Source organism: Zingiber officinale, chromosome 8A, assembly GCF_018446385.1.
Source record: "Zingiber officinale cultivar Zhangliang chromosome 8A, Zo_v1.1, whole genome shotgun sequence".
In the NCBI taxonomy this organism is placed as follows: Eukaryota; Viridiplantae; Streptophyta; class Magnoliopsida; order Zingiberales; family Zingiberaceae; genus Zingiber; species Zingiber officinale.
The window spans coordinates 108,973,552-109,045,640 of NC_056000.1; the positions used below are offsets into that span (position 1 = coordinate 108,973,552).

The window sequence follows — 72,089 nt, forward strand, 5'->3', positions numbered from 1 at the left end:
TGATAAATATTATCAACCCTTGTGCCTACTAGTACCGTGTCAAGTGTGTCAATGTGTTTAACCAAACATTGACTTGAATGAAATTCAATTGTGTAACCCGTATCACACAATTGACTGACACTTAGGAGATTAAAAGTCATCCCCTTGACTAGAAGGACATTCTTGATATGGAAACATTCGGTATATGAATGTCTCCAACTCCTACAACCTTAAGGCTACCATTATTACCAAAAGACACATTACCTCTACTTTTGTTTTGAATGGTTGTAAACAGTGATTTGTCCCCGGTCATATGCTTGGAGCATCCACTATCAACAAACCAAGTTGATAGATGCTCCCCCTCGACCAATGCCTATAAGACACGGAAGATAGAGGTTTTAGGTACCCAAATCTTGGGACCTAATGCTTCTACAACGAAAGACCTAGGAACCCATGCCTTGGTCATACCTCTCCTAGTTCCATGAGCCCTAGAAACATGTGATCTACTAGTTTGAGTTCTAGACATTAGAGAAATGAAACTCGACTCCTTGGGTTGATACCCTAGCCCGGTCTTGTTGTAGACTGCCCTTTGGGCATTTAGAATCATGTCTAGAGTCTTAGAGCTAGTTGAGAACTTCTCAAGCATTTTCTTAAGTTTCTCAACCTCACCCTTTAAAGCCTTGTTCTCATCCTCAAGGACTTCTAGATGTAGGTCATCGACCTCATCTTCCCTAAGGGTCCTTAAGGTTTTTACTTCTTCTTTTAACAATTTATTTTCTGTTTTTGACTTTTTAAGCAATGTAGATAAGTGAGTGATAGTCTTATAACACTTTTCTATATGAGAAGAGGTTACCTCTTCATCATCCGATGATGATGAAGCCGCGGTTGAAGCGTCGCTCGAATCTCCCTCACTTCCGGAGTCCGAAACCTCCCTTGCCATGAGTGCTAATTGTCGTGTGCTCTTTTCCATCTTCTCTTCTTCCTCCGATGAGCTTGATGAGGACTCATCCCAAGTGGCCTTGAGAGCCTTCTTCTTCTTCACTCTTTCCTCCTTCTTCTTTAATTTCGGACACTCGCTCCGAATGTGTCCTTTCTTGCTACACTCATAACATATAACATTAGATTTATCAAAATTTTGATCATTAGTTTTACCTTTTCCTTTGTATCTTCGGCTTCTTCTCATAATCCTTCTTACGAAGTTCGCCATCTCACTTGATGATGATCCACTTTCATCATCGGATTCGGAGGAAGAGGTGGATGAGGAAATCTCCTTTTCCTTCTTCTTTTCCTTCTTCCTTCTTCCCTCCTTGCTCTTTGGTCCTGCAAATAAAGCAATACCCTTCTCTTTTTGACCTTTGTTAGCAAGCTCATGAAGTTCCATCTCACAGAAAAATTCATCTAGTTTAACAATGGAAAGATCCTTGGATACCTTGTAGGCATCTACCATAGATGACCACAGGGCATTCCTAGGAAAAGATTTAAGAGCGTACCTTACTAGATCGCGATTCTCCACTCGTTCGTCCACAGAGTGTAGACCGTTGATGATCTCCTTGAATCTCCCATGAAGTTCACTTACCGTTTCATTGTCCTTCATGGTTAGATTTTGGAGTTGATTCAAGAATAGGTCCCTCTTGGCAATCCGAGAATCTCGAGTTCCCTCTTGGAGCTCGATGAGTTTGTTCCATAGGTCTCTTGCACTCGAGAACGGACCTACCTTGACGAGTTGGTCCTTGGCGATTCCACATTGCAAGGTGACCATGGCCTTGGCATCGGCTTGTGCTTTGCGGAGTTGTTCGGTAGACCACCTTGACAAATCGAGTTCCTTACCTTCTTCATCCTTTGGTGGTGTGAAACCTTCCTTGACTGAGAACCACATGGCAATGTCGGTCTTGAGGTAATACTCCATGCGGCCCTTCCAATATTGAAAATCTGCTCCTTCAAAGTAGGGTGGTCGATTTGTGCTAAAGCCTTCCTTCATAGCCATCCTTGTTTGCTCTTTTGGGTGTTAATCCGAATCAAAGAGCCCCTTGCTCTGATACCACTTGTTGGGATCTTAGATGGCTAGAGGGGGGGGTGAATAGCCTCTTTAAAAACTTAAGCAGAGAGTTCTACACAGAAACTAGTTAGCGCAGCGGAATAAGCAAACTAAAACAAAACGAAAACCAGCACACAAACACTGATACACAGATTTACGAGGTTCGGGGATAACTTGCCCCTACTCCTCGGCGTGTCCGTAAGGTGGACGACTCCTTGATCTTCGGTAGATCGCACCCCGGAAGAATTCCGGCTAAAGATCCTCCTTCTAGGTGGAGTAACCTTCCCACAAAGTCTCAAGAAATATCTAAGTTAAAGCACGAGACTTACAGAAGCTCGGTGGCAAAGGAGAATAAAAATGCTTACAACCACGCGAGGATCAGTAGCAGAACAGAGATCGCAGTTCACTCGAGAGCTCAAGAACTTCGCACACCAGCACAGACTTTTCTTTCAAGCTTTCTTGTTGTTGTTCTATTCTCTCCTCTCGCTGTTTTCTATTGCTTCTCAAACCTGATCTCTGCTGTCACCGATCTGGTCCAAAACTGCGCAAATCAGCGCTGCAGCCAATCCCTCTTCCTCCTTACCTGGTTCTCTGAACTCACACCAATGATATCACAGTCATCACTGGCGTCTTCTGAGCTCGAACCAACCCCCAGGAGACCATGCACCGCTGAAACCAGCAGAAAGACCATTTGTCGCATTCCTCTTATGAACTTAATTTGAAATTAGGCTTGGAATGATACCTGTTAACCTGCAAACTCAAAAGCTAACAGCACAGAGGATTATATCACATAAATGAATGAGGTATATCAAAGCAGTGAAGGAATCGCTGATACAACGAACAAATCAGAGTGTGTGGATCGGGGACTTCTCCCTCCTCACCGTAGACTTTTCAGTTTCCTCATCGATTGGCTCCGATCCATTGAATCGTCGATCCTCCCCTTCTCATCTGCGGACTCTTCTCCTTCCCCCTTATCGTAGATCTCTCTTGTTCTCTTTTATGACTGCACCGATTGCTTTCATGTGTTCTCTTGTGCTACTGTCATCGTTGCTCCATGATTACTGCTCTCACGATCGATCCATCGATTCATGTCATTGGATCGGTCGACCGATCCAATGTGCCATGGAATGTCCACTTAGGACCCTCTCTGACCTAATCCGGAGAATGAGCTACCGTGCCCTCTCCGAGTCCATCAGGTCCAGAGAACGAGCTACCGAGCCCTCTCTGACTTCGCATGCCAAGTTTCCTTCTTGGACTTTTCAACACCAGATGTCCGATCACCCTTGATCCATCTAGATTTTCCCTTGCCTGGCTTCCTCACCAGGATTTGTACCTAGCTTCACTCACTAGGGTTTTCACCTGGCTTCACTCACCAGGATTTCCAATCTGCCTGGCTTCACTCACCAGGACTTTCCAACTGCCTAACATCTCAGCTAGGACTTTCTCAATCAGGTCAACCAAGTCAACCTAGATTAGTAATCAATCTGAGTTAAATATCTGATACAAACTTAAATCAGTGTTAACAGCAAAACAACATCCAGGTCAGACTGTATCAACAAAGTTATCTCTAATGAATATCCAGAACATCCAAGGAGCACTAATAAATTTTTGATTTCTAAGAGTGTGTTCTCTACACCCTAAATAGGTTTAGAGGATGTCAACGCTTATTGGAATGGTAGTTAACCTAACCATGAAAAAGTTGGCATCTTAAGGCATTTTCAAGGTGTTATGATACTTTGAAAATAAAATTTTAATTTTTACTCTTGAAGAGTAAATGTGTCAATTAAAAGATTTGAAAATTTGAGCTTAATTAAATTGGCACAACTAAGATAGAAGGCAAAATGTGCTAAGTTGGAATTTTAGCATATTTAATGAAAAAGGAAACTTTTAGGTCAAATTAGGCTTATTTTAACAAAAATAGATTAAGAACAAAACTTAGATAAAATCTATGTATTCTTATTTATGCTAAATTATCATCCTTTACTTTTTCCTATCACTTGTCATGCTTTCATGATATCATATTTGATATTCATATTTCATTATGCAAAATGTCATGATATTTTTAATACATCTTATATGTATATCACTTCATTTATGATATATTTAGAGTACATTTTTGGAAAGTATGCATGTGATGTATACCATGATCATTTTCATGCATTATTTTAATTCCTTGTGGTTAAGGACAATGACATCAATTACCAAATGACATCCTAGGTGGATGATTAAAACTTAAAATGCCTAGTTAGAAATACATTATCCCTTAAATTAGGGGAAACTAATATCTAGATCTCACAAGGACAAAGTTGGCGTGTATGTGTTTTGATACATATATATACAAGTGAGATGTTAGGAGGATGAACAAAATTTAAGATGTTGATTTAGTATATCTATTTATATTTTAGTTTCATCAAAACACATAGATTCTGTATTATCCAATCATGGAGAAAGTAAGTGTACAATTCATGTGTATATAGCCTAAAGATCATGGTTGGAAATTGGTTTTGAAAAATGATTTCAAAAATACTTTGGAAAACCTTGGTGAAAGTTATTTTGTTGATAGCAATAATCATTGAATAGCTAGGCACAAATTAGAAAGAAACATTGAAATTTCAATGGTTTCTAATTTTATGTCAATCTTTGAAAATAGGTTGTATTTTCTTAGAAACTATTTTTCTATGATAGTATATGATATAAGTAATGTCTACCCAAAGTTTCATGATTTTTAGAATTTTACAGAATTATTTATATATTTCTAAAATTTGATCTAAAATTAAAATAAAAAATTCAGTTATGATAATCGATTGGATCAATCGATTATCACACCTCAATCGATTAGGCAATCGATTATCACACCTCAATCGATTAGAGTGAATTTTCACGAGCACAGAGGCTCACGGAATTGATCAAGTGACCGATTAAGAGGTACTAATCGATTAGGTCAATCAATTAGCACTGAGGTAATCGATTGAAACCTAACTCAATCGATTCAGCAAGGTTGTAATCGATTGGTAGCTAAAATCAATCGATTAAGAATGCTAATTTTGGATAAAATAGTCTGATTTTAGTCCATTAAGTTATGTTTAGTTGAGTTAACCATTCCTAACCCTCTAAAATTCTTTGATAAGTATTTAAGGGTAATTTTCTTGATGGAAATAAGATAGGGGTAATTAAAAGTGATTAATTTAGAGTTTAGTATAAGGTTTGGTTTCAAGATTGAAATTTTAATCTCATAACTTCAAATTTTGAATTTTCTAAAGGATTAGAAACTCTAAATCATTGTTGGTGTACTAATAGAAGTTTGAAGTACGTTTTGAGGGGGAGGATCTCCTTAAACATATAAATTGAAAATTGAGAGTGAATACTCAAAGATGAGCATTGGATGATGGATGTATGCTCAAGGATGAGCATTTGGAGCAAATGAAGGGAATGAGACCTTCATTGTGATGTTATGGGATAAATCTTAGGAGAAGATTTTTAATATGTACCAAATGGGGAGAATGTAAGGTTTAAATTAGAAAATTCTCCATATTCAAAGGGGAAGAATGTGAAACCCTCATTCATGCTTTACCATGAAGAAGTTGGAGCTATTGGATGAGACTAACTTAAATGTATTGTCAAACATCAAAAAGAGAGAAGATTGTTGGTGCAATTATCCCTCAGACAAAGTTGACTAGTTTGGCTCAAGCTTGAGTTTTAATGATTGACAATATATGGAGATTACAAGTACAATTTTCCATTTGAGAGATTATTAATGCAATTCTCCACTAGTCAAAGGTTGACCAGTTTGATATGAGAGAGTAGTCAAGTAGGTCAAGGTTAGTTGGATACTTGATTGAGAAAGTCCTAACTAGAGGTTAGGCAAGGGCAAGACCAACAGGATGGTTGGCAAAAGAAGAAAAATCAAGTGGGTCAATGTTGACCGCACACTAGGTGTAAGAAGTCCCAGTGAGTGAAGTCTGATAGTTGGAAAATACTAGTGGGTGAAGCCAAGCAGTTAGAAAGTCCTGCTGAGTAAAGCCAAGTAGTTGGAAAGCCCTGGTGAGTGAAGCTAGACAGCTAAAAAGTCCTAGTAAGTGAAGCTAGACAGTGAGAAAATCCTAGTGAGTGAAACTAAGTGATAAAAAGTCATGGTCAATGAAGTCAGGCATTGAAAAATTCAAGTGGGTTAAACGAGGACCAAACACCTGGTACTTTAAAGTCTAAGTAAATCATGGAGGATTGGACACTTGGCACAAGAAAAGAAGTTCAAGTAGGTCATGGAGGATCGAACACTTGTCACGAGAAGAAAAATTCAAGTGGGTCAAAGGACTGACCAGACACTTGGTAGAGAAGTCCCAACAGGTCATGGTTGACTTAATGTGGGGCAAGGGAATCATAGACTTTAATTAAGCAAGTTAGGGTTGGACAATCAATTGAGGCAATCGATTGTTCCTAAGCTAATCGATTAGGAGGTTCTTGTGAGAACACAGAAAGGGTCCAAATCGATATATCAATCGATTGGGCCAAGCCTAATTGATTGGATAAATCGATTAGAGCTAAGAGATTCGCAAAGATAAATTCATGAAAAATAAGGTTGAATCAATTGTCCTAATTTATTCAGTCACTTATAATTGATTGGGTAAATCAATTATGCAATGCTTTATTGCGAGAAGAGGGAATCGATTGAGGTAATCGATTAAGAAGGCTTAGTGATTGGGCTAATCAATTAAAGTCTTTTTACAAGTGAACAGAGAGTTACGAAATCAATTGGATAATCGATTAAATCTCTCTGAATTGATTGGGATGGTTCACCAATCTATTAGAGTTCAAAAAAAAAAGAGTCGTTCTGTAGGTGTTGGATGGTCATATAACGTGGCAATTGAATAGGAGTGAGCCTAATCGATTGGGAGGTGGAAAAGGTTTTCATGGATTTTTTCAAAGTAGCTCTTGACACAACACTCAACGCCAATTCTTGGGAGTTCTTGGAGCTTAGTTTTGTTGCATTTCCATCTACCAAGAGACAGATTCAAGCAACAAGAAAAGAGCAAGCTAAGATTTTATTGTTGTAATATCGTGTAAGATTTCATTGTATTTGCTCTTGCTCTTCTTGGTGTATTTCATGTTATGAGCTTGTACGAGACTTCTCCGCCTCTGAATTATTTTTGAGGAGTGTTTTCATAGTGTAGATGTGTGCACTGTGAAGATCCTTGGATTATTCATCTTAAGGAAGTGGATACTAAGTAAATCCTCATATTAGCATTGGAGAGTTCTTCGCTTCAAGTATTCCGCTACAACATATCTTCGTCAAAGCGAGAGAAGCTATTCAACCCCCCCCCCCCTGTTGGTGCAAGTTGCACCAGAATCAAACCTGAATTTTGATGTTGTCAAAGGTTCAAGTTAAGTCTTGTTATGATCTAACAAGTTGACTGAGTGTGCAGGATGTTTACTCAACCAGAAAAATCCTAGCTGGAGGCTAGGCGGAGAAATCTTAGCAGATCATGGAACCCAGGTGCAGGTCCAAGCATGTCAGGGGACCCGACGCTTGGCGGTGTGATCGAGAGGTCTGGAGGACCGAAGATCAAAAGGAAAGTCCTGGGGAGTCGATCAAGGCTGAGTGAAAAGTCCAAACTAGATCTGGAGGATCTAAATTTGGCAGGTAGGTTGAGGTAAACAACTGGAGGAGTGACAGTGAGGTCGGGTTCCCGAAGGGAACAACATTAGGTCGCTAATCCAACTGAAGAAACCGGGAAGGTTTCAAAGTTGAGATCAAGACAGTTCTACTGTCTTACATTTTATTCCTGCTTTATATTATTGCTCTAACATCTGTTTTACAGGAAAAATTTTTTGTAACACTGTGCTGCAGGTTCGACTGGATCAGTCGACTGAACCAGTGGTTCAGTCGACCAAACAAAGCAAACTTAAAACAGTAATTCAGTTCAGAACATATCAGACCAGAGTCCGGTCAAAGCATGATCGGTCGACCAAACAGTAAGATCGATCGACCGAACCAGGGTGACTCAGCAAAAGACAGATCATCAGCAGAGATCAGTAGGAAAGGAAAAAAGGCTGATCGGTCGACCGAACCAAAGGACCGGTCGACCGATCCAATCAACATTAATGGGGCAATAAATAAAGATCTTGGCAGATTTCAGCGAACAAGGAAAAAGCTTGTTCAGTCGACCGAAAGGCATGATCGGTCGACTGAACCATTAAAGATCAGTTAATGTAGATTTTTGAGCCAGCTTCAGACTCTGGCCAGGAAGGAAGGAGGGAGCGGGTTCGGTCGACCGAACAGTAGGATCGGTCGACCGAACACCCAAGGCCTATAAAATGAGGCTCGAAGTCTGATGCTAGTAGAACTTTCTGATCAACTCTTGTGCTCTTCTGCAAGCTGCTCATGCTACACGTCGTCATCAAGTTTCCAAGCGACTTCATCCAACAGAGTCGACCGAGCTACGATTTACTACTTCTATTGTCGGTATATATTTATTTTAGTACTGCACTTAATTTCTGTAAGATAGTAGGAGTGTTACTATCTTACATATTTATACTTGTACGATTCACTTCTTTCCGAGGATTTCGGAAAGAAGGATTATAGTGCTTTGCTCATCGGTGCGGTCAAGGACCACGGGCCTTCGAGTAGGAGTCGAGCTAGGCTCTGAACGAAATAAACACTTTTGTCTCTCTTTATTTTCCACTGCTTAATTCTGACTTTAAAAGACAAAAAATAGTTTTAAAAAGACGTGATATTCACCCCCCCCCCCTCTATCGCACTACTCGATCTATCAATTGGTATCAGAGCCGGTTAGCTCTAAAATTTCTTAACCGATTTTCGAAGCAATTTTTAAAACTTTTTTCTTTTCTTTTAGAAATATTTTTTTCTCTATTTTCTTCTCAAGCACTACTAATCCCAAGACGAAAGTCTTGGAAATATTTTTCTCTTAATTTTTTTCTTGCAAGAATGATGAACTCGTATCAAGAAGGGTACAGTACTGTCCGACCTCCACTATTCAAAGGAGAAAATTTCAGTTATTCGAAGAATAGGATTAAGTGTTACTTGAAATCCGACATTGAGCTCTGGTTCACAGTTTTGAAAGGCTATACTCCCCCAACAAAGGACGGAACAACACTAGAACTAAACGAATGGACTCCCCAAATGATCAAGAAGGCACAACTGAACTACTAGGCAATCAACACCATTCAGTGTGGGCTCACAATGGAGGAGTTGAACCGAGTTGGTCCCTATGACAACGCAAAAGAATTGTGGGACTCGCTAGTCAAGCTACACGAAGGAACCGACGACTCAAAGGTAAACAAACAAGATTTACTTTTAAACAATTTACTAAATATAAAAATGTTTCCTGGAGAAACGGCTTCGCAACTACATGCTCGACTGAAGGACATCCTAAATGGCCTCCACCTAATCGGGCATAGTCTTGAAAATCGTGACACAATAAGGTACGCTCTGAACGTCTTTCCGAGGAACGCTTTGTGGGCATCAATTGTAGATGCGTACAAAGTTTCCAAAGATCTTTCAATTCTTAAGTTAGACGAGTTATTTTGCGAATTAGAATTACACGAACAGTCTAACATAAGCCATGTCGAGAAAGGTGTAGCATTGTATGCAGGTCCAAGCAAGGAGACTAAAACAAGAACCAAGATCGAGTCTGAAAGCGAGTCAGACTCTGACTCAACGAACGAAGAAGAATTAGTCAACATGGTCCAAAGATTGTTGACTAAGAAGAAGTTTAGAAGAAGCACCAAGAAGACTCCACCGAACCAGATCCAAAACAAATCAGAAATGATCTATTATGGATGCAACAAGAAGGGGCATTTCAAAAATGAATGCCCAAATCGGAAAGAAGAAAGGCCCAAATCAACAAGACGAAAGATGGCTCTTCAAGCGACATGGGACGAAACTTCTTCCGACGAATCCGACGCGAAACAAACAAAGCACTCGAGCCATCTTGCATTTATGGCAAGAAATGAAGATTCCGACTCTGAGTCCGACAAAGAGTACGAATCCGAGATCGACATCGAGTCCGACAAAAGCAACGGATCAGAAGATCCAAATATGGTAACAATTTATTCCAAGTCTAATTTACTTAAAGTAGTTAAATGTTTGTTTAAAAAATTATCAAAATCTGAAAAACAAAATAACTTGTTACTTAAGGAAATAGACCACCTTAAGCAACAAGTTAACTTGAGTGACTCGACTAACCAAGTTCAAATCGAAACTTCAACTCAAGTTGAAAAGCTTGAGGAAGAAAATTTCGATTTGAAAGGTCAAGTCAAGCGACTCAAGAAAACGTTGGAAAGGTTTGAATTGGGATCCAAGTGTCTAAATGTGGTACTTGGATCGCAACGAGTCGTGTACAACAAATCAGGACTCGGTTACAAACCCAAACAAACAAACAAATCATATTTATCCTTAATCAGTCAAAATACTAGAAGACAAGTCCAAGCATGGGTTCAAACAAAACTTTCAACCAAATCTATACTTGGTCCCTAGGAGTCAAATTCATTACTTAGATAGACCTTATCTAAGCTATGACTCAGGGGGAGCAAGTAGAAAAATAATACAACCAATTTAATTAACCAAACTCAATACTTAGGATTAGGTTTATTTTCTGCTTAGAACGATTAGATGAAAAAGGTTTACCAAACCCTACAACATAGCATCGGAATGGATTTGGATGATAGTACATCAAGGAAACTCTGTCAAAGGCATGTCTAGGCTGAATATGGAATTCTACCTAGTGCACTAGACTTAGTGGATCTGACCGAAGCTACCCCGGTCAAATATGGGCTAGTTGGACCAAAACTTAGTATTAAGTTTTTTGGGCAGGAACAGTTTGGAAGTCTTCAGCAAGTGGTCCACCGTTGATACACAAGAAGGTCATATGCCTCGCCACTGAACTGAAAGCTTATCCTTAGGAAGCCTGCTTGATTAACCCAAAGCTAAGTTTGAATCTAACATGCGTTCAATAATCTTTTTCAAAAATTCAAACTTAAAATTAATTTCAAACTAAACTAATTAAATAATTAAAAATTAATTAAAAACTTTTTAAACTTAATTAAAATTATTTTAAAATTAATTTAAAACTTTTTCAACATAATTAAAATAAATTAAAAACTTTTTTTAACTTAATTAAAATTATTTTAAAATTAATTAAAAACTTTTTCAACTTGTTTTAAAATAAATTAAAAACTCTTTCAACTTGATTAAAATTATTTTAAAAATTAATTAAAAACTTTATCAACTTAATTAAAATTAATTAAACACTTCTTCAACTTAATTAAAACTAATTTTAAAAATTAATTAAAAACTTTTTCAACTTAATTAAAATTATTTTAAAATTAATTAAAAACTTCTTCAACTTATTTTAAAATAAATTAAAAACTTTTTCAACTTAATTAAAATTATTTTAAAATTAATTTAAAACTTTTTTCAACTTAATTAAAATTATTTTAAAATTAATTAAAAACATCTTCAACTTATTTTAAAATAAATTAAAAACTTTTTCAACTTAATTAAACTTATTTAAAACTTAATTAAAAAAAACTTTTTAAAAATTATTTTAAAACTTAATTAAAAAAGAATTTTAAAATTATTTTAAAACTTAATTATTTTAAAACTTAATTAAAAACTTTTTAAAACTTTTTTTAAAAATTATTTTAAAAAACTTAATTAAAAATTATTTTAAAACTTTATTATTTTAAATCTTCATTAAGAACATTTTCAACTTGATTAAAATTCATTAAAGGTATTGATTCAAAATTTTAAACCTTGATTAAAGCGTTGAACCGGTCAAACGATTAAATTAATCGGTCGACCGATAAATGTTTCGGTTGACCGAACAATTTATGATCCGCCTACCTCTCTGTGTTGGAAATCGAAAAGTCGTTGATCTTTACTTTATCGGTCGACCGATATGGGTTTTCGGTCGACCGAACATCTACCACATTGCGCGAGACACCTTCGAATTTATTGGATCAATCGACCGATCTGCTTATCAGTCGACCAATAAAGCTCTATAAAACACCCACAGAACCTCGAGTTCTTCATTCAAACGTCTCTTCCTATTCTTCACATCTCCGGCGATCTGTCAAAATTCTGCGTTCACAAACCATGTCTCGATATGATTTAAGGTTTAGTGTTTTCTTATCGCACATTTAATTATTGTTTTCTCTTTTCCTTTTAGTGAAAAATTACGTAAACTTGCCCAAAAGGAGGCTAGTTCCTCCAATCCCAACCAGGACCCTAGGTTCTCCATAGAAGACTTACATCAATCCTTTTCAAACAAGACCTTTTTAGTTGTGGGTACTAGATATCTTGATCTACCATTTTATCAAACATATTGTCCTGAAATTGTCGACATTATTCAACATTACTCATTGGACAGTCTGGTTCTTTGTAGACATGCTTATAATCTCACACTCTGCACTGAATTTTACCATAATTTAAGTGAGATTGATGCGTATCATTTTAAGACTAGAGTTGCATCAAGAGATATGTTATTTGATTTTGATGTATTCTCTCGCTTGCTCCGCATGCGCCCATCACATACTCAGATCTTTCTTTATCCATCATACCCTAAAGTCTTGTCCAAGCCATTTGCTCATCTCACTCTTGATCTTATGTATGCTGATTTCTTCCAAGGTCGTCGACCAAGGAAGATGTCATCCGTCCCACTAAGCCCAAACGACAATGCACTATACAAAATGGTTGTTTCATGCATACATCCTCTGTCATCCAGAGACCAGGCAGTTCTACGTCCTGTTCTCCTTTTTTTGATGTATGTCCTTAAGCATAAACTGGATATAGATCTTTCTTATTGGGTTTTTAAATCCATAATCTACTACTCTAGCTATAGTACCTCATTTAAGGTACACATGGTTCATTGTCATATTCTTACTGCTTTTATAGCCTCCTTAGGTGTAGGAGTTGGGAGTGGTGAGTTGATTGAGTTGTCTGATTTTGATCTCATAGGTATTCGACAAATGTCTTTGGTTGGGATTAAGGCTAGTTCTCAGGGTCTGGTTTACAAGCGTACTCATCCGTACTATGTTCCACTTGTCGAGGAAGCGGTTGATGCTGAGGGCATCCCCATTGCTGTAGAGGAACCCTATATACCATCGTTAGCTATTGAGTACTCCCAGACTCCAGTCTTTGATGCTGCTCAGGCGACTTCATCTACAGCCCCTCCTCCTCACATTAGTGATCCATTCGGTCAGCTCCGAGACGATATTTTTGGTCATTTCGACTCTCTTCAGACGATGTTTCAGGATCAGCTGACAGATTTTCGTCAGGATATTACTTGACGAGTAGAGACGTTGGAGGCACAGCAAACTAGGATGTTTAGCTATTTTCGTTCTGCCCATGATCCTCCACCTCCTGACATCTAACTCTTTATATGTCTTTCTGGACTAGTGTGACTGATCAGACTTTTGTATTTGAACCTTGTCCTAAAATTTGTAGTTCTGGTTACTTATTTTTGCATACTTGTTGGATGTGTTTATTAGAATAGGTTTTATTTTGAAAATTATTACTTATTTTATTTTTCAAAATTATTTTTGTAAAAATCCCCTTTCAAAATTTTTGTTTACAAAATTCTTTCAAAATATTTTATTTTCTGGAGTAGCCTAGGTCTTACCGTAGATTTGCATGTTCCTATAGTTTTAGAAGCCAACATCTCACAAGCACAGTAGGATCCCTTGTTTGATAACTTAGAATGGGTGAAATGCTTAGGACCTAGCCCAAGATTTCAGATGCTTATGTCAGTGCATCGCTATAAATCTGGGCTTTAAACAATATACATGAATCAATTTGGGTTAAATAGCTAGTAAAAACCTAGTTAGTACTAAATACTCAAATCGACCAACCTAAGTCAATAGCTACTATCTTATGATAGTTAGCCTTGAATAAGGTTGGACATTTCATCATAAGGATTTTTTTTCCTTAGTCTTTTTGCCCATGCTTGGACTTTTAGGTTGTTATCAATTCTAGGGGAGCCTTGAACTATGCATTTTTCAAAAAAAAAAAATTGAAAATCCTAATTTTTATTTTTCAAATTATTTATTTTTTCATATATTTTGACTTTTAAAAGTGTTCAAAATTATTTTTGAAAATCTTTTTCAAATTCTTTTTATAAACATTTTACATTAAAAGTTGGTTTTAGAAATTTTTAACTTAGTAAAATTTTCAAAATTATTTTATATTATTTTTGAATATCAAAATTACCTTTTCATTTTCATGTATTTTTTGAGCACTTAGTTAAAATTGTTATACATTTCAACCTTTTTTGGTTTGTTGGTCTTCCCCTGTTTTTAATGTGTGTCAAAGGGGGAGAGATTGTGAATTTAGGGGGAGTTGTTTAACTCAGCAGGAGAATTTAAAAATCAAATTGCTTGTTTATTTATTTGTTGCATTTTTTAAACTTAACTTTGAACCTTTGTTGCCAAACATCAAAAAGGGGGAGATCGTTGATGCAAGTTGCACCAGAATCAAACCTGAGTTTTGATGTTGTCAAAGGTTCAAGTTAAGTCTTGTTATGATCTAACAAGTTGACTGAGTGTGCAGGATGTTTACTCAACTAGAAAAATCCTAGCTGGAGGCTAGGCAGAGAAATCTTAGCAGATCATGGAACCCAGGTGCAAGTCGAAGCAGGTCAAGGGGACCCAATGTTTAGCGGTGTGATCGAGAGGTCTGGAGGACCGAAGATCAAAAGGAAAAGTCCTGGGGAGCCGATCAAGGCTGAGTGAAAAGTCCAAACTAGATCTGGAAGATCTAAGTTTGGCAGGTAGGTTGAGGTAAACAACTGGAGGAGCGACAGTGAGGTCGAGTTCCCGAAGGGAACAACCTTAGTTCGCTGATCCAACCGAAGAAACCGGGAAGGTTTCAAAGTTGAGATCAAGATAGTTCTACTGTCTTACATTTTATTCCTGCTTTATATTATTGCTCTAACATCTATTTTGCAGGAAAGTTTTTTCGTAACGTTGTGCTGCAGGTTCGACTGGATCGGTCGACTGAACCAGTGGTTCGGTCGACCGAATAAAGCAAACTCAAAATAGTAATTCAGTTCAGAACAGAGTCCGGTCAAAGCATGATCGGTCAACCGAACAGTAAGATCGATCGACCGAACTAGAGTGACTCAGCAAAAGACAGATCATCAGCAGAGATCAGCAGGAAAGGAAAATAAGTTGATCGATCGATCGAACCAGAGGACCGGTCGACTGATCCAATCAATATTAATGGGGCAATAAATAAAGATCTCAGCAGATTTCAGCGAACAAGGAAAAAGCTTGTTCGGTCGACCGAAAGGCATGATCGGTTGACCGAACCATTAAAGATCAGTTAATGTAGATTTCCGAGCTAGCTTCAGACTCCGACCAGGAAGGAAGGAGGGAGCGGGTTCAGTCGACCGAACAGTGGGATCAGTCGACCGAATGCCCAAGGCCTATAAAATGAGGCTTGAAGTTTGAGGCCAGTAGAACTTTATGATCAACTCTTGTGCTCTTCTGCAAGCTGCTCACGCTACACGTCGTCATCCGAGCTACGATTTACTACTTCTATTGTTGGTATATATTTATGTTAGTACTGCACTTAATTTCTGTAAGATAGTAGGAGTGTTACTATCTTACATATTTGTACTTGTATGATTCACTTCTTTCTGAGGATTTCGGAAAGAAGGATTATAGTGCTTTGTCCATCGGTACGGTCAAGGACCAAGGACCTTCGAGTAGGAGTCGAGCTAGGCTCCGAACGAAGTAAACACTTTTGTCTCTCTGTATTTTTCGCTGTTTAATTCTGACTTTAAAAGATAAAGAATAGTTTTAAAAAGACGCGATATTCACCCCCCCCCCTTCTATCGCACTACTCGATCTATCACCCCCCCCCCCCCTCCTCTAGCTCTCCTTGGTTCCAACACTCATCTCTATAGGTAGTTGATCTCTCACCTCTGACAATGGATGAGGCTACTAGCAAGCCTTTGACTGGTCATTCACCGGCCCACCTTTCAGCTGCTCCTCTGACACCTCAACTACCTCCAACCGAAGCCACACTAAAGGACCTCCCGACTCTACCCCCCCAAAAAAAAAAAAATAATAATAATAATAATAATAATAAATAAATCGTCCAAAGGGCCTCTTCTATGACACCTAGCGCCATCGTGATGTTTTCCTCCCAAAGAGGAGCCATCCTCTCTTAAATAGAATCCTTCGAAGCTCTCCATCTTTTAAAGCTGAGGAGCTCCATTGTGCATTCCTACCAAGACAGCATGGATCTCATCCACAAACAGACATTTGTTCAGTTGAATCCCAAGAAAATACTTCATAAATAAACTTTGTCATCTCATATTCTTTCATCATTTCTCTTTGATGATATTCTAGCATTAGTTCCTGTTAAGACTCTTGGTGGTCAGCTAGAGGGGATGAATAGTCCCTGCACAAATTAAACAAACAAAAAAAAATCTTTCTCGGATTTACAGCTTAATTAAAACACTTGCATAAACATAGAAATAATAATAAACTAAAAAGACGAGACTCAACAGATTTATTTGGTTACAATCGAGAAGGTTGTTAATCCAAGACAGAAGAAAAAGTGCACTAAAAATCTCCTCTGGGCGGAGAAGCCTCTTACAGCATTCAAAGCTCACAAAACAAAGCTAAACTCAAACAAACTCAGGCACAAGTGTTGTTACTCTGTAATTCTTGTTGTTCTTAGCTTCTAGGAGCAGGGTTACTTATATAGGCCTACTCGGGGTGTCTGGAAGGGTTCCAAGCGCCTGGAATGGGATAGAATTCTATCCCTGACGCAACGGTATATGTTACGTCAACTTTGGATGAAAACTGGGTTTCGGGTGCCTTGAACTGGTCCGGGCGCCCCAAGCACTAGAAATTAGCTTTTGTTGATTTTTGGTCCCAGTCTCCTGCTCCAGTTCCACTCGTATCGGTCTGGGTCTTCCGCTCCAGCACCGCTCGCTTGGGTGATTTCGGCCATCCATAATAGGGCTCATCCGAACCCAACTTCTAGTCTTCTCGAGCAAATTAAACTTGACTTGTTTGATCAGATTAAAACTACCTTGGGTACCAACAATCTCCCTCTTTTTGTTGTGAGCAACCCAGGTTAAGTTAGGGTAAACCAACATAAAGTAAAAGTAATAAATTTTGTAATAAAGTGCAAAAATTGGAAAAAGTTAAGTTACCTCCCCTAGACTTAATCTTCCCTTCTCCCCCTTTGATCACATAACAAATGGATACCTCAAAAAAATCTAAGGGTAACTTTTCAAAAATAAGAAAGTTTTTAGTTAAAAAAACTCTAATTTTTCAACATTTTGAAAAACTTATCAAGTTTTTAAAAACTTTGAAAATAACTTTGATATCACTTAAAAAAATTTACAGTAATTTTAGAAACTTTAAGTTTTGCAAAAAAAAAAATCTAAGTAAAAAAAATATTTGAGTAACTATTTAAAGCATTAATTATAATTAAATACTTTATCAGTTAGTCAATTAAATATTTTATTTTATTAATTGGCTTCTAGGCTGTGACGAGGCACTAAGCCTTCTTGGTTATTGGAGCAACAACTACTTTATAGACAAAACCTCTTAAGGAAATCAAACATTTAATCTACTCTCTAAAAACCCTAATTTTAAAGTTTTAATCCAAGAATGATTTTGGAACCCAATATAGGTTCCTTCCAACTGGGTTAATTAAAAATCTTTTAGGAATATATTTCTGACAAATTTTCCTAATTTGTCCCTTGTGGTAATTAAGGTACCAATTCAGACCATTAAATTTTCTAATACTTGTATTATATAAGCATGTATGATTTTTCAAGTTATTTATTTCTTTTTATAAATTATCATTTTCCAATTTTATTTTGTCAAATTCTTCTAATGGACAAGATTTGACTAGAATTAATTTTAACTCTTGGTTTTCTTTTTCTATCTTACAGTAATCCTTTGACAATAATTTAACAAACTTGAATAATTTATCAAGAGGCAAAGATCGTACCTGACTTACCTTGTCGATCCCGTTGTCCGTAGCTCCTCCTGAACTACTGCTTTATTCCGATGTCGCTCCTCTGTCATCAATGCTCTCGATGCTCATTTCAGATGAGGTTACTTCATTTTCGTCTTCTTGATGACTTACCACTAACGCAAGTCCAGCGATGGCTTCAATTTCTGATTCGGACAATGTTTTATCCCATGTTGCCTTTAGCATTTTGTACTTGTTAGATTGGATAGACTTCTTGTTCTTACCCTTGTCCTTGTTCTTCAACTTAGGGCAATTGTCTTTAACGTGCCCTTCTTTATTACAGTGGTAGTATTTGATTTTTCTTTTCTTTCTATCCTGCAGATGGTTACTTTTTTAGATTTAAATAATTTTTTAGATCGCCTTACCATCATTGTCGTTTCGTCATCATCATCGAGAGAGGATTCTGAATCTAGTTCATCCATCTTCTCCTTGAGGGAAATATTGTGCTTCAGCTCCTTTGAATCTACACATCTTGTTTCATGGACTTCAAATGTTGAAAACATTTCTTCTAAGGTGACAGATTCTAAATCTATAGATATATAGTAAGCATCTACTAATGATGCTCACTCGATAGTTCTAGGAAATGCATTAAGTGTGTACCTTAGCAAATCTCAGTTGCTTACCTTTTCTCTGAGATTCGTGAGTCCGATGATTAGTTCCTTCATTCTCGAGTGACTATGTGCAACGGTTTCTTTTGCTTCCAATTTTATGTTACTCAACTGGTTCCTTAGCAGATCCCGTCTCGCGAGCTTGGCTTCGAACGTCCCTTCGTGTAGCTCAAGGAACTTCTCTCAAAGCTCCTTTGCTGAGTTATAGGTGTTGATCCGATTGACTTTTTATGGTGATAGGACACTCAGCAGATGGAACTCTGTTTTACCATTTTCCACGAAGTTGGCCTGCTCCTTTTTCGTCCACTGGTATTATTCCTTACCTTTGGGTGATACAAAACCGAACTTCATTATTAAAAATAATTCAAAATCAGTTTTAAAAAATACCTCCATTCACTTTTTTTAGCTCACGAACTCTCCCTCGAACTTTGGTGGGTAGATGCTTGGTCCGGCCATCTCGTGTGCTTCGTTTGGCGGTTAGTCTTCCTGAAGCATCCTCACTCTAATATCACTTGTTAGGATCCTTGACGGTCGGCTAGAGGAGGGTGAATAGCCCCTGCACAAATTAAACAAACAAGAAAAACTTTTCTGAGATTTGCAGCTTAATTAAAACATTTGCATAAACATAGAAATAATAATAAACTAAAAAGACAAGGCTCAATAGATTTACTTGGTTACAACCGGAGAGATTGTTAATCCAAGGCAGATGAAAAAACGCACTAAAAATCTCCTCTGGGTGAAGAAGTCTTTTACAACATTCAAAGCTCACAAAATAAAGCTAAACTTAGACAAACTCAAGCACAAGTGTTGTTGCTCTATAATTCTTGTTGTTCTTTGCTTCTGAGAGCAGGGCTACTTATATAGCCCCGCTCGGGGCGCCTGGAAGGGTTCTAGGCGCCTAAAATGAGATAAAATTCTATCCCCAATGTAATGGTACATGTCACGTCAACTTTGGATGAAAACTGGGTTCCAAGTACCTGAAATGGTTCTAAGCACCTAGAGTCTGAGCTCCCCGGATTGGTTCGGGTGCCCCAAGCACTAGAAATCAACTTTTGTTGATTTTTGGTCCCGGTCTCCTGCTCTGATTCTGCTCACATCAGTCTAGATCTTTCGCTCCGGCTCCGCTTGCTTGGGTGATTTCGGCCATCCGGAATAGGTCTCACCCGAGCCCAACTTCCAACCTTCTCGAGCAAATTTCCACTCCGGCTTCTCGTCCCTCGGAATTGCTGCTTACTTCTTTCTCATCCGCCAGTGTACTCTTCCATAGCTTTTCGTCCCTCGGACAGTTGCGTCTTTTGCTCCTCGAGCATTCTTCTACTCTGGCTTCTCATCCCTCGGAAACACCGCACGCTCTCTTCTCGTCCACCGGTGTACTCTTCCACAGCACCTCGTCCCTCAGACGCACCAAGCCCGCCAACTCTCTCCTGTGTCGTCCTTCTCTCTAGCTGCATCTTTCGTTTGACTTCCTGTGCTCCTAAGTTCCTGTACACTTAGGCACAGAGTTAAACACAACAAAACCTAACTTAACTTGTTTGATCACATCAAAACTATCTTGGGGTACCAACATAAGCTACCACTTGGTTGAAATGGCATATGCCCGTAGCGAGGAAGAAAAGTGATTGGTAATGTTAGATTTGGTCCAAGAAAGCCGGATGGAAGTGACATACTTGAAGGCCGATCTGGTTAAACAGGGTGAACTTCTTGGATGTGTTGCCCTGCTCGTGGAGGAGGAGAAGAAAAAGAACATCTCCAACTTGGCTACTTTGGAGAAGCTTCAACACCAACTCAACATATTAGAATCGAAGCTGAAGTCAAAGAATACTCGAAGGTAGAGAACATTGTTCGATCTAGACTAGAAAACCTTTGAGAGCTTACACTGACCCACGAAGTGGAGTTGGCAAGAAAAGCATCTGAGATGATCTCCAAAGATGCTAAGCTAGAAGATCTCAGAACCAAGCTGGAGAACTACAAGGTTGGAGAGGCAACCCACTATGAAGTGAAGAGGGTAGAGTATCTTCGTTATCGAACCTTTTACGATCTCCTAAACTAAAGGATCATAAAAATGCTCAGGTTTGGGGTCGATGGTGCTCTCAAGCAACTGAGAGAGGCCGACCACCTTACCACTAAACTCCCCTAATTTATCAACCTCTAAAAGATATTTGATGATATACCCCCAAGAACACCTTCCTTGACTTTGCATGACATTGTTGTATTTGTTAGAACCTATTTTGATAGGTGTTTATTTCTTCTCTTATTTTATTTTAAAATGATGTAATGAAACTTTGCCCTCATGACCTTAGTCGATTTTTAGCCTCTTGTATTCTTATTGGTTGTTTACTTTCACATTACAAATACTCAAGCATCTATCCAATATGATCACAATGTTAAATTTCGCCATATAGCTGAGGGCTCCGCGCGAATCCTTTGGTGAGAATACAAACAACTTCTCCATCACGTGCAAAGTGTGAGTGAGTGGTTCCAATTTTTGGTAGGGTGGAACCTACTCTCAAATATCCTAAAGCATAGCGAACGACTTGGTATTTCGATATCGACTAGGAGGATGTGAATACACCATGCTTAATTAAGCATAAATAGGAAGGTAGCTGATCAAGTGATTGTATATAGTAGAACTAAAGGAATAGGATGGTCGGGCAAGCGACATGGTGACCTTTCCATAAGAGTGTGGGAAAACCATCCTTATGACTTAGCACCAAGGCACAAGAGTTTGGGTCATTTTTATCCAATTGGACGGCTGTTAGGCACAGGAAATCCTGCTTATAACTTAGTACTAAGGTACAAGAGTCTAAGACATTTTTATCCAACCGGACAGTCATTAGGTACGAGGAATCCCGCTTATAACTTAACAGTAAGGCACAAGAGTTTCAAACATTTTTATCCAACCAAACGGTCATTAGACACGGGGAACCCCACATATAACTTGGCGTTAAGGTCCAAGAGTCTGGGATAATTTATTCAATTGGGTGTTCGTTAGGCACGGGGTCGATTATAACTTGGCGCTAAAGCACAAGAGTCTAGGATGTTTTTATCCGATCAGACGACCATTAGGCACGGGGAACTCTGCTTATAACTTAGCGCTAAGGCACAAGAGTCTGAGACATTTTTATCCGACCGGACGAATGTTAGGCACGAGGAACCATACTTATAACTTGGCACTAAGGCACAAGATTCTAGGATATTTTTATCTGATCGGACGGTCATTAGGCACATGTAACCTCGCTTATAACTTGGCATTAAGGCATAAGAGTCTGAGACATTTTTATCCGATCGGATAGTCATTAGGCATAGGAAACCTCAATTATAACTTGGCACTCAGGCACAAGAGTCTGGGATATTTTGCTTTTGAGCGTAACTCGCCTGCATTTTCATTGAGTATAGATATTCAACAAGATATATATATTTATATAGTACAAACATGACCTCAACTCTAGTAAAGTTGGAGATGGTTAGCGCTTCATGACCTATTTAGGTTCTTTCCCTCGGTGTCTTGAAGATAATAAGCCCCTGAAGCGAGACTTTGCACCACCTTTTATGGTCCACCCCATGAGGTTCCATCTTGTTAACATTTCCGACCGACTTGACCCTTTTCCACACCAAGTCACCAACATGAAAGAACCTAGGAATGACCCTCCGATTATAATTCTGTCTTATCCTTTGTTGATATGTCATCAGTGAGAGGCTGCTTTTTCTCTACTCTCACTGACCAGGTCTATCTCCATGAGACATCGACCTGCCGGTGAGAGTAGACTCTTGGTCCACTTCCACCAGAACCACTACCTCTCCCTCATAAATAAGATGAAAATGAGTTATACTTGTACTGTCATGAGTAGTGTGATAGGCCCACAACAATTAGGGAGCTCATCTACCCAACTCCCTCCTATGAAATCTAGCTTGACCTTGATGCCTCTGATGATCTCCCTATTAGTGACTTCTGTCTGACCATTACTCTGAGGATATGCTACAAAGGTAAAAGTCTGTAGAATATCATAACTGGAACACCACTCCTAAATCCTTCGCCCTTGAAATTGTCTTCCATTGTCCGAGACGAGTTTGTAAGGGATTCCATATTGACAGAGAATATTTTACCATGGAATTTAATGAGAGCCCTCTCTGTGATTTTTGCTAGAGTCTCGGCTTTTATCCACTTGGAGAAGTAGTCTATTGCTGCTAATAGGATTTTTTTTTTTTTTTTTTTTTTGCCAACGCCATGGGAAATGATCCAACAATATTCATCCCCCACTAGTCAAAAGAGCATGAAACGATTGAGGTCTTCAAAAGCTCAGTGGAGCAGTGAGAGATATCTGGTACTTTTGACATGACAAACAGGTAGCTACAAGCTTAACGGAGTCGATTTACAGAGTGGGTCAGAAATATCCATCCAGTAGAATCTTCCTGGCGTGTGATCAGCCACCTACATGGCATCCACAGGAGCTCTGATGAACTTCTTATAGATCGTATTGCACATCCTCTAACCCAAGCCATTTAAGGAAAGGATGAAAAAAAGCTCTTTTGTATAAATGATCTCCTATCATGGTAAATCGTCGACCCTCTTCTTCCATCCACACTTGCTCTATGTCTGGTACAATTCCTTGTTATAAGAAGGAAATTAACGAAGCTCTCCAATCATCCTATAATTCCATACATGCCTACCGATCAATGTGGGTTGTTAAAAATATTTGCTCCACTGGCTTATCCAACACCCACGGGATCAAAGAACCAGCCAGCTTAGCTAACTCATTAGCCTTTTGGTTCTCTGCTTAGGGAATCTTTTGCAATGTCACCTCCTAGAAACCTGCCTTCAATCTCTTGAAGGCTTCTGCGTACATCTTCAGTCGTTTACTGTTGATCTCAAAATTACCAGCTAATTATTAAGCCGCCAATTGGGAGCCTGAGTATATCAGTACATTGGAAGCTCCTACATGCTTAGCTACCTATAGTCCAGCTATCAACACTTCATACTTCATTTTATTATTCATAACCCGATAGTTCAGCCGAACCGACAACTGCATTCTATCTTTGCAAGGCGATATCATGAGAATTCCCACTCTATTGCCTTACCAGGCAGATGACCCATCCATGTAAATTCTCCATGCTTCCTCTAGCTCGGGGTTTTGTATTTCTATTATAAAATCAGCTAAAGCTTGGGCCTTGATAGTCATCCGGGGCTGATATTATATGTCATTCTCACTCAATTTCATGGTTCACTTCATTAATCTCCCCGAGGACTTCGGGTTGGCAAGCACTCTACCGAGGGTGTTATTAGTGAGCACTATGATGGGATGAGAGAGGAAATAAGGTCGTAGCCTCCGGACGGTTATTATCAGCCCGAATACCAATTTTTTGAAAGTGGTGTAGCGACATTCAACATCTTTCAGTAATGGTTCAAAAAGTATACTGGTTGTTGTTCACTACCTTCTTCACTCAGGATGACCCAGCTCCTTAGTAGTAGACAAGTACACCCACAATGGCTTGCCAACTATGGGCTTGGTGAGAATAAGTAAATTGGACAAATAATCCTTGAATTCCTCCAGCGCTTTGTCACACTCTACATCCCATTAAAATTTGGTGGCTTGGCAAAATATCTTGAAGAATGGTAGACTCTGATCGGCCGATCTTGAGATAAACTAGGATAAAGCAGTGATTCATCTGGGCAACCATTGTGCTTCCTTCAGGTTACGCGGGGGAGCCATGTTCCGAAGGGCATGCACTTTGTTCAGATTGACTTCGATTCCCTGCTCGGTCACCACATAGTTGAGGAAACATCTGCTTTTTGCTCCAAATGAGCATTTGTTAAGATTGAGCTTGAGTCCATATGCACGCAAAGTATTGCAAGTTTCATCAATGTCTGCCACCAGATCCACTGATCAAACGAATTTGATTAGGATGTCGTTGACGTAAACCTCCATATTTCTCTTAACCTGGTCTTGGAACACTTTGTTCATGAGCCGTTGATAAACGACACCTATATTTTTTAGTCTGAACTGCATAACTTTATAACAGTAAGTTCCATCGGTCATGATAAAACTAATCTTTCTTAATCTTCCTTGGTGAGCAAACCTGGTGGTATCCTTGATAGATATCCAACATGCATATTAGCTCGCATTCAGAGGTTGAATCCATCACCTAATTGATACGGGGCAAAGGGCAATAGTCCTTTGGGCATGCCTTGTTCAAGCCCTAAAAATCCACACAAACATGTCACTTGTTTTTTAGCTTGGATACCAACACCACATTGACTAACCAACCTAGAAACTATACCTTGCGTATATGGGCAGCCTCTAACAGCTTGCCAATTTCCGCTCAGATGATCTTATTCTAATCCAAAATCTCTTCTTTTTTTTTTCTTAATTGGCCAAGCATCTAGGAGGACGTGGAGTCTATGTTCTATGAAAGCTAGTGATACGTCGGTAATATCTTGCGATGTCCACGCAACACATCATTGTTGCATGTTAAGCATACGACTAGTTCTTTTTTTTTTTAATGCCTCGGGCAGATCAGACGTGATTCGAGTGGTAGCCTCCGGTCAGTTCGAGTGGATCTGCACTCTTCCTTTTCTTCACTGAGTCACGTTGCGTGCCTCATGTATTGTGTTTATCCCCAAGGGCTATAGTTTGAGGATTTTGCGGGCTTCTATTTTAACAACATCCACGTAGTATTTTCATACCACTAACTGATCTCCTTTCACTTCGCCTACCAAGTTACCTACCGGGAACTTGATCTTTTGTCAGAAGATTGAGACAACCGCCAGAAATTCATTTAGTGTCAGCCGACCTAAGATTACATTATAGGAAGAGGGTGCTTCTACCACTATAAAGTTAGACATCTGAGTCCCCATCAAGAGCTCCTCACCAAAAGAGATGGCGAGCTTAACCTACTCGAGCGACTGGACCTCATTACCGGTGAACCCATATAAAGGAGTTGTCATGGGCTAGAGCTCACTACTTTCAATTTGTAATTAGTTGAATGTCTTCTTAAATATAACATTCACGGAACTACTTGTATCAATAAAATTTCTATGCATTGTTATAGTTGGCAATAATGGCTTTGATGATCAAGGCGTCATTATGGGGGACGTCCACCCTTCGAGGTCTTTGGGACCAAAATTGATCTCCGGAACACTTGCCTATTTCCGACTACAACCGACCTCATAAATCTCTAGTCAACACACATGAGGCATTCTAGCTCTGTTGGAGTCTCCGTTGGTTAGGCCTCCAGCTATCATGCCAACATCTCCTCGAGCGACGTTGCTACGATTCTCTTCTTGTTGAGTTTGAGTGTATTCTGACTCGACTGGTGCAGGAGCAAGAACGCGGTTGTTTCATTGTTAGGTTGCTTGATAAGGCTAATCAACATTCGCGGGGCCTCTCCCTAGAGGTTCGTTCAGTCTCTGATAACACCTATTGTTTTGGGGTGGGTGTTGAAGTTGGAACCCTTGATTAGCCACTCAGGGCATCTCCTAGTTGTATTGATAGCAATCCTGAGTATTGCCTTGAGTTTGATGGTGTGGGCCCAGTCTAACCCCTTGTGCTGAGGAACCTTGCATCCTATGGTAGGTATGGGAGCAAGTGTGACCACTTCCTTCTTTCTGATGGTCTACATTAATGTACTTGGTTTTCTTACCTAGTAAATGATCAAAGTCCCTAGGGGGGTTTCTTTATTAAGGACCGGGGGAAATCTCTCTCCGTAAGTCCTTGAGAGAAGACACTCACCAAAATTCCAGGATGGCTGAGGGAACATCCACAACAACTTGATTGAATCGCTTGATATAGGCTCTCAGCAACTCTTAGGCTCCTTGCTTGAGAAAGAATAAACTGAGTGATTTTATGGTATCTTTGGTTGCTAGTGAAATGGTGAAGAAACACCTTTCTGAAGTCCTTGAAACTATTGATGGAATCCACAAGGAGCTGGTTGAACCATCTTTAGGCAAAACCGAAGAGTGTTGTCAAGGACACTCTACATTTTACACTATCTGTGTATTGGTATAGTATGGCTATGTTCTCGAACTTGAGTAGATGGTCTTCTGAGTCTATTACGCCTCCATATTCCCCAATTGCTAAGGGTCGGAAGTGGCGCGGCGATCATCTTCCAAAATTTCCATGGAAAAAGACATACTTAGTCATTTAGAAGAGTCGTTGGGAACCAGATCTTTCCCCTTCTTAGGATCTCGAGCAGGTGCATCTGCCGAGGAGGATCCTTAGGGCCTCTCCAAGTGATCATTATTTTTAAAGGGTGTGCAAAATAATGCCCTGTGATAAAAAATCGGGGATGGTGGAGTGGAAGGAAAACCCATTGGCTGTAAGAGAGCTTGAGGGAAATCGACCGGCGAAGGAGACGGGGGAAATCCGAACGACACTTTTGGCTTGGTCCTTCGCTCTGTCATGTGAGGCTCCGTCACAGATAACACCGAGGCATTTGACAATTAGGGATGGCAACGGGGTGGGTTCGGTTCGGGTTTGGCCAATCCCAGAACCCACCCCGCCATAAAAAAATGAACCCGAATTCAGAACCGTCTCACCTACTTTTTCAACACGCCTTGCCCCGAACCGTCTCAAAACCCAATAGATTTGGAGTGGGTTGGACTTGCCAACCCGCTATATATATATATATATATATATATACATACCGAGCAAGTTCATTAAAACATGTAACTTGCCCCGAACCCGCTTTTAAATCCGGTCAACGAGTTTAAACCCGCCCTGTAACCTGTTTGATCGGATTTAAACCCACCCCGAACGGGACAGGCTAAATATGAGGTTGGGTTTAAACCCGACCCATTACAATCCCTATTGACAATGGGTGCCCCAGCAGCTTGTTGTTGCTACGCTAACCTTTGCGTTTTTGTCACCACAAATATGTCAAGATCCTCTTGAGACATGATGATGGTTATGAGTTTTTCAATGTCTTCCATGTCCACGCTGCAAAATCAAGTGTAGTTCTCATAGACGATGTCAAATTTGTTCTTATCTACAATTGGTGAAGATGAGCAGCTAATGAGATGGCATGCACCCTAACTGCAAGAAAACCTTGAATGGGAGGAGTCTCCCGTCGCAAACGGGTCTGCCACATCATAGAGAATAGAAGGAGAAGAAAATGACAATAGATGGGCTAGGGAGGGGTCCTCAACACAATCACTCCGACGCTCAAGTTAGTCAGGAGGCTGAGTGATGGTAAATGAAGAATAGTAATGACGAATAGTGAACTCTTGGAGAGCTCACTTGTATGAAGAGGGACTCTTTTATATAATGTTATTTCTCTTAGCACACAGAACGAGGCATATTGCTATGATAAGGTCAATCATACTGGCACACTACCATCTTGTCCAAATTATACTGGCCGATTTCTGCATAGAGATGGTGGAAGCATCCACTATACTGGTTGCGCAGGGAATATTCCAATGATTCTCTGACAACTATTATGCGTAGCGTGAGATGAAATATCAGGCTAATGGATCGAACGAGCTAGCGGGCTGTTATCCCTTAACAATGGGCCTTTCAGGGCTTTTAGGCCTTGATGGGCTCTGGTGATGTTCTTGCAGCAGCCCTAACCTTTCCCCTTAACTGATTCAACTTCACTCCCAATCAGGTACGATCGAATAAGAGGGACTAAGTACTAGTTTATATGACTTTCGATGACTCAATCTATCTGATAATTGTCATATACTTGGTTAGAAAATCCGATTAGACTTGAGGAGAGAAGCCTGGTCCATCAGACCCACGAGTCAACCGTTGAAAAGCATCCACTCGGAGACAGAGAAACCTTACCTTAGCTTGTCAAAAGACCTTGGGGGTGTAACCTCCCATAGCTATTCAAGTGGTATTTCATGAATATCCAACTATGACTCAAGGGATTATTCTCTTACCCTCTTACCCTCTCTCTTTAGGGGATTAGACAAATCCTTCTTATCAATCTTTATGAACTGGCTCAAAGCCAAACTGCTTAAGCTAACTCCTAGATTTTGACCACCACATCAATCAATACTCTAACTTCAATATCCACTTGAGGGTCCCATCCTATTCATCATATCAACATAGACCGGTGACTTTATGTCAGAATTGGTCAAGTTTGATTCTTCTTGTTGTAAACTAAGATCCAATCATAAATATTCAACAGAGTTCACCCAAAAACCAATCACATGTCCACAAGCAATGGAAAAAAATCTTGGTTTGAAGGGAGATGAAAGATGATTTCCAAGGATCTTGAGTACTTGAACCTCTCAAGCACCAAACAAAAATCCATCTCTTTACTTCCTCAATCCTAGCTATACAAGAATAGAGAAACTACAACAAAATGAGAGTGTGTAGATGGCCAAAAATTAAACATCTTTTTATCGAATGTTCGTGCACTGGAAGTATGGCATAAGGGCCATTACACAACCATCCAGTTTACAACTACTTTAATTCGAAGTCTCCCTTTCGAGTTGTACATCCACCCGCTGATGGCAAATGGGTGATTAGTCGTCAGAAGCAGAGAGAGGATCAACAGCTGGGAGTACCTACATCCATGAGACAACATAGCCATCAGATAAAAAAAACTACAGATATAGACAAGTCATACCATATAATATCTCCATCAACCACGTAACTACTTGATAACATAAACACAAATGAAACTTGAGGGATTCAGTAACTTGATATATTGGATGAGTGACCATCCCATAAAAACAGTATGACTCAACTCAATTGAGAGGGGAGTCTCAGAAATGTGTGTTAACCCTTTCGTAACTTGTTGAGATTAGGGGAAAAAGTTCAGTGATGCAGATCAAGAAGAAAGATTGGGGAGTAAAAATCTGACATCAAGTGTTAAACTATGTAGACAGATTGTAGACGCTTAGATATCATATCTCAAGGTTCCTAGGTATCTCATCATAACAAGATTGCATCACACAATCTAAGAGAACACTCGAAACACAGTATCTATTTCATATCTCAACATTATAGCAATTCACATATTTATACTAGTAGGTGGACTTATCAAAAACATAAAGGACTCGTAAAGACCATAGGAAACATAAATGCTAATAGATGAACTCATAGAAAACACAAGTACTCATAAAAACACGTAAAAGATTCATAAAAAAGTTATAATTTTCTAAGTATGAAAAGTGAAAGCATATTGGAATTGTAGGGCATTTAATGTTGACATTTAAAGTTAGTTTTTGACTTTTGACTTCAACCCTTTGGAATTGATGAACTTTAGTTTATCATTTTCCAAGATTTCCCAAATTAAGTTGAGCTTTAGAATCTTTATTTCTATGTTTATAGGCTTTTAATGGAGATTGTCACTTGTCTCCATCAACTTTCCTCGTGTGAGAAAAACTCATCTATAACAAGTTAAAAGCATAGAATCTTTCATAAAGATCTCGATTCAGCCACTAAGATTCATCATCAATAATCCATGTGCATTCAAAAAGGAGTCGTGTCTTCCATTTGACAAATACTTTTGATAACCGCCACCCTTTTTTTTTTTGGCACGATCTGATGATTAATAGCATATTCAATTTCTTCTTTCAATGTATGAATTGATGGTAAACAGATATTATGTTCGGTCCTTGTCATAGCATCTTCATGTTGAAAATCTTACTATTTTATTAAGAATCTATCCCTTTTACTAATTTTGATAAAGACAAAATGAAATTATGTTAATGTCCTTTTTTCTTTTCACACCGAAAATTATTTTAAGGTTTATTAGTAATTTCCATAAACTCATCAATCAATGATCTAGAGTTCGAGACTCAGCTACCGCGTATTATTGAAAATTTTCTCATTAATCAATCAGGAATCTAGAGTTCGAGACTCAGCTGCGATATATTATTAAGAATTTTTCTCATTAATCAATTAAAAATATGGAGTTCTCTTTGATGAAGCCCAAAATGAAATTCGTCAATATCCTTTTTTATTTTCACATCGAAAATAATTTCAAAGTTTATTAGTAATTTCCATAAACTCATCAATCAATGATCCAAAGTTCGAGACTCAGCTATAACGTATTATTTTCTCATTAATCAATAAGTAATCTAGAGTTCGAGACTCAACTGCGCCGTATTATTGAGAATTTTTCTCATTAATCAATCAAGGATCTAGAGTTCGAGCCTTAACTGCGACGTATTATTGAAAATCTTTCTTATTAATCAATTAGAAATATAGAGTTCTTTTTAGTCCCCACATCTTAGAATTAGCAACACTACAAGTAGAGAAGTTTCTATAAATACCTTGGGCTGACACTGTTAAAAAACATACTTTTCTCGACTTTTTTGCTATGATCAAGTATGATATTAAATTAATTTTTTATAGGGGGAGTCCGTTATAGTAGCTTGCTACTGGAATTCTCGAGCCATTGCATGGGTCTGGTGCACCCTTACCCAATTTATGGGCGGCCTTTTGGCTAAAATTAAGTGTAGTATTTGTTCTTATCTGTTTAATATATGATATAAAGAATCAAATTAAGTTACTAGATTCTCAAGCCATTACATGGGTCTTGTGCACCCTTATCCAATTTATGAGCAATCTTTTGTCTAAGATTAAGTGTAATATTTGTTATTATCAGTTTAATATCTGATATAAAGAATTAAATTAATTTTTTTATAAAGGTGACTCTGTTATCCGCACGCGTTCATGTATTATATTATACACGCAACCAGGGTCGAAGTCACGTATAGCTTTGGTGGGATAGTTGTCCCACTTTAATTTTTTGTAAGTATCCCTATAGCTTTGGTGGAGTATTTGTCCCACCTCAATTTTTTGTAAGTATCCCTAGAGGTGTATAAAATTATAAAAAATATTAGAGTTATATCATACTAAAAAAATAAAAGTAGGGGCAATACAAAACTATCTCTCCCTGCATTGCCCCCACCTGTATAAGGGGCCTAGCTCACGCAATGCATGTGCACGACTGCCAGTATAAAGTGAGATCCTCAATGCTAATACCCATGTTTGCTTGTAGATCAAAGACATAAGCATTAGAACTTATTTTCTTTAAAATTTTATATAGTCCAATATTCCTTGAATGAAATTTCTTATAAATCCACCTTGCAAACTTTCTTTTCAAATTAGCATGTGTTTTATATCTTTCATTGCTCAGAGCAATTTCCACATCATCATGTATATCTAGTACGTGTTTGCTCAAATCATCAGCTTTAGCACTTGGTCTTGCCTCCAGCAGTAAAGGGACCAAATCAATTGGCTTTCTAGGAAGCATACCTATAACAATTTCAAATGAGTTGCGTCCAGTGGATCTATTCACCAAACTATTATATGCGAATTCAACCATAGAAAAAAAAAATTATATGGTAACATGATCTCTAACTAGGCAACGAAGTAAATCACCCAAACTTCTATTGACAACCTAAGTCTGTCCATCTGTTTAAGGGTGGAAAGAAGAAGAAAACCCTTTAACTTTGTATTCATTGATTTCCATAAAGTTCGCCAGAAGTAGCTTGTGAACTTGACATTTCGATCAGAAATAATTATTAATGGCAACCCATGAAGATGAATAACTTCTTTAAAGAAAAGTTTAGTAATGTGAACAAGATCAGAAGTTTTTGAACATGGAAGATCCACCACCACAAATACAGAGTCATCCTCTTAGGCAAACCAAGTACAAATTCCATGCTTAGATCTTATCATGGTTTGTGTGGCACAGGTAAAGACATATAATACAACAACAAAGTCTTATCCTACTAGGTGAAGAGGTAGAGACATATATAAACCAATATTTTTCTTTCTTCTTCTAGAGACTTGGCATGTGCAACACCGAGAGATAATCTTGGTCACATCCTTCTTAAGGCTAAGCCAATAAAAATGATCTTCAACCCCCCAATATGCAACTCCAATATCATTTGTTCACGAAGAGAAGCATTCGATAAACAAAGTCGAGTTTCTTTAAAAAGATAATCATTATATATTGTTGAAATCTTTTAACAAAGGGTAGTCTTTCTTGAGTAGTTCAAATCTCACCACTAGTACAATCATAGAAGAAAGAATATATGCGCCGAGGGCGCAGCTGAGTTGTACCAAAGTAGTAGACATGCATCAATGGGCAAGGGTTCAAGTCGCGACTACGACAAATAACTCTCCTACTTAGGGGGTCGCTCTATACTTGATTTACCTCCCTTCATCTCACTGTGGGGCCGACGATGAGGGGTACATGGCGTAAGCGTTATCACATTTTGCATCAATAGAAAGAAAATATACCACTATGTTGAGCACATCAGCTGCTTTGTTTTCAACACTAAATTTATGTTTGATTACAAAGGAATATTCTTGCAAGAAAGAGATCCATTTTCTAAGTTGACTACTTAGTTTTTGTTGAGAGTTGATAAATTGAAGAGCTTAGTGATCATAATATAAAACTCTTATGGAAGGAGGTAGTGTCGCCAATAACGCAAAGCTTGAACAACTGTATAAAATTATTTATCATAAATGGAATATCGTTGTTTTGCCTCATTCAACTTCTCACAAAAATATATAATAGGGTTGCCCTTTTCGACTTAATACACCTCCGATTCTAACATTAGATACATCACACATCACTCCAGAAACCATTGAAAAATCTAGTAGTCGAAGAATTGGTGCTTCGACTTATCTTTTTCATACTTCTTGAAAAACTTGTGAAGCTATGTTGGTCAAGTAAACTGCTCTTTCTGACAATCAGTTATAGGAGTCATAAATTTTTTTTGATGAATTGCCTATAAAATGTTGCTAGGCCATGAAAACTTCTTGACTTCTTGTAGTTCTACTTCTTGTAGTGTCTTAAGCAACGACCACTCTTGGATGACTTTTATCTTGTTAGGATCTACCTCTAACCCTCTGTATGACACCACAATACCTAAGAATACCACAGATGAAGTTATAAAGGAGTGTTTCTTTACATTTATCTAGAGCTTCTCTCTACAAAGAACTCATAACTTGTTGCAAATTGGTAAGATGGTTTTCTTTACTTTAGTTGTAAATTAAGATATCATCAAAGTAAACAACAAGAAACTTCCTGATTCATAAAGTGTATAGATGTGCTAGGAGCGTTGAAAAAATCAAAAGGCATGACAAGTCATTCATAAAGGTCATCTTTAGTCTTGAAAATTGTCTACCATTCATCTCTGAGCCTTATGCGTATTTGATGATACCTACTTTTCAAATTAATTTTTAAAAAGATGCAAGAACCAACCAACATATCAAGCATATCATCAATGCAAGGAATTGGAAATCGATATTTGAGGGTGATCTTATTGATCGCATGACTGTTACACATGCGTCATCTACCATCTTCCTTTAGCGTCAACAATGCAGGGACAACATATGGGCTTAGACTTTCTTGGATGAAACCCCTAGACAACAATTCATCTACTTGCATCTTCAATTCTACGTGACCACTTTGATTCATTTGGTAGCAGATACTTCTTTGACTTCTTTGATTATAAGAGCATATATAGCAAAACTTTCTTTGCTTTCTTGCTGAAAATTTTCCGTAGATAGAATGTGAAGAGAATTTTCACAATTAGCATAATTCTTTACCTTTTCTTGCCTGTATATCTTCATTTAAGACATTAATAGGTTTCAATAATATCTTCTTGTTGTTAAACATGAAAGTGTATGTGTACTCCTTACCACAATGATACACATTTCCGTCATACAACCAAGGTCTCCCAAAAACTATATGAGTTCCTTTTATATGATTAATGTCGCACTAGTCATTATAATTTTCACAAGAGAAACAAGACAACCTTATGTTACCGGAATAGACTTGTTATCTATCCATCTGACCTTGAATAGTTGAGGATGTAGTTGCGTAGGAAGCTTGAGGCGCTCCACTATAGATGTTGAGACAACATTCGTGCAGCTTCCTCTATTGATGATAAGCTTATGTGCTTGATTTCCACAACAAATCAACATCTAAAAAATAGATATCGGCCGCCAATCTTCACCTTCGACTTTTGTAGTAAGAATATGCCTAACAAAAGTTGCCAAAGAAGTATCTTCATTTTCATCTCCTTCATCTCTTTGATTTTCTACTTCATTTTCATGTTCTACTCCAATATGAAATTCTTTTTAGCACAATTATAAGCCATGTGGCCTAGTTGTTGACATTCGAAACATTTTATAACCTTGCTCTTTATCTCGGATGGTTTCATAGATGGCTTAGAGTCACTTTATTGATTAAATGGGTTGGCGTGTCCTCTTGCTTACTGGTTGGCTTCAAGGATCCTTTTATTCATCATTGAAATTCCAAGCTTTTTACCAAATGGATAATTCAAATACTCCTTCATATCCAAGGCAACTTGGAAAGTTGTTAAAGTGATTATCTTAATAATTCTCATATGATTTTAGGTCTTAATCTTGCTTTAAGCCTTGCAAGAATTTGTTTGGGATTTTCAACAATTTGACTCCTTGTCTTTAACTCATCGAATTTCTACATATACTCAACCACATACAAGTTATTCTACTTTAAAATAATAAGTTTATTACATAATTTATTGTAGGCAAATATTTCTCTTGTAATTGAACTTTCATCTCCTGCCATGAGTTGATTGGTAGTTGCCCCAATCTCCCTATGTCTATTTCAACACTAGTCCACCATATTTTTTCTAAACCCACAAGCTTCATTTAAGCAAACCTTACTTTTTGATCATCTGTCATGTCGTATCAATCAAAATATTGTTCTATTGTTGCAAGTCAATCAACAAATAAAGTAGGGTTCAAATTCTCTTCAAAATCTAGCACCTCAATTCAAACTTTCTTTGTGATATCTCCAACAGCATCTTGGTAATTATTTTCCTTCAAAATATCCTTAGCCCACTTAGAAAAAGGATGTTGTTGATGGACGGTTGGAAACCCTTTTTGAATCAAGTTGTTGTTTACTTGAGATGTTTCTCCTTGCTCTCTTTGGGCTTAGTCACCTTTAGATTGAGAAATCATGGTTTTAACACCATTTAAACGAATTTGCATATCATCAAGTTGTTCCATCATGCGAATAAGCATCTCATCTCATTGGTTATTAGTCAATTTCCCTTATCTTGTAGACATTAATCTGGCTTTGATACTAAATATGATGCAACACAAGAAAAAAGACTAAATGTTGTAAGCAGTGTTCTAAAACATGGGCTAGGCAGTCGCCTAGGCGCTTGACGGCTAGCAAGGCGGTCGGCCGCCTAGGCACTTTACGATTAGCAACCGCACAGGAAAGGTGCTAAGCAGACATGTGCAGTGCTAGGCAGCGCCCCATGCGGCACTCGGCATCACAGAAATTTTGATTTTTTTTCTGTCCTTTAATGCCCAAATCCTATCCTTTAGTGATTCATCTACCTCTCACGCTGGTTTAATTGCCTCCCGCCTCCAATGAAAGCATCTACTCGACAATCAAAAAGTTTTTCAATAATTTATTTTATGCAATTAAGTTATTTGGCCTCCCACGACGCTTCTGACGTCGTGGAAGGCATCGTCGGAAGCTTCCGGCAACACCGGATGCTTCACCAGAGGCTTCCAACGGCGCCAAAAGCATCGCAAGACACGACCAACATCGCGCAACGCTAGCGTTGGATGCGTCCTGTGCCTCCAGCGAAGCATCCGGTGCCGCTGGAAGCTTCCGACGACACATCTAACAAGTCCTACGACACATCCAGCCGCTAATCACGATGTTTTTTAAAAATTTATTTATTATTTATTTAATTCAAACAACTCACTTAAATGGGGTAATTCGAATAAGTTTTTATAAATCCTAATTAAATTATCCTAATAAAATATATAAAAGATATATTTAAAATTAAAAATTCTTTATTAATTTATTTATATTTTAATAATATTATATTTAAAATTTAAAAATCTAATAAATATTATTAATTAATTTATATTCTGATATTTTATATTAAAAAATAAAAAATCTAATAAATCTTATTATTTCATATAAATTATATTTATATTCATAATTTTATATTTAAAATTTTAAAAAAATCTAATAAATTTTAATAATTCATATAAATTGCATTGATATTCTGATAATATTTTTTATATTTATATTTTTTTATTTATTGATTTTAGTGGTCTTAATCAAATATAATAATTTTATCAACTCGAAAGAATATTATTTTTATATATACTTTTTTTCTTAGACTTGCTAATGATTTTAAAGTTCCTAAATGTATTCTTAGATCACTTTTCAAATCATTACATTTACAATGGCAAGCAAATCCATTTTCGACAGCATTCATCACTCAAACCCGAATTCGGAATTCTTAGGAGAGTCAAATGACATCGGCTGGGAGGTTGGAATGTTGATTGATCTTAAAAACCTCAACAAATCAAATGCAAATTGTGTGAAAAAACGATATCGGGGGAGTACATAGGATCAAAGAGCACATAGGAAATATGCCTGAAAATGTATCCGATTGTCGAAAAGTATCTTAAGAAGATAAAAATAAATGCAAACAGACTATTTTAAAAGGGAGGAACAAAAAAATAATAAAATAATGAAAGAATAAAATTGTAGAAAAGATATGACTATTTCTCTAGACGAAGAAGGTCCTGAAATTAAAGGTATAGATGGAATTAAAAAACCTCTTCCACTTGACCCCATAGATAGATATGCATCAGCAATTGTTCCAAGAAATGTAGGTTCTGGTGGGAATAAAGTGATTCGCCAAAAAAATATAAATGAGGCTCTTTTCAAAGAGAAAACTCAACAAGTTCAACAATATATTGGGAGATGGGTTTATGAAAATAGAATCACATTCAATGTTGTTAATATGATAGCTTAAAGCAACTAATGGAGGCAGTGGGTCAATTTGGACTAGGATTCAAACCTCCAACTCAATGTCAACTTAAGGAGCCACTGTTGAAAGCCAAAGTTGAAAGAATAAAGCAATTGCTGAGTGATAAAGAATGAGTGCTCGATCATGACAGATGCATGGAGTGATAAAAAAGAAACATCTTAAATGTGGTAATTGCAAGGAGGGTACTACATTTTTAGAGTCAAAGGAGTCTTTAGATGAGGCACATACAACTGAACTTATTTTTGCGTATGTTGACAACTATGTTGAACAAGTAGGAGCTCAGAATATTGTTCAAATTGTAACAAACAATGTCACCAACAATATAACTACAACTAAATTGATGAGAGAAAAACGAGAATCTTTTGGAGTTCATATGCAACTCACATTGTTAATCTCATACTTGAAAGTATTGACAAACTTCCATGATATAAAAAGGTTATTGAGTAATACAAGTCTTTTACCATTTTCATTTATGCTCACCATAAGACTTTGTCATTAATGAAAAGTTTCACAAAGAAGAGAAACATAGTCCGGCCAGGAATTATCAGGTTTACATTAAATTTTCTCACATTGCAAAGTTTAATTAAAAAAATCAAATTTAAAAATCATGTTTACAAATGATGTGCGGGAGAAATGTAAATGGTCAAAAATAAAGAGAAATTGGCTTACTCTACTCTGATGAGCATGAGTTTTTGGAATGGCGTGACACTTTGTTTAAAAATATTTACTCCTTTGGTAAAAATTCTTCATTGGTAGATGGAGATAGAAAGTCATCTATGAGATTTCTATATAGGGAACTTCTTCAAGCTAAAGAAGATATCATGGTGGACCTAAACAACGTGAAATCAAATTATTGATTATTTAGTCAAAAATGAAGAATAAACTTGATACATCATTGCACATCCCTGTCTTTTTATTGAATCCCTATTTTTACTATAAAGATAGTTCTATTGCTCTTTATAAGAAGTGAGATTTTTTAATGCATGGAAATTTTGCATGTCAATAAGTTAGATCTACAAGATACAATTATTAACAAAGAATTTGTAAAATATAGAGACAAGACTGTGTTATTTGAAAAAATATTGGTAGCAAAAACATGTGAAAAAATAATAATACATTTGATCCATGTGCATGATGGACTACATACAATGCACACACCCAACTTGCTAAGAGTGACATTGAAGATACTTTCATTAACTACAAGTTTATCTGGATGTGAGAAATTGGAGTATATTTGAAGGAGTAAGCTTTAAACTTTAAGTTTTTAATTAAAGCAAAGTATTAATTTTTAAAGTTTATATAGACTATAATATTTACTCTGTTTTTTCAGATTCATACAAATAAAAGAAATAGGTTGGATGTCAACAGATTGAACAATCTAATATTTATCCAATTTAATGCTAGATTGTTGAACAAACAAAAAAAATAAAAAGAAAGGAATGTCGATGTCCTTTTTGCAAAAGTTGCTTCACATGCACAAAGTTGGATTGTGGATGGTGGGAAAGATGATGAAATTGAATGGTTCCGAACTCACATGGCAAATGGTTGATGAAGCAAGTGAAGCAGATGAAAATCTACAACTCCGAATAAGTTCTAGAGTGAGAATTTCACAAGGATGATTTTGCATCCGAAGAAGAGGATCACAATAATGATATTGAGTTTGTGTCCGATAAAGAACAAGTTGTTGAAAATTATGTAGAAGAAGAAATAGAATAAATATGTGATATTTTATTGATTGAGTAATTTTAAACTCATTTTAAATTTGATGTTATTATGTTAAAGTTATAGTATGTGATTTATTATGTAATTTATGTTGATATCGAGGAATCCATCTAGCAACGGCTAGTCCCCGTCTAGGCGCTGGTCTGCTGCTCGACTAACACTTAGCAAATTTTAGAACCTTGGTTAGAAGGTTTGGTGAGTAAAGATATGAGATTAAGTAGTAAAGTATTATAGAGAGATGGTAGAAGTTAAGGTACCACATCTAAGTTTTCTAAGCATCGCACCCATAGAGGGATTGCATCACACAATCTAAGAGAATACTCAAAACTTAATATCTATTTCATGTCCCAATATTCTAGCAATTCACATATTTATATTAGTCGGTGGATTCGTCAAAAACACAAAGGATTCATAAAGACACGTAGAAAATATAAATGCTAGTAAATTGACTCATTGAAAACATAAGGATTCATAAAGACATATAGAAAACATAAAAGACATAAAGATGGTACAATTTTCCTAGCATGAGAAAATAAAGCATATTGGAACTGTTGGCATTTAATGTGGGATATTTAAAACTGACTTTTGACTTTTAACTTCAACCTTTTGGAATTGATGAACTTTATATAATTTTCCAAGCCGGTTTATAATCTTCCAAGATATGTCAAATTAATAATTGAGCTTTAGAATTCTGCTTTTATTATACTTTTAATGGAGATTGCCACTTGTCTTCATCATTCAATCAGTCTAATCTTTATAGCTGGACTAACTTCGAAGCTTTTATCCCTTTTCCTTTTTATTTGCATTATTTAGTAAGTATACAGCCCACTTAAATGGCTATTCATCAAGTCATATCAATCAGTGGATATAACCAACATGAATCTTCAAGCTTCAGAAGCTGACAAAGGACGTGAAGATAAAAGCACTGGTGTGTCAAGCAACAACAAAAGCAGTTCATAAGCAAAGACTACAAATGCCCCATTAGCCTTTATAGCTTATGCGATTATACTCTATTTCAAATATAGAGGTAATAAAACATGGAAAGTGTATTCTGAGTGAAAAAAAAAAGAAAACAGATAATAAATCCTAATTTGATGCAGCATAAGAAAAGAGCTTAATTGCTTGGAGATAAGTAGAGTAGGAATCTAAACATTCATTGTAAAAAGTGTGGAAGAGCTGTAGAAACTTGGGCCTAAGCAATTCTAGGCATCATACCATAAATTATACAATCTAAAAAAAAAATTCTTAAAAGCTCACTTTTTATTTCATCCTGCAATAGTACAGCATCCATATTTGAATTAATAGGTGGACTCTTTGAAGATAGTAAAGAAAACATAAATGACTCATAAATATATTTTGAGAGACAATTAGGATTTGTTGTAAGTAATTAAAAACTCTGAACTGAAGTAAAGATTGGTTGACCAAGTTGAAGACTTTATGACTAATCTACTCTTCGCTTTTCCAACTTTTCACTATCACACATTGAAATAGATGGACTTTATATTTGACTTTTTTGGCTTCCTAAGCTTCGTCTTTCAAACGTTTGAACTACTAAACTTTATATTACTTCCCAAATAGGTTCATCATTATCCAAAGTATGTTAAATTAAAATTAAACTTCAGAATGAAGTAAAACTTTCTAATTCTTCATTTCAAGTTGAAATTGAATCTCATGTAGGTTATGAGGGGACCTAAATTTGTCATTTCTGTTAGAAAAGGGATAAAGAGCGCATAATCCGACCATTCTATCCTCTTGTAATCTCCCTATCCTTTCAACAGTTTGCACCATCACATATAGCCTTCTCAATTAACCCAGACACTATTGTCATTCCTACCACCTTATCCGAGGCATTATCTAATGAGAAATAGAAACAAGCCATGGATGAAAAAATGGAAACATTAGAGAAAATAAATCATGGAATTGGTGAAGTTGCTAGAAGAAAAGAAACCTATGGAGTGTAAATGAGTTTATACAGTGAAATATAGAGTAGACAAGGGTTATATTCAAACTTGTGGATTATCTAGAGGCTTTTGCTCCAATTGCAAGAATGAATACTATCAAACTTCTACTATCATTGGTAGCTAATTATAGTTGGGAGTTACAATTGTTTGATATCAAGAATGCATGATGCATGTGCACGAAGAAACAGAGGAAGAAATTTATATGGAAATCCCACTAGGATATAAAAATAATTTAAATGGTCATATAATATGTAAATGGGAGAAAGTCTTATGTGAACTTAAGCCATCATTGCGAGTTATGATTGTTATGAGGAATAGATAAAGCCAAGGGGTAATACATTGTTTATTAAACATTTTTCTTTAGGTGGAGTCACAGCGATCTTAATGTATATTAATGATACAATAATGACAATATATGATGATAAAGAAAGACAACTTTAATTAGCCTTTAGTAAAAGAGTTTGAAATCAAAATATTAGGGAGCTTGAAATACTTTTTTGGGATTGAAGTGACTCACTCTAAGCAAGGCATTTTCATCTCCCACTAGACATTCACAGATCTCCAGACAACAAGCAAGCCGACAAGTACTCTAATAGATTCAAATTTCATACTTGAAATAATAAAGGAAGATGTCGCAATTGTCTGGTAAGCAAACTTATTTGTGTCTTATACGCAACTACATAAAACATATGTAGTAAGTGTGATTAGTCATTTCATGCATAATGCAAAAGCAACTCGCCTACATATCACTGAGTATTACAATATCTAAAAAGAACACTAGGATATGCAGTATTCTATTTAAAAGAAATGGAGATTCAGTGCTAGAAACATATACGGATGCAAGGTCATTACGTTGGGTCAGTGGTTATCAGGAGTTCAACCACCAGATATTGCACCTTTTTTGGTAGTAACCTTGGAACACGAAGGAGAAACAAACAAGATGAAGTTGCACAATCTAGTGAAAAGGTCAAATTCCAAGCAATGACTCAAGGTGTGTTTGAACTATAGTTAAAGATCAACTTAGAAGACTTAAGATCAAGTGAAATACTGCAATAAGGATTTATTGTGGTAAGTGTGCAATTAGCATAGATCACAATCCAGTACAACATGATTGAACGAATCACATTAAAATTGGCATACACTTTAATAAAAAGAAACTAAAGAACAGGTTGATTTGTACTCCTTGCATACCTACATATGGACATCTTGCAAATATACTTACTAAAGGATTAAGTAGCTCAGTATTTCAAAGTATGTATCCAAGTTGAGAATGATAAACATTTATCCATCAACTCGAGAGAGTGGAAAAACATAATTTCAAAAATTATGTTTAGTTTTAGAAAGGTTTTTAATGATTTTTATTAGAAAAGTGAGTTATGAAGAATAAGTCATAAATTAAATTTTTTAAAAAAATCCCATGTATTGAACAAATTTTTTAAATAATATAATTTTGAATTTCCAATAGTATGACCTAACTATTGATATTTAAAACATTTGTTGCCCTTGTTTTAGGTGATTTTAAAGGAGGTTTAGAGTCACTTTGTCAATTAAATAGGCTGACAAATCCACCTTTCCTTAATGTTGAAGTGGAAGAGACCCTTCCTGAATCAAGCTATTGTTTGTCTAAGATGTTTCTCCTTGGGCTTAATCACTTTTGGGCTAAGAGATCAGGGCACTCTTTAATGGATTTGCATCCATCAAGTTGTTCCATCACCCAAATATGTCACTAACTATAGTCAACTATCCTCTAAATCTCCTCCTATACCTGTTAGACATATTAACGTAGGCTTTGATACTAAATATGATGCAACACAAAAGAGGCTTTGATTGTTTGAAGAGATATGGAGTAGGCATCTGAAATTTAGTTGTAAAAAGTGTTGAAGAATTGTAAAAACTTGGGCATCACACCTAAGGAATCCTAGGCATTAGGCATCACACCGTAGGCAATTGTATCACACAATCTGAAAGAATTTTCCTTATAATCTCACTTTTCTATTCCATACTGCAGCAGTACAGCAAACATATTGGTAAGGTGAACTCTTCAAACATAGAAAAAAAATTATAAAGGACTCATGAATATACTTCTACCGACTCTTAGGATTTCTTGCAGGCAATAAAGACTCTTGACTAAATTAAAGATTCTTTGACTAAAAGACCCTTTTGACCATTTTCAGTTTCCTAAACTTTGTCCTCCAAATGATAGAACTGTTGAACTTTATATCATTTCCCAAAGGGGCTCATCATTATCCAAAGTATGTCAATTAAAAATTGAAACTGCTAGACTTTCAAATGTTGGACTGCCACTTGTCTCCATCATACTTTTCCTACTGTAAACTGCATTATAAGATCTCCCACTGTATAAGTAATAACTAAATCCCACTAGAAGGCAAAATGAGGCCTCACTGTCTGCCAAATTAGAACCTAAACACATGCAACCATTTACGCGTAAGAACAGCTAGTTAGGTGTTTACAGATAGTATTAACTTGAGAAAAGATGAAGAGAAGCACCTTTACTATTGATTTTACCCCTTAGCTGCACATATACAACCAGTTGACATGACAAACAAGTGAAGCTGAATTGCATAGCACTCTCTGGTGCATTTGTTACTGCAAAATTCTGGTTGAACAATTTCCCAAAATAAGATGGACTGAACTTGAATGACCACGATTAATCTTAATAAAGCCTTCCAGTGCATTCAGGAGTACCACAAAAACATTCTTTTTTCCTAACATTGCCCTCTGAATCTTGAACCTGGCCTATCGTATAGTTGTAGTGATATGTCAGTTCTTGTAAAGGAGGAATATTCTCCATAGCAAAAAGCATTACATGTGGGATTCTTTCGTTGTCATGGTCATAAACAACATTTTGAGCATATAGATTAGGAGTACAGCTGTGATTGATGAATCTTCCTACATTCCCATACTCAGCTGCATCAATGGTGAAATTCACATTGTCCAGCATTTCAAGCCGAGAACTACCCGTCATAGTAGATGAAAACCCTTCTGGTAGAGAGTGATCATAGTTATGACCAATATCAAAGAGATACTCATCATTAATCCTCTTTTCAGCTTCTTTATCCTGAAGGAGCTCACCAACATATTCACATATAAAACTTCCCGACGTAATGGAGCTCAAGGATCTCACTCCCCAGCCCCTAGTTTCTGTCCTGAATATCTCAAGTGGTATTTGGATGCCACGCTGGCTCACCCTGTTGTAGCATGACGGCAAGCACTTACAGGATGGCCCACACTCATAGATGAGAGATTTTGCTTCCACAATAGCGCCATCATGATTAAATGGAATTTCACCACCATTCCTGACGGCACACACACAATTCTCTGAATCAGAGCAGCCACCATAGCAATTACAACCTGTTGGAGGTGTCTTAGAAAACCATGAGGGATATTTGTTCTTTGTTATGTACATAAAGGGAGGAGGATGCTCATCATTGATTGTATTGATTGCACAAATAGGAATCTTTTCCTTGCCATTTGAAATATCCTTCACACATAAACCTGCACGTACTTTTAGTTTTTTTGATCGCTTGACTTCTTGAAAAGCAAGTTCTGGCTGCCCTGACATTCTTCTCAACTGGAACTTAAAAACACTATATCTGTCAGGATCCTCTAGCCAATATCTCTCAACCAAATAAAGACCAGCATATGTGAATGTCGAGACTAGTTTGGGCTTTGTATCATGGGAACTTCCAGGTTTCATCTCCTTTGATCCATGAATAACTCGTACTGGTGTCATTGTGTCAATACTATTCTTCAGTGCCAGATTTCCACGTTCAAGTCTTTGGTCTTCTCGTGGTTTATCTGGACCAGCAGGATTTCCGCCAGAACCAGAATATATCAAGACATCTGAACTATCCATGTCATCATTATAGCCTCCAGAAGCCACAATACTTGTCGCAACTGATATGCCGGCTTTCTTTGTTGCATCTATACCTCCTTGAAATGGCCGGTGAAGACCAACAATGGCTAGCTCCACCCTGTACCTGAACTCATCTCCAACTTCAACTCCAGGAACAGTTCCTATGATTGGCTTACCACTGTTAACCCATCCAATGTTTTTTTTAATAATTTGAGCAGCAGTCAGGTCAACCCTCTTTATTTTGCTTGATTCTTTTGATTTAGACTCCTCAGTTTGTAACAGCTTTCTGCAAAGTGACTGAAAATGTCGTAGAATATTTTTCACCTTATTGCGAGCTACCACATCTGGCATACTGTTACCGCTTTTATTCCTTATGAAGGGATCAACTGGATATAATGTGACGGTCAACTCTTTTGAGCCTTCCACCGAACTTAGTTCACTGGACTCTTTGTATACTACAAGTGCTCCTTCATTTTCATCATGCTGAGTACCACAGTCATCATCTTCCACATCCTTAAAGGCCTCTTGTAATTCTAGTGGCATCTGCTCTTTTTCCAGTTCTGGAAGAGTAAGTTGAAAATTGGAAGTCAATCTCTGCCTCTTTGGTTGGGGTAAAGCAAGTTGCATCTCTGATGCAGGTCGCTGTCTCTTGGCAAATTGAATACCTAATGCAGTCTTCTCTCTCTTCACCTTTGACATTGGTGTAGCAGCTCTAAAGGACCCCTGGAAACTGGACTTGTGGCCCTTCCTCCATGGACAATTAGAAGCAGCCATGAGAACCAGAATTATCGGCCTCTCTCCATAAGCTCTTGAATCATCAGCATCCAATTTTTGTATCCCAACATGGCCTTCCATTGTAGTCTTTTTTGAGGAGTTCCCTTTGACATCATTAATGATGTGATTTCTCTCTATCAACTTACCAGTAAATTTACCCGAAGGAAATTTCTTGTCATCAGAACCAGGGATCTTGCTCCTTTGATTTTCACTACTGCTGCTAAATGGTTGTAACCTTTTATCAGAAGCTGCTCTAGCAAGCTTGTCTTTTGCTTCCAAAGGCTTTCTGGAAGGAGGAGGAGCAGACTTTGAGAACTTAGCTTCTGGTCTTACTGCTTCAGTGACATTATCATTACCTAAGTTTTTCAGTGCTGTTGGTTGCTGCTTCACGGTCGGGTGCTTTTCATCAATCGAACTATTTCCCTTAGTTGGAGTAGCTTCTGTGAGTTTTATAGCCTGTTCTCTGGTCAAAGGAGAAGCGCCGACTCCACAGCCTATTGGATAGTCTCTGATAGAGGGGACAGTGCGCTTCCACAGAGGAGGAATCAGCTTCAGAAAATGATGACTTTTCGCATTGACATCATCATGCGATGATCCATCAGTTGTAGATACATCTGATGGTTTAGGCTGTTCCAGTTGATTCTCCAATAACTGTGGAGTCCCTAGTTTTTCATCTTGGTTATCAGAAACCACCTTAAACTGGTCTAAGGCATCTCCCCGGTTGACTTCATCATCCGCCGCAACATTCCCTGTTTCCACCACTGAAGGATCCACAACTGGATGTTCCAAGCATCCAACAAGACTGTTCTCCACTACCCTATCCAATGGCACATCAGCAGTCACACCCGCTGGAGGCTCGGTAAGTTCTTTAGACTCAGCAGCAGATGGAAGCGGAGGAGAAAGGGGAGGCTGAGGCGTAAGTTCTTTGGATTCCATTGCCAAAGGTGACGAAGGAGGAATGACAGGCTGAAGCAGGTCAGCCTCAGTTTTCTGGCCAACTACAGAACTAGGAACACACCCTTTGGGAAAATCTCGGATAGCTACAACAACACCATTCTCCGCAAGCTTGGCCGCAGCTACGCCCATAGTAGACGCAGTAGGTTCTTGGAACTCCCCTGCAGAGGGTGGCGAAGGAGAACAGATAGTCTGCTGTGGCAGAACTTCCTGAGTTTGAGTCGTCTGAATGACAAGCACATCTTTAGGAACGCTCCCTTTGGGGAAATCTCGGATTACTTCTTCTGACTCCGTTGCACCAGGCGGGGAGGAAGTAGGGAGAGGCTGAGGCTCAACAAGTTCCTGAGGAGGGACGCGATCCGGCTTTCGCGTCAGAGCCTCTTTGGTCTTTCGGTTGACAACCACTGCGTTCGGGCCGCACCCTTTTGGGAAATCCCGGACGCAAGAGACCCTCTGTATCTCTATGATCTCCGACATCACCTCTACTTCCACAAAAGAACAACAACACTAGAATGTCCTAGGACAGCAAATTAGGAGAAAGAATCAGGGGAAAAAAACCTAGAACGAAAATCAAAGCCAGCAATACCTACGGATCTGCCGCTCGGAGATCCAATACAGATGCGGTGACAAAGGATTGGAGTGGCGATGCTTCGCTTCCGCCTTCTCGCCGGAGATTTCCACGGGGAAAAGAGGAGGAGGAGCGTGGCCGGGGAGAGGTCGGTTACGACTGGCGAAAGGAAGAAAAGGGTTCCGTTCCAGTACTTTCGTTCGAAAACAGAATAGATGTATGCCTTCGCAGGGATCTGATATTAATACCTTTTTACTGCTGCACTTGTCAAACTGACCCAAACACATACCACGTTGGGATCGTGACAAAGGGGATTAATGATTTAGATCAGATGATGGTCTTTGTGCGTTCTGACATAAATCGAGCTGTTAAATGACACGTGGCGTTGGGGGAGGTGGCAGATTTGTGGGTCCCTACAGAAATGAAGAGTCAATGCAGGTGAGTAAAAATTGGGATGCTTCTCGTGAATTCGTCTAGAGGTTAGGCTCGTAAACGAGCCGAGAAAAATGAAATTTCATGGTATTTAAGTTTATTTAAAATAATTGGATGAATCTTAGTCAAATTTAAAATAATTAAATCTTTAAAATAATTATTTAATTTTACCTTAATTTATTTTTCATGAATTTAAATTATTTTAAAATTTAATTTGAATTTGATTGTTTAGATAACTTTCAATTTAAATTTAGCTTAAACTCGATTTAAACTTAGTTTATTTATATATTATTAAGCTCTTAATTTAATCTTATTTGATTGTTTAAAAATTTTAATTATTTTATTGATTATTGAGTTTGATAATTTAAACTTATTTATTTATTTTATTTTATTATTTATTTATATATTAATAAAAGTTTTATTAATAATATTGTTCATGAACGTTATTTACGGAGGTTAATAAGCTGAATAAATATATATATATATATATATATGTGTGTGTGTGTTCAACTTTATTTGTTTAGTTTAACGATTTATTCAAATTTGTTTGTTTAATTTATTTTATGTATATTGAATTAATATAAATAAACTCTTACCAAGTTGAACACTAAACTTATTCACAAATACTTAATTTATTTATAATCCTATTAGAATTGTTAAATGAATCCTCTATTCCTGGTTGGTCTAGTCCAGCACTGTCTGATCCGGTCAAGCCCAATATCCTATGGGCCACATACGAGTTGGCATGGGCCTACATCCGAATGAATCTTATATAATACGTTTGATTTACTAAACTACCCAAAATTTTCAAATACTTAAAATCATTCTTTTCAAATTACCAAATCACATATTAATTTTCTTTCGACAAAAGAGTGCATTTAGAATTGCAGAATTTAAAAAATGCACACCTAACTTTTAATTTCCCAAATTACCATTCCCTGTCAACCACTATCATATTGTAGGTAAAGAATAATATCGATGTCTTCTTAAGACAGTATAATGATTAACGTATGAAATATTGTTATCATAAGATTTAAAGTTCGAATCTCGATATAGACAAGATAAATATCTTTTTCATTCACCAGTCACTATTTTAAACGCTAGTAGTTATCCGTGATTTACCTTCTTCGTTGTAACGCCCCGCCCCTCTTATCCGTGATTTACCTTCTTCGTTGTAACGCTCCGCCCCTCCTGCTAAGGGCGCGGGGGTTACTTAGACATACATACCTACTTACTACAGCGGAAGTCTTACTTAGAGAATTTAAAAACTTTTCCTTACTTTAAAATCACCATGGACATAAAAAAACCACGTAGCATACTTAACATGATTTTTGAGTCATAATACCCAAACACATACTTAATGTCATGGAGTCATAAAGTAATAACATAAACATGACATATTTCTTATTAAACAAAAGCAGGTCTTTCCCTTTAGCCAAGCCACTACCACACACATCCTTCTAGCCCATCCTGCTGCTCCCCTAGTTCATCCATTCCTTGCCTTTATCTGTGGTACAAGAAAGTAAGCTGTGAGCACTCATGGCTCAGTAAATTCATTTCCTACTCACAAAAATCGTATAGCATATCAAAATCACAAGTCAAAATGCATGGAGACAAATTTATCATATCAAGCAGCATATCATGGCATATCGTAACATAATCATCATAAAGTATCATGGCATATTCTAACATGAACATCAAATGTATCCTGACATAGCATAACATCATCATAAATATCATGGCATAATCATAAAGTATATGCAAGGTGAATTCCTAAACATGTATCATGAAACATATGCAACATGTCTTTTGAAAACTCATAATATACATACTTAAACATAATCTCAACATGATTAGGGCTCCGGCTTGTACCACATACATAAATGCGCGCGTCCTATGTAGGTCCAATGTAGCAAGTCTTGAACCCTACAAGGCATACATACTAGGCCCGTTTCTTAGTCCATCGACCTAGGGGCACTTAGGAGCCCATCCCTAACGAGGCCCGTTTCTTAGTCCATCGACCCCGGGGCGCTTATGGAGTCCACCCTTGGTACAAGCCATACATAAAGTAAAGTAGCATGTCATACATATCATAGTTCTTATCATTTCATGCATATCATATTTCTTAACATATCATAAAACATGCATATTTGGGCACACAGCACATGCATGGATCATAAGCATACATAATGAACATGTCATTTATCATATCATAAAGCATGCATATTTGGGCACACAGCACATGCATGGATCATAAGCATACATAATGAACATGTCATTTATCATATCATAAAGCATGCATAATTGGGCACATAGCACATGCATGGATCATAAGCATACATAATGAACATATCACCTATCATAGAAAGTCATAATCATACATGAAATCATTAAATAACATCTCTTAATCCATAACATAGCATGTGAGGCACATCTAGGTCACTAAACCTATTATGGCCGAAAGTTCAAGAGTAGGGACATGAACTCTAGACAACATACAAACATAATAATCTCATGATAACTTCACATCCTATCATAAGAAAGATCATAAGCATGTTAACCTAAATTTTAAGCCCTCCTAGGTTTCTAATTCTTTCATGGCCGAAACCTTCGTGAAGAGCAAACAAGTTCTAAGCAACATACAAACCTGTAAACCCTAAACTCATATCATATCATATTTCATAAGGAACAACTTGAGCATGTTTAGTTTGGGTTCTAAGTTCCCTAAGCTTCTAACCTTATCATGGATGAACCCTAGCAAGCCTCATTCTAGGTTACAAGTGTTAGGACCAAAAGTAGCTAGAGGGGGGGGGGGGTGAATAGCTCGTCGCGTTCGCTCGTTGCTCGGCGTTGCTTGTTTCTTCAAGAATATGCAGCGGAAAATACAGAAACAAATACAACAACGCTAACACGGTTGGTTTACTTGGTATCCACCTCACAAGAGGTGACTAATCCAAGGATCCACACCAACACACACACCCTCCACTAAATAAAACTCTTCTTTATGGTAACTACCAAGGGCGGAGAAGCCCTACAAGACTCTCGGTACAAGAAGAAGGAAAGGGAAACAAAATACAAGCGCAAAGCTTACAATGAATGCAGAAAACCCTAACCCTAGCTTCTCTTCTTGCCTTTGATCCGCCTCTTGACTCGGAGAGCTTCCAAGAACCTTCAAGAACTGGCGATCACGAGCTTTGAGAGTGCTGTGGAGGAGCTGGCGAAGATCTGGAGTGAATCGGAGAAGAGATGCCGCAGCCATCACACGCCTGCAGCTATAAACGACGCCAACGGTCGGATCCCGATCGATTCGAATATTCCCAATCGATCGGGGAGGCTTTGGATCGATCCACGGATCGATCCAGAGCGCCTCTGTGCTCTGGAAACGCGCCTGGATCGATCCACGGATCGATCCAGCGCTTATCGCGCGAAGCAGCCGCGTCCCAATCGATCCACTGATCGATTGGGACCTCTGGATCGATCCACGGATCGATCCAGAAGCTCTCTGTTCGCTGGGACAGGTCTGGATCGATCCACTGATCGATCCAGAGCCTGGATCGATCCACTGATCGATCCAGCACTTGGTTTTTGTCCAAAACCAAGTCCCAAACCTCCCAAACCAACATCCGGTCAACCTTGACCTGTTGGTATGTCATGCCTAGCATCTAGTCACTCCCTTGACCTGCTAGGACTCCCTTACCAAGTGTCCGGTCAATCCCTTTGACCCACTTGGACTTTTCTCTGTGCCAAGTATCCGGTCAATCCCTTTGACCTACTTGGACTTTTCTTTCATGCCAAGTATCCAGTCAATCCTTTGACCTACTTGGACTTCCCAGCACCAGATGTCCGATCATCCTTGATCCATCTGGATTTTCCCTTGCCTGGCTTCACTCACCAGGACTTTCACCTAGCTTCACTCACTAGGGTTTTCATCTGCCTAGCTTCACTCACTAGGACTTTCACCTGGCTTCACTCACCAGGATTTCCATCTGCCTAGCTTCACTCACTAGGACTTTCACCTGGCTTCACTCACCAGGATTTCCATCTGCCTAGCTTCACTCACTAGGACTTTCACCTGGCTTCACTCACCAGGATTTCCATCTGCCTAGCTTCACTCACTAGGACTTCCTTCTGCCTGGCTTCACTCACCAGGACTTTCCTACTGCCTGGCTTCACTCACCAGGACTTTTCTTCTGCCTGGCTTCACTCACCAGGACTTTCATACTGTCTAGCTTCACTCACTAGGTCTTTCATTTTGCCTAACATCCCAGTTAGGACTTCCCAGTCAAGTATCCAGTCAACCTTGACCTACTTGACTCTTCTTCAATCAATATCTTATTGTCAAACATCTAAACCCAAACCAAGACTCAGCTTGGTTACCCAGGTCAACCTTGACCTGAGGGATATTGCACCAACAATCTCCCCCTTTTTGATGTTTGACAATACCACAATAACACTTACAATCCCATATGTAAGTTAGGCTAATCCCATAGCCTCCTTCTTCATGCCACTAGGTAATGAAAGCATAAATTAAGCTCTTCATTCTCCCCCTATGACCTTCCCATAGGTAATGAAGGCCTAAGCTTAACCATACATTCTCCCCCTATTGGCACACATCAACCCATCGTTGGACACACATCAACCTATGCTCCAATTCTGGGCACACTTCAACAAATCCATTTGTTGAAGACTCTCCCCCTGAAGAGTTGCTCATCGTTGTTCACAACATCACTCGTTGTGATCAACACGATAATGAAGGTCCCATACCCTTCATTTATCCTTAACTTCTCCCTCAATGTAGACAACTACCCAACCTTGAGCATTATCTACCACTTGAGTGTCCACTTGAAATAATGAGGATATCCACTCCCCATTTCTCCCCATTTCAAGTTTAAATGCTCAACCTTGAGCAAGTTCACAACAGAAGGTTAACCACCTTCCAAGGTTCACGAAAAAAAATAATTTTCATTTCTTTAAAGAGTCCCTCCCCCTAAAGACATGGTGGTAACTTCTGTCATTGCACCAACAATGACTTGGAATCCCTAAAATATTAGGAAACCCAAATTTAGAAGTTTTGAGGTTCAAATATTCAAAATTTGAAACACACCTCAACCTAAACTTCAACTTAGCCTTCCTTAACCAACTCATCCTTGTTTTCATATGAAAATACCCTTTTTATGGATACAAATGTATTTTAGGGGTTTGGAATGGTTACCTAGACTAAAATAGGTTCAAAGATGCTGAAATCAGGCCTTCCCAGCCAAAACCAGCAACTTGGATCGATTGAAGTTGGGTTCCAATCGATTGAACCTTTCTGAATCGATCCACTGATCGATTCAGACTCCCTGGATCGATCGGCTGATCGATTCAGACTCCCTGGATCGATCGGCTGATCGATCCAGCGAGCTTCTGCTCGCGGGAATTGCCGTTTGAATCGATCCATGGATCAATCGGAGCTCTGATAGTTGCTGAAATTCCATTTCAGTCAACTTCAGAAACCCCTAGAAAATTCTACAAAAATCCAAAAATTATGAAATTTCGTGTAGACATTATTTAGGGCGTTTACTATCAAGGAAAAATAGTTTTCTATGAAAATACATCATATTTTCAAAGATTGACACAAACTTGAGAACTTGCAAAAACTTTAGTGTTTTCTTCAAGTTTGTGTCTAACTATTCAATGGTGATTACTATCAAAAGATAGCCTTCACCAAGGTTTTCCAAAATCATTTTGAAAACATTTTCAAAACCAATATCCCATCATGTTTCTTGGGCATAATGCACATGACTTGTACATTAGCTTTCCCAATGATGGGAAAACACATAACTATGTGTTTTGATGAATTTAAAACTCAAAGGAATGCACTAAATCAACATCTTGAGCTTTGTTCATCATCCTAACATCTCACTTGTATCTATTGTGGACAAAACACATACAAGTCATCTTAGAGGTCTTTGTGAGATGTAAAATTTGGTTTTGCCCTATTCTAGGGATCATGCATATCTATCTAGGCATTTTAGAGATATTAGACATCCACCCAGGATGTCACTTGTTAATAAGTGTCGTTAAATGCCATTCGTCCTTAATTACAAGGAATTAAACTAAATGCATGATTATGTTATGGCATACATCAAAAGAAAATAATTTTCAAAAGAAAATATCCTATTACTACATGATGTATGAATGTCATGACATGGTATTTTTGGATTTTCCATAATAAAACATGAATGCAAAAACTAGACATGATGTCATGGCATATGATGGGCAAACAATCATGGCAAGATTTAGCATAAATAAAATATACCTAGATTAACTATCTAAGTATCCTTAAAGTCTTAGCTAAACTTACACCTTAAACCTAGATTGCCCTAAAGTGCTACAAGAGAATGCCAAAGCCTAAATTTGACATTTCTAATTTCCTTGATTTAATGTATGCCAATTGAAAATAAACATGTCCTCAAATGTTGGCATATTCCATTTTTCTTCAAGAGTAGCACTTTTGAATTAATGCCCGGATTGCCTTAAATTGCCTAAGAACATACCAAAATCCCAACTTGGTATTTCTCAAGGTTTTCCCAATTTGTGCCATTTTAAGATAAAAATAATTTTTCACCATTTGGCACATTTTACTCTTTCAAGGAGTAATCAATAGGTCCATTTCATTTTCAAAGGTTAACTAACACCTTGAAAATGCTCCTTGAGTGTCAATTTCCTCAAAGTTGGGTTAACTACCCTTTTAATCGGAGTTGACACTCTCTAACCCATCTATGGGGTAGAGAAGATGCTCCTAGGAACCCAACACCTATTGGTGCTCCTTGGATGCTCTAGGTACTCACTAGGGATAACTTCCCTAGATACCTTCCTAGTGACCTTGTTGGGCTTCTTAGAAGCCTTGGTCACATTTTCTAGGTCAACTCTAGGGATAGCCTCCCTTGTAACCTTGTTCGTGACTTTCTTAGACTTCTTAAAAGTCTTAATCACTTTGGTTGCAAAGATACTTCTAGGGATATCTTCCCTTGTATCCTTGACTTGACCTCTAGACTTAGGATTCGTTCCATAACTATATGGAACCCTATGATAACTAGGCACATCCTTCTTAGCTTTTGGTTTGTATTCCAAACCTTTATGGCCATTGGATGGCTTTGATTTTCCTAAACCTAAGTTATGCTCACTTTGCCCTAATAGGATATTTTCCATCATTTTTAGGGTCTTCTCCATTTTATCAAGTCTTGACCTCAAGACTTGATTTTCTCTCACTAAGTCCTTAGTATTTGATCCATGAGCATTTTTGTTTCTAGGCTTGTATCTTACATCCTTAGAGTTATCGCCTAGGTTTTTACCTACATTCCTAGCCTTAGGGATAGTAGTTTTGGCATGTAGGGCCACATGCTTTTCCTTAAAGCCCTCATGCTTCCTATTCTTATGGTAAATCGCATTAAAATGATAAAAATTTGAGCTAGCATGCTTTTTACCATTTTGCAAGGGAATAGGCTCAATGAAAGTTACCTTCCTTTTTACCTTGGAGGCTCCCCCTTGACTAGTGCCTCCTTGAGCCTTGACCAGTGCCTCCTTGAGCCTTGACCATCTTCTTCCCCTTGGGGCATTGACTTCGGTAATGCCCCTTTTGATTGCAAGAGAAGCATATAATATGCTCCTTGCTCTTCTTTGTGTTGGGGATGATCTCCTTGGGCTTCGCCTTGCCCTTTTGTGCCACTTGGCCCTTCTTCTTGGCCAATTTAGGGCACTTGCTCTTGTAGTGCCCATGTTCCCTACACTCAAAGCATATAATATGATTTTTATTTTTAATTGAAATATTTATACCTTTGCTTGTAGGGGCCAGGCATCTTTCCCTTTGGATCCGGAGGTAGAAGCTTCCTCTTGATCCGATCTTGATTCTCCTCCATTTGATTTTTCTTGACTCGTGGAGGTAGAAGCTTCTTCAATCTCTTCATCTCTTGACCCGGATGTAGAAGCTTCTCCTTCTTCTTGATCCGGTGTCACCAAGGATTGCTCCCCCTCAATCCTAGAGGTGGAGGCTTCATCATCTTGAATATGAAACAAGGAGTATGCTCCCTCCTTGTTCCCTTCGTTGCATTCCCTTGAAGATGAAGCTTCTTCTTGAACTTCTTCTTCGGAGGTTGAGCATCTCTCAACCTCGGAGTCCACCTCTTGGTCTTGATCCAATGAGTCGCCCTCTTTGGATTCTCCTTGATCTGGTACAGTGGAGGGGATCTCATGAATTCTTGCCAATTTGCTCCAAAGCTCCTTGGCATCTTCAACCTCTCCAATTTGTTCCAAGATGTTGCTTGGCAATAAATTGACCAAAAGCTTGGTCACTTTGTCATTGGCCTCACATCTTTGGATTTGGTCTTTGCTCCACTTGCTCCTTTTGAGTACTTTGCCCTTGGAATTTGTGGGAGCTTCAAAACCTTCCATGAGAGCAAACCATTGCTCTATCTCCATCATAAGAAAATTTTCGATTCTTGATTTCCAAGAATCGAAGCTTGTAGATGAATATGGTGGAGCCACCCTTGTGTCAAATCCAAGTCCATCTTGGAATTGCATCTTGAAGTTGAGCTTGATAAAATCTTGAACTTGAAGAATTTGCTCCAACTTCTTCACCCTCTAGCTTTTCTTGTTATGCTTGACCCTTCCGGCGATGATTCCGGTGAAGAGCGGCCTTGCTCTGATACCACTTGTTAGGACCAAAAGTAGCTAGAGGGGGGGTGAATAGCTCGTCGCGTTCGCTCGTTGCTCGGCGTTGCTCGGCGTTGCTTGTTTCTTCAAGAATATGCAGCGGAAAATACAGAAACAAATACAACAACGCTAACACGGTTGGTTTACTTGGTATCCACCTCACAAGAGGTGACTAATCCAAGGATCCACACCAACACACACACCCTCCACTAAATAAAACTCTCCTTTATGGTAACTACCAAGGGCGGAGAAGCCCTACAAGACTCTCGGTACAAGAAGAAGGAAAGGGAAACAAAATACAAGCGCAAAGCTTACAATGAATGCAGAAAACCCTAACCCTAGCTTCTCTTCTTGCCTTTGATCCGCCTCTTGACTCGGAGAGCTTCCAAGAACCTTCAAGAACTGGCGATCACGAGCTTTGAGAGTGCTGTGGAGGAGCTGGCGAAGATCTGAGATGAAACCGTAGAAGAGATGCCGCAGCCATCACACGCCTGCAGCTATAAACGACGCCAACGGTCGGATCCCGATCGATTTGAATATTCCCAATCGATCGGGGAGGCTTTGGATCGATCCACGGATCGATCCAGAGCGCCTCTGTGCTCTGGAAAAGTGCCTGGATCGATCCACGGATCGATCCAGCGCTTATCGCGCGAAGCAGCCGCGTCCCAATCGATCCACTGATCGATTGGGACCTCTGGATCGATCCACGGATCGATCCAGAGGCTCTCTGTTCGCTGGGACAGGTCTGGATCGATCCACTGATCGATCCAGAGCCTGGATCGATCCAGCACTTGATTTTTGTCCAAAACCAAGTCCCAAACCTCCCAAACCAACATCCGGTCAACCTTGACCTGTTGGTATGTCATGCCTAGCATCTAGTCACTCCCTTGACCTGCTAGGACTCCCTTACCAAGTGTCCGGTCAATCCCTTTGACCCACTTGGACTTTTCTCTGTGCCAAGTATCCGGTCAATCCCTTTGACCTACTTGGACTTTTCTTTCATGCCAAGTATCCAGTCAATCCTTTGACCTACTTGGACTTCCCAGCACCAGATGTCCGATCATCCTTGATCCATCTGGATTTTCCCTTGCCTGGCTTCACTCACCAGGACTTTCACCTAGCTTCACTCACTAGGGTTTTCCATCTGCCTAGCTTCACTCACTAGGACTTTCACCTGGCTTCACTCACCAGGATTTCCATCTGCCTAGCTTCACTCACTAGGACTTCCTTCTGCCTGGCTTCACTCACCAGGACTTTCCTACTGCCTAGCTTCACTCACCAGGACTTTTCTTCTGCCTGGCTTCACTCACCAGGACTTTCATACTGCCTAGCTTCACTCACTAGGTCTTTCATTTTGCCTAACATCCCAGTTAGGACTTCCCAGTCAAGTATCCAGTCAACCTTGACCTACTTGACTCTTCTTCAATCAATATCTTATTGTCAAACATCTAAACCCAAACCAAGACTCAGCTTGGTTACCTAGGTCAACCTTGACCTGAGGGATATTGCACCAATAACAAGTAGCATGAAAGTGTTGAACCTTAAGCCAATATCCTACACATTTCTTGAGGAACATCATAAGCACATTTGGTTCAAGTTCCAAACTTCCTAAGCCCATTAATTTAAGGTGGCCGAAACATGTTAAGCATGGAAACTAGGTTTCTAGTGGCATAAGAGCATGGAAACCACAAACACATTTCATAGCATTTATTACAAGAAACATCATGAGCATATCTAAGTTGGGTTCTAAGTTTCCCTAGGCCTTTAGACCAATAGTGGTCGAAACATGTGAGGCATAGATTTATTTTTCATGTGGCCTAAAAGCATGGAAACCCTACACAATTTTCATGGCATCATTACAAGAAACAACATGAGTAAACTTAGTTTAAAATCTAAGCATCCTAGCCTTAAAACTTTGTGTGGCCGAAAGTCATATGTAACCAAATTTCTATGTAACAAGCAAACATAAGAACATCAAACTAGTTTCATATAATTTCATCAAGAAGGTCATGAGCATCTTAGACTTGTTTTAAACTTTCCTAGGCCTCAAATCTCAACATGGCCGAATCTTCATAAGCATGAAATAGAGTTCAAACCAACATACAATCATGGGCATAACATTTTAGCTTCATATCTTGTCTTAGGAAAAATCATAGCATGCTTAGTTTTAGGTTTAAAGCTCTCCTAGGCCTTTAGTTCTTCCATGGCCGAATATTCATGAGCATGAAAATGGAGTTTCAATCAACATACAAGTAAGAGAAAAAGTTAACAACACCATTATCATAGGGTACATAACACAAGAACAAGGGAGCATGTTTAGTTTGAGTCTTAAGCTTACCTAGTCCTCTTGTTCATGCTTGCCCGAGAGTCTAAGGTTCATGGATCTAAGTTCTCATTAATCATTCTAGCATGGAAACATTAGATTAACCTCCTACATAAGATACATGTCACAAGAAATATAATAAGCATATCTAGTTTAAAATTTCTTAGACTCTTCCTTTTGTCTTGGCCGAAATTTCCATGAAGCAACCCTAGGTTTTCAAGCAATCTACTTTCATGAAAACCATATGAGCTATTGTACCACAGGTGAGGGGAAGCTTACCTAGTGTTCACTTGTTGATCCTTAAGGAAATGGTACCATTGGTGAAGAGGAAGAAGAGAGCTTCTTCTTCTAGCACTCCTTTTGATTTCTCTTGCTTGGAAGGGTACACCTTGAAGGCTCCTTCTTGAAATTTAGTTTTCTCTTAGAGAGAAAACCTAAACTTGGCTTTTGGAGATGAGGGAGGAGAGCTCTAGTTTCGGCAATGGTGAGGAAGAAAATGAAATCCTTTCCTCTCTTTCCTTTTTATGCTAAGTAGGTGGAAGAAACAAAGATGAACTTTGCTTCCCTTTCTCTTTAATTCATTTATATCCTTTCCTAACGAAAATATGTCCCCATTCATCTCCCTTAATTCTTCTCATCCTCACTCTCTTAATTCCCACGAAAAATAGAGAGAAAAGAGAAAAAAAAAAAAAAAAAGACAACTTGTCTTTTGCTTATTCCTTTTCTTAACCAAGAGGTAAACAAGAGGAAGAAAGCTACTTGATTTTCTCTTGTTCCCTTACTTAATTATATCCTCACTTTTAACTACAATTCCCATCATTTTCCATTCATATGTTATTCATTATCCTAGTGGTTATCATACAATTTTATTTCTATCCTTTGTGAGAGGTCCAAGGTTCAAACCTTCACCTCTCTTTTTATTTCTCTTATTTCTTTTTCTTTTGATTCTTCTTACTTTTATGCTCTAAAGCAAATAACACTCATATACTTATCTTATAATTTCGTGGGTGTTACAGTACCCCATACCTCATAGAAAGTTCGTCCTCGAACTTTAAAATAGCGAAGTTAGGTGGTACCGGACTTCCTGCTGAGTGCATCGGCTACCTTGTTCGCTTTACCAGGGTGATAAAAGATCTCGCAATCATAGTCCTTGACTAGCTCGAGCCATCTGTGTTGTCTCATATTTAGGTCCTTCTGCGTGAAGAAATATTTTAGACTCTGGTGGTCTGTATAAATCCTGTACTGAGCCCCATATAAGTAATGCCTCCATGTCTTTAGAGCGAAGACCACAGCTGCTAGCTCTAAATCATGAACGGGGTAATTCCTTTCATGTTCTTTGAGTTGTCTAGAGGCATAGGCAATGATTTTGCCATCTTGCATAAGTACAGCTCCAAGTCCTAAAAAGGAAGCATCGCTATACATATCAAAGTCCTTGTTGCTTTCCGGAAGAGTAAGAATCGGAGCACTGGTCAGTCTCCGTTTCAGTTCCATAAAACTCTTCTCGCAGTCGTCCGTCCATTCATACTTTTTGTTCTTCTTGGTGAGAACTGTCATCAGGGCTGCTATTTTGGAGAAGTCCTCTACAAACTTCCTGTAGTAGCCTGCTAGCCCAAGAAAACTTCTGACTTCACTGACGTTCTTTGGCCTATTCCAGTTGCTTACAGCTTCAATCTTATTCGGATCTACCATTACTCCGTCCTTGGAGATAATATGACCCAAGAATGATATTCGATCGAGCCAGAACTCACATTTGGAGAAATTTGTATATAGTCGTTTTTCTCGAAGGATCTGCAATACCGTATTCAGGTGTTCGGCATGCTCTCCTTGGGTTCTCGAATAGATGAGAATATCGTCAATGAAGACAATCACAAATTTGTCGAGATACGCCGCAAATACCCGATTCATCAAATCCATGAACACAGCAGGGGCATTTGTCACTCCGAAGGGCATAACTACAAACTCATAATGCCCGTATCTTGTTCGAAAGGCTGTCTTCGGTATATCCTCTTGTTTCACTTTCACTTGATGATAGCCGAACCTTAAGTCAATCTTTGAGAAGACAGTTGCTCCCTTCAATTGGTCAAACAAATCATCGATCCGCGGAATGGGGTATCTGTTCTTGATTGTCGCGTTGTTCAGTGCTCGGTAATCTATACACACTCGCATAGACCCATCTTTCTTTTTCACAAACAGTACCGGAGCTCCCCATGGAGAGTGACTAGGGCGAATAAGTCCATTGTCGAGTAACTCCCGTAGCTATTCTTGAAGTTCCTTCAACTCAGTCGGTGCCATCCGGTAAGGTGCTTTAGAAATTGGTTTAGTACCCGGAACTACTTCAATCGTAAATTCTATTTCTCTATCGGGTGCTAATCCCGGTAGTTCATCAGGAAATACTTTCGGATAGTTGCATACTACTCTGACCTCTTCTAGCTTCTGGCTTCCGGTTTATCTTGTATCAACCACGTGCGCTAGAAATCCATTACAACCTTTGTCTACCATACTTCGTGCCTTTACCGCTGATAAGAATCTTTCAGTTTCTTTCCCAGATTCCCCAATAAATTCAAACATCGGTTCTGCTTCAGGTTGGAAGACTACCTTCCTATTACGGCACTCGATTGAGACGCCGTACTTGCTCAGGAAGTCCATGTCCAGTATAATGTCAAAATCCCGCATGTCAAGTATTATCAGGTTGCAGTAGAGTTCTCTGTCTGCGATTCGGATAGGTACGACCCGCAGCATATGATCCGATGACATAACTTCCCCGGATGGTAGGGTTGTTAAGAACGTACCATTTAGTGTTTGGGGTGGTATGTCTAATTTCTTTGTAAATGGTGTTGAGACGAACGAGTGTGTCGCCCCAGTATCAAATAATACTAAAGCATGCTGATTGAAAATAGGCAGCTGACCTGTAATGACAGTAGAGGCGTTCGCCACATCTTCACTAGTAAGCGCGAAAACCCTGGCATTCGTCGTCGCTGGCGGGGCTTCCAATCTCCCTTGGCTGATCGAAGTCCCTTCTATAGCAGTTTGCATCTGGTGTAGCTGTGAAAGGCCACTCCTGCTCTGATTGTTCTGCTGGAATGGTGCCTGAAACTGAGTAGGACAGTCTCTGGCCAAATGTCCTTCTTGTCCGCAATTATAGCATTTTCTTGTACCTTTGTGACACAATCTGGAATGCAGCTTCCCACAAATAGAACACTGGGGGTATTTCGGTTGCTTATTCACTGACCCACTTTTTGCATTGTCCCACTGCTTTCTTTTTCCGGTAGAAGTTCCTTTCCAGCCTGGTTTGGTACTCTGGGGTCTCTGTCCTTCGGCTCGTGTCTGACCTTTATTCTCATTCATTGCTTTCTGATAATGTTCCGTAATTAGTGCACTGCTGACTAATTCCTCTGTAGTCTGCGGTCTATTAACTCCGCCGGCCACGTTCAGTGCTATCTCGGGTCGAAGCATCTTCAGCATCAGTCTGACCCTTTCTCTTTCTGTACGAACTAATTCGGGACAAAGGCGTACTAGACGGTTGAAGCGTTTTACTACTTCGTTCACTGATAAGTCACCTTGCCGGAACTCGGTGAACTCGTCGTAATGCCGGTTCGTCACTTGCATATGGAAGAACTCTTCAAAGAACTCTGTCTCGATGTCCGTCCAATTCATCAGATTAATTTGTCTCTTAGCTTTAACTCTTTCCCACCATATTCTCGCATCTCCGGAGAAGCAGAAAGATACGCATTTGATCTTCTCTGATTCGGGCCAGTCCAGTAGTTCTATTGTGCTTTCTACTGTCTTGAACCAGGCCTGGGCATCCCACGGCTCGCAAGTACCCGAGAAGTTCTCCGGCTTCAGCCTCAGCCACTGTATCAAGTAGGTCTCCCATCGAACCCCTGGGGCAGGGGCTACCGGTGGTACTGGTGCAACCATTGGCACGACGGGCACTGCATTCTGATTTACTGGCGGGGTGGTAGGAGTTCCTTGTTGACCCATCAAAGTCGTGATCAACTGTTATTATTCCGTGATCTGACGTTGGAGGTTGGTAACTACCTGAGTCAGCTCTGGTGGAGTTACTGTCTCGTCTGCTCGGGTAGTACGTCTCCTAGCCATGCTTATCTTCATTAAATAACAACAAATTGTCGTTATTCCTATTCGACTGTCATAAGGTCATTACTATTCCTATCCTACCATCATGCATACCTAAACTAAATCAAAGAATAAGTAAACATGCATAATATTAAAGCATCAAAACAAAATTAAATTAAGCATATAGAATCTTACTTGGAGCGGCAGGATGGAGGCTTGGCATGTGTGTAGTGAAAAGGCTAACTTGGCTCTGATACCAAACTGTAACGCTCCGCCCCTCCTGCTAAGGGGGTGGGGGTTACTTAGACATACATACCTACTTACTACAGCGGAAGTCTTACTTAGAGAATTTAAAAACTTTTCCTTACTTTAAAATCACCATGGACATAAAAAAATCACATAGCATACTTAACATGATTTTTGAGTCATAATACCCAAACACATACTTAATGTCATGGAGTCATAAAGTAATAACATAAACATGACATATTTCTTATTAAACAAAAGCAGGTCTTTCCCTTTAGCCAAGCCACTATCACACACATCCTTCTAGCCCATCCTGCTGCTCCCCTAGTTCATCCATTCCTTGCCTTTATCTGTGGTACAAGAAAGTAAGCTGTGAGCACTCATGGCTCAGTAAATTCATTTCCTACTCACAAAAATCGTATAGCATATCAAAATCACAAGTCAAAATGCATGGAGACAAATTTATCATATCAAGCAGCATATCATGGCATATCGTAACATAATCATCATAAAGTATCATGGCATATTCTAACATGAACATCAAATGTATCCTGACATAGCATAACATCATCATAAATATCATGACATAATCATAAAGTATATGCAAGGTGAATTCCTAAACATGTATCATGAAACATATGCAACATGTCTTTTGAAAACTCATAATATACATACTTAAACATAATCTCAACATGATTAGGGCCCCGGCTTGTACCACATACATAAATGCGCGCGTCCTATGTAGGTCCAAGGTAGCAAGTCTTGAACCCTACAAGGCATACATACTAGGCCCGTTTCTTAGTCCATCGACCTAGGGGCACTTAGGAGCTCATCCCTAACGAGGCCCGTTTCTTAGTCCATCGACCCCGGGGCGCTTATGGAGCCCACCCTTGGTACAAGCCATACATAAAGTAAAGTAGCATGTCATACATATCATAGTTCTTATCATTTCATGCATATCATATTTCTTAACATATCATAAAACATGCATATTTGGGCACACAGCACATGCATGGATCATAAGCATACATAATGAACATGTCATTTATCATATCATAAAGCATGCATATTTGGGCACACAGCACATGCATGGATCATAAGCATACATAATGAACATGTCATTTATCATATCATAAAGCATGCATAATTGGGCACATATCACATACATGGATCATAAGCATACATAATGAACATATCACCTATCATAGAAAGTCATAATCATACATGAAATCATTAAATAACATCTCTTTAATTCATAACATAGCATGTGAGGCACATCTAGGTCACTAAACCTATTATGGCCGAAAGTTCAAGAGTAGGGACATGAACTCTAGACAACATACAAACATAATAATCTCATGATAACTTCACATCCTATCATAAGAAAGATCATAAGCATGTTAACCTAAATTTTAAGCCCTCCTAGGTTTCAAATTCTTTCATGGCTGAAACCTTCATGAAGAGCAAACAAGTTCTAAGCAACATGCAAACATGTAAACCCTAAACTCATATCATATCATATTTCATAAGGAACAGCTTGAGCATGTTTAGTTTGTGTTCTAAGTTCCCTAAGCTTCTAACCTTATCATGGCCGAACCCTAGCAAGCCTCATTCTAGGTTACAAGTAGCATGAAAGTGTTGAACCTTAAGCCAATATCCTACACATTTCTTGAGGAACATCATAAGCACATTTGGTTCAAGTTCCAAACTTCCTAAGCCCATTAATTTAAGGTGGTCGAAACATGTTAAGCATGGAAACTAGGTTTCTAGTGGCATAAGAGCATGGAAACCACAAACACATTTCATAGCATTTATTACAAGAAACATCATGAGCATATCTAAGTTGAGTTCTAAGCTTCCCTAAGCCTTTAGACCAATAGTGGCCGAAACATGTGAGACATAGATTTGTTTTTCATGTGGCCTAAAAGCATGGAAACCCTACACAATTTTCATGGCATCATTACAAGAAACAACATGAGTAAACTTAGTTTAAAATCTAAGCATCCTAGCCTTAAAACTTTGTGTGGCCGAAAGTCATATGTAACCAAATTTCTATGTAACAAGCAAACATAAGAACATCAAACTAGTTTCATATCATTTCATCAAGAAGGTCATGAGCATCTTAGACTTGTTTTAAACTTTCCTAGGCCTCAAATCTCAACATGGCCGAATCTTCATAAGCATGAAATAGAGTTCAAACCAACATACAATCATGGGCATAACATTTTAGCTTCATATCTTGTCTTAGGAAAAATCATAGCATGCTTAGTTTTAGGTTTAAAGCTCTCCTAGGCCTTTAGTTCTTCCATGGCCGAATATTCATGAGCATGAAAATGGAGTTTCAATCAACATACAAGTAAGAGAAAAAGTTAACAACACCATTATCATAGGGTACATAACACAAGAACAAGGGAGCATGTTTAGTTTGAGTCTTAAGCTTACCTAGTCCTCTTGTTCATGCTTGCCCGAGAGTCTAAGGTTCATGGATCTAAGTTCTCATTAATCATTCTAGCATGGAAACATTAGATTAACCTCCTACATAAGATACATGTCACAAGAAATATAATAAGCATATCTAGTTTAAAATTTCTTAGACTCTTCTTTTTGTCTTGGCCGAAATTTCCATGAAGCAACCCTAGGTTTTTAAGCAATCTACTTTCATGAAAACCATATGAGCTATTGTACCACAGGTGAGGGGAAGCTTACCTAGTGTTCACTTGTTGATCCTTAAGGAAATGGTACCCTTGGTGAAGAGGAAGAAGAGAGCTTCTTCTTCTAGCACTCCTTTTGATTTCTCTTGCTTGGAAGGATACACCTTGAATGCTCCTTCTTGAAATTTAGTTTTCTCTTAGAGAGAAAACCTAAACTTGGCTTTTGGAGATGAGGGAGGAGAGCTCTAGTTTCGGCAATGGTGAGGAAGAAGGAAGAAAATGAAATCCTTTCCTCTCTTTCCTTTTTATGCTAAGTAGGTGGAAGAAACAAAGATGAACTTTGCTTCCCTTTCTCTTTAATTCATTTATATCCTTTCCTAACGAAAATATGTCCCCATTCATCTCCCTTAATTCTTCTCATCCTCACTCTCTTAATTCCCACGAAAAATAGAGAGAAAAGAGAAAAAAAAAAAAAGAAAAGACAACTTGTCTTTTGCTTATTCCTTTTCTTAACCAAGAGGTAAACAAGAGGAAGAAAGCTACTTGATTTTCTCTTGTTCCCTTACTTAATTATATCCTCCCTTTTAACTACAATTCCCATCATTTTCCATTCATATGTTATTCATTATCCTAGTGGTTATCATACAATTTTATTTCTATCCTTTGTGAGAGGTCCAAGGTTCAAACCTTCACCTCTCTTTTTATTTCTCTTATTTCTTTTTCTTTTGATTCTTCTTACTTTTATGCTCTAAAGCAAATAACACCCATATACTTATCTTATAATTTCGTGGGTGTTACATTCGTATTGTCCCTGGAATAGGTTGGCGGAGGCACTAGGACCTGTGATTTACCTTCTCCATATTATCCTTAAGACGGATTGATAGAGATACTAGGGACGAGTATAGTCATCTTTTACCACCGTAAAGAACAGCATGACTGTATTATAATATTATATTTTAAAATTCAACACTCATAGTGTTACGCCCCAAAGGAGTCCTTGCTAGACGAACATCCGACAATATCTCCCCTGTATCGATGACAATCTGAATTTTGAAATACATAGCCTTTAGGGCTTCTAAATCCTAGGCCAACATGACCGGAAACATATATGATAAAATAAGTAAACATTCCATGCAATTTAATATAAAACTTAATCCACTACAAAGAGATAAACACAACCCACAACGAAAAACGATCACAGCGGGAAAACATGGGCAGCGTACCAAAACTCGATATAAAATACACGAGTGCAAGAATTGCACATCACAAGTCTGTAAACCACATAACAAGGAACCAAATTCCAAGAATAGAAAACCATCTCGACATAGAGTGGGGATTAGCAACTGGAACCTCCTGACGGCTTCAACCTGAAATAGGAATAAATCAACGGAGTGAATTCAAGAACTCAGCAGGTATCGATCAGACATGCATAGTAAGATATAACTATCAGTAATAATCATGCAGTACAATCTCCTGAACAATAACAAGTAATGCAAAACTGAATAATAGAATAAACTGTACTTACCAGGACCTCCTATCCGAACATAAGGGTGTGAACCATACCAACAGGTGCAAGGTCGTCTGACCAAATACATAATGTCTCCTGTATGCACGTCAATCATATGCAACCACAAAAATGCAGCATCCAAAATGCATTAATCAGAAGCAATAAATGCAATCCATGCATATGATGAAAATGACATGGTCACTCTTGACGACAGCCAACCACCTCACACACGATGGTGAGGTCGAGTGGGTAAGGCTATGACAACTGTGCACTCTGCCATCACTACTCCTGAGTGATCGAGTGGACAGGATGCTGTCGGAGTACACCTATCCTCCTATCCCAACTAAATGGGGGAGCCGAAGCTCTCATCTCCTTGCGTCATAGTCAAGAGGAGGGATCCCTGTTCACTGTCACGCTGTATCATGACTACCCATAAGCGACCGACCAGAGTCCTGACAGAGCAACTGCACACACCCTGCCTGATGTACCACTAACACATGAGTGGTTGTGTGTGCAGATCATGTAACTGGCGATGTGCTCAACTATAAAGGAGTCGACAATCACTCAACATGCAATCATGCAAAATGATGCATGACACTAAAGCATGTAACTCCTGAAATATGAACCTCTAAATAATATGTATCAAAAGGAAAACCGAGTCCATAACAATGAGCTAGGTATCATAAACCTAGGTACACATGTCAGGTAATAAATCTAGGTACACATGTCAGGTAATAAATCTAGGTACACAGGCCAAGTAATAAATCTAGATATACATGTCAGGTAATAAATATAGGTACACATGCCAAGTATATCTAGTAGCTAGACCTGTTCCCGGTAATGCATTGTATGTCACTACTTCTATGAACATAAGTACACATGACAATAATCAAGAGGCATAAGAATAAATGCATAGCAGATAATAATGTGGGCATAATACGGATATCAAGTAGTGACATACCAAGGCAGATATAAATATAACCATTACTACTAGCTATAACCTATTACACATATCAGATTGATAATATCAAAAGAGATAAGTCAAAGGTACCCGTCTTTATCTGTCGATCGTGCTAACAATCTCACGTCGAGACGGTTGTCTCGAATCAACGTCCTGCAAATCATATGATGTACAGTTTAGCTAAACACGTATACGACAACTAGCTAAATACAAAACTAAATCCTAGTTCGATTAGGTAATCTCATTTAATTCCACCTAACAATCCAAATCCAATTATATAATGAGTTCATTCTTAAACCATCGATCAATTCCTTAATTCTCACCAAATCCATCATTAATCAAATCCCCACTAATCACCAATTATCTAAGCAACCACGGATTATATAATCTCCAACATAGTCTAATAAATGTCATCAACTAAGCCAATACTCACCTAATCCGATGATGTTTATTGATAGCTCACAACTGGAGGAATCCATGATTGGAAAATAGTGACCTGATCTGTGGATCACCCTCAATAGGGATGGCTGAAGCTACAAAGGTCAATCAACCATTTAAGCACAATATACCAATACAGAAAAGTGTGATCAAATCTCTACTAGTTTGATACCAAAAATGTCATACCTCCAAATCAAATCTGAAGGTTCCTCTTGGATGAAATCCAAATGTCAGTGCCAAGCCATCAGGGAAGGGTGACGATGACGCTAGGGCACAACTCGATGATACATCAGGGAAGACAGGGAATGAGGTCAGTCACAGATCTACACCGAAGAGGAAAAGTTCCACAAATCTACTGAAGAGGATGTGATGGACCCTCCTGATGGAATTGGTGCCTCTCTGCTCAAATCCGTAAGCAAGGTGAAGTGTTTGCTCTAATTCCCTTCGTCGACTCCTCCCTTCCGGTGATGGCAGCACCGGGCAGCAGTTGCTTCCGGGGCGATTGAGTGGAAAAAGGTGCGGCGGTGGTAAATTGGGTGTTGCGGAAGGCTCGCCGCCAGTTGGCTAGCACCCGTGGTGGCCGATGGTGTCTGCGCATGGTGACCGACGACGTCGGCGATGAGGAAAGGAGAAGCGACAATGGAGAGGAGAAGGTGATGACGCAAGGGAGAGGGCGGCACTCTATGGTGAAGATGGGAGGCTCAGCCGGTGTGAGGCGCCAACAAAGAAAGGATTGGAAAGGGAAAATGGAGAGAGCTCAAGCCTCCGGTGGCCGGCAATCGGTTGGCGCCGATCTGCGCGTCGGGTGGTGGCGCGAGAGGGTGAAGAGAGGGTCAACGCGAGGAAGAGGGAAGAATCGGGAGAATATTACATATTTATAACTTGAACTTAGGTTTAGACAAATCAAAACCTAATTTTATTCCCCAATCAACTCCCATTTTTTTTTTGCTTATTCTAAGCCTATAAATTCATCCCCTCACAATACGTCATACGAGCTCCGAAAAATTCTCAGAAAATTTCTAAAAATTCTATTAAGGCTATTCGTCTATTAAACCTTATTATACTATTATTATTTTATTACGGTATTTTACATTAAGTCTGAAAATAGAAACCCTTCTCGATATGGAGTGGGGACTGGTAACTGGAACCTCCTGACGGTTTCAACTTGAAATAGGAATAAATCAGCGGGGTGAGTTCAAGAACTTAGTGAGTATCGATCAAATATGCATAGTAAATATAACTATCAGTAATAATCATGTAGTACAGTCTCCTGAACAATAACAGGTAATGGAAAACTAAACAACAGAAGAAACTGTATTCACCAGGACCTCCTATCTAAACATAAAGAGTGTGAACCATACCAACAGGTGCAAGGTCGTCTGACCAAAAACATAATGTCTCTCCTATATGCATGTCAATCATATACAACCATCAAAATACAACATCCAAAATGTAGTAATCACAAGCAATAAATGCAATTCATGCATATGATGCAAATGACATGGTCACCCCTAAAGTCAGTCAGCTACCTCACACGCGATGGTGAGGTCGAGTGGGTAGGCCTATGACAACTGTGCACTCTACTATCACTACTCCTGAGTGACCGAGTGGATAGGATGTTGTCGGAGTACACCTATCCTCCTATCCCAACTAAATAGGGGAGTCGAAGCTCTCGTCTCCCTGTGTCATAGTCAAGAGGAGGGTTCCCTGTCCGCTACCACACTGTATCACCACTACCCATGAGCGGCCGAGCGAAGTCCTAATAGAGCAACTACACACACCCTGCCTGATGTACCACTAATCCATGAGTGGTTGTGTGTGTAGATCATGTATCTAGTGATGTGCTCAACTATAAAGGAACCGATAATCGCTCAACATGCAATCATGCAAAACTGTGCATGACACTAAAGCATGTAACTCCTGAAATATCAATCTTCAAATAATATGTATCAAAAGGAAAACCGAGTCCATAACAATGAGGTATGTATCATAAATCTAGATATATATGTCAGGTAATAAATCTAGGTATATATGCAAGGTAGTAAATCTAGGTACACATGCCAAGTAATAAATCTAGGTATATATATACCAGGTAATAAATCTAGGTATACATGCCAAGTATATCTAGTAGCTAGGCCTGTACCTGGTAATGCATTGTATGTCACTACTTCTATGAACATAAGTACACATGGAAAGAATCAAGAGGCATAAGCATAAATGCATAATAGATAACAATATGGGCATAATACAGATATCAAGTAATGACATACTAAGGTAGATATAAACATAACCATTACTACTAGCTATAACCTATTACATATATCAGAATGACAATATCAAAAGAGATAAGTCAAAGGTACTCACCTCAAAAGAAGGTCGTATCAGATAGATCCCATGTCGAGACGCTCGTCTCGAATCAAAGTCCTGTATCAGCATATACAATTTAGCTAGGTTATAAACCAATTAGCTAACCCTAATTGGATCTATCATACACATTTACATCATGATCAATTACTAACCACCAGATCTAATAATTAACCAAATTCATTACTCCAACTAGATTTAACTCAAGCCATTTCCATTAACTACAAATCAGCACTGTATTGACCCAAATCGTAATCCTCCGTACTCACCATAATCCAATGATGTTTGTTGATAGTTCATGATTGGAGGGATGACTTGTGACAATGTAACACCATAGAAATCTTCGCATTGCTGAAGTCTACTATTGCAATGGTGGCCATGGTATTTGTTCTGCTTCCTGGAGTGCCAGCAAACCTTCCGATCAATGTGGTCAATTAGCAAGGAGCCTGGATCAGCGTGTGAAGATGACTGCAAGCAACAAATCGAAACCTCCCAATACAAAGATGGAATTATGATCACTACCAGTATAAGACCAACATGTCTTACCTTAATCCAGATATGTAGCTTCCTCTCTAACAGAAACCCAAATGTTGTTCTGGTGGTGAACCAGGCAGAAACCCAATTGACTAAAGAGTGCATTTAGAATTGCATAATTTACAAAATGCACACCTAACTTTTAATTTCCCAAATTACCACTCCCTATCAACCACTATCATATTGTAGGTAAATAATAATATGATGTCCTCTTAAGACGGTCTAATGATTAATGTATGAAATGTTGCTATTATAAGATTTAGGGTTCGAATCTCGATATAGTCGAGGTAAATATCTCTCTCATACTCCAGTCACTATTTTAAACACTAGTAGTAATCCGTGATTTAACTTCTCCGTGTTGTCCCTGGAACGAGTTGGTGAAGGCGCTAGGACCTGTGATTTACCTTCTCCATATTGTCCCTGAGACGGATTGACAGAGATACTAGGGACGAGTATAGTCATCTTTTACCACCGTAAAGAACAACATGACTGTATTATAATATTATATTTTAAAATTCAACACTCATAGTGTCAATTTTCAAAAAATAGCCCTATGCCATGTTGGTTTTCAAAAATCAACAATATTATTTT

At 38.5% G+C, this 72,089-nt stretch overlaps 1 protein-coding gene and 2 pseudogenes across 4 annotated transcripts; 2 read left to right on the top strand and 1 right to left on the bottom strand.

Moving 5' to 3' along the window:
• Positions 1–28,807: 28,807 nt before the first annotated feature.
• Positions 28,808–47,481, bottom strand: LOC122009925. Of its 4 annotated transcripts, none has more exons than XM_042566243.1 (3): positions 47,297–47,481; positions 43,610–47,213; positions 28,808–29,153 (listed from the first exon to the last, which is right to left on the bottom strand). In XM_042566243.1, exon 2 carries the CDS (start codon positions 47,181–47,183, stop codon positions 43,776–43,778), a length of 3,408 nt encoding a protein of 1,135 aa, XP_042422177.1. In that variant the 5' UTR covers positions 47,184–47,213; positions 47,297–47,481; the 3' UTR covers positions 28,808–29,153; positions 43,610–43,775. The 4 variants fall into 4 exon arrangements, with proteins under 4 accessions (XP_042422177.1, XP_042422175.1, XP_042422176.1 ...); XM_042566241.1 differs by having other exon boundaries at positions 43,610–47,223; XM_042566242.1 differs by having other exon boundaries at positions 47,293–47,481.
• On the top strand, positions 30,894–31,018 carry LOC122013084 (annotated as a pseudogene).
• On the top strand, positions 31,020–31,148 carry LOC122013078 (annotated as a pseudogene).
• Positions 47,482–72,089: the final 24,608 nt, after the last annotated feature.

Excerpts from the sequence above, each read along its gene's own strand:
- LOC122009925 (XM_042566243.1), bottom strand. The coding sequence starts at position 47,183 with ATGTCGGAGATCATAGAGATACAGAGGGTCTCTTGCGTCCGGGATTTC.